We start from the raw sequence: 72,089 nt of genomic DNA, 5'->3' as shown, positions 1-72,089 counted from the left end.
ACAGACACACAGCACTGGACAGGCATCAGAGGGACAGACACACAGCGCTGGACAGGCATCAGAGGGACAGACACACAGCGCTGGACAGGCATCAGAGGGACAGACACACAGCACTGGACAGGCATCAGAGGGACAGACACACAGCACTGGACAGGCATCAGAGGGACAGACACACAGCGCTGGACAGGCATCAGAGGGACAGACACACAGCGCTGGACAGGCATCAGAGGGACAGACACACAGCACTGGACAGGCATCAGAGGAACAGGCATCAGAGGGACAGACACACAGCGCTGGACAGGCATCAGAGGAACAGGCATCAGAGGGACAGACACACAGCACTGGACAGGCATCAGAGGAACAGGCATCAGAGGGACAGACACACAGCGCTGGACAGGCATCAGAGGAACAGGCATCAGAGGGACAGACACACAGCGCTGGACAGGCATCAGAGGGACAGGCATCAGAGGGACAGACACACAGCACTGGACAGGCATCAGAGGGACAGGCATCAGAGGGACAGACACACAGCGCTGGACAGGCATCAGAGGGACAGGCATCAGAGGGACAGACACACAGCACTGGACAGGCATCAGAGGGACAGACACACAGCACTGGACAGGCATCAGAGGGACAGACACACAGCACTGGACAGGCATCAGAGGGACAGACACACAGCACTGGACAGGCATCAGAGGGACAGACACACAGCGCTGGACAGGCATCAGAGGGACAGACACACAGCGCTGGACAGGCATCAGAGGAACAGGCATCAGAAAGACAGACACACAGCACTGGACAGGCATCAGAGGGACAGACACACAGCGCTGGACAGGCATCAGAGGGACAGACACACAGCGCTGGACAGGCATCAGAAAGACAGACACACAGCGCTGGACAGGCATCAGAGGGACAGACACACAGCGCTGGACAGGCATCAGAGGGACAGACACACAGCGCTGGACAGGCATCAGAGGAACAGGCATCAGAAAGACAGACACACAGCACTGGACAGGCATCAGAGGAACAGGCATCAGAGGGACAGACACACAGCACTGGACAGGCATCAGAGGAACAGGCATCAGAAAGACAGACACACAGCACTGGACAGGCATGCCGGGACATTCAGGGAACCCGGGAAGCCCAGTGGGATCAGTCCTCCAAGCAGGGTAAAAACGCCCAGTGGGCAGTGCACAGGCCTCCTGGAGGCTGCAGTAAGTGGGCTGAGGAAGGCTGTACTTGCAATGTTGTGGGTTTAAGTAGAGGGGGCAGGCTTTCTGATGCCAATCCGGAAGTACCAAAACCTGCAGTTCCTCGAATGGCCACTTGAGGCTGGCTACAAGCGAATCAGTCCCCATTCACCCCATGTTAAAATGTCCGAGTTTACATCATGAATAAATGTGTTTACATGCCTGGTGGGAGAAGATGGCGGCGGCCAAAATGCCAAAACACCAAACTAATTTAGAGGCTTCAAAATGGGAGTGTCCACATACCAATGGGTGGATGCACTCCATCCATTTCTTTTGACAGTCTATGGTTTGAATCCCACACTTGAACTTTGGTGACATCACCCCTTTTGCCCCCCCTTCCATCTTTCCTGTCATTATGCAACACATAATAATGACATTTCCCCCCCATTTTCTCCCCAATTGTACTTGGCCAATTTCCCCCTGCTGCCTCGGTCGCTGCTCCACCCTCTGCCGATCTGAGGAGAGCTGTAGACTAGCGCCATGCTTCCTCCAACACATGTCCAGTTGCCAGACGCTTCTTTTCACCTGACAGCAGGGAGCTTCACCGGCAGGACGTAGCATGTGGGCGGGATCATGCTATTCCCACCAGTTCCCTTCCGCCCGAACAGGCGCCCCGGCCGACAAGAGGAGGTGCTAGTGCAGCGACCAGGATACATACCCTCAATCCAGCTTCCCACCTGCAGACACAGCCAATCGTGCCTGTATGGACACCCGACCAAGCCGGAGGTAACACGGGGGCACGAACTTGCAACCCTCGTGTTGGTAGGTAGGCAGGGAATCTCCCGCTACACTACCCGGACGCCCCCCTGGCCCTGGGCCCCCCTCGCCACCGCGCTAAAATGACCTTGGTATTTATAAAACCCTGCGCATGGCCCTTATAGTGGTCCATAATTAGAGATCCATATTGTGGTGGGCCTTAAAGTGAACCAAGACATATATTGTCCGCAGGTTGACAGTCTTTCTACTGATCTAGAAATACTTACTTCATGTTCCCTGGTGAATTATTACTACCAACTGCAACAGCATGTGGCTTCTTATTGTGCGTGCGTGCGTGCGTGTGTGTGTGTGTGTGTGTGTGTGTGTGTGCATGTCATCAAGGCAAAATGTGGTCCTGCCCTGGAGACACCTATAATGCAGTGGGAACTACCACAGAAGCAGTTTTGAGTACTTCCGGTGTTTATATACTGTCTGTCTGTCTGTCTGTCTGTCTGTGGACAGATTCTGCGACCGCGACAGCATCAAAACCATGCAAGATGCAGTCATGACACTTTATTGATGTGTAGTTGACATCAAAATGAAGTTTGAAAATGGGTGTGATCCAAGCAAGGGCACCGTGCCCACGCCCCTCCACACACTTTACTCCCCTGGTCCATCGTCGTTTTAAGTCGTGGCTGGTGTGATCCCCTGGCAAGATGATCTATAGTTATTTTCCTGATCTTCTTAAGAAGCTCAAAGCATGTAGACCCTTTGGTGTTTTGGAAGACTTGCTCAGATGTCGATTTTATAATATCTCCATTCATCAGCCGTGACAATGGATCATATTCAACAGCGCTTTTCATCTCCATAACATTTGTGTTTTGCCAAAATGAGTGTTATCAATGAGTCTTAGTCTTTAGACAAAACAACATGTGGTACAGAATTCCTTAGATGCCTCAAACCCTGCGTGTGTGTGGGGTGTGTGTGTGTGTGTGTCTGTGTGTGTATGTGTGTGTGTGTGTATGTGTGGTGTGTGTGTGTGTGTGTGTGTGTGTGTGTGTGTGTGTGTGTGTGTGTGTGTGTGTGTGTGTGTGTGTTCATGTCCTTCACTGTGCTGGGTGGTTACGCTGACCTTGTGTGGACTAAGTGTGGACCAAGGATTTCAGCTCTGTTGTTTGACAGGAAACGTGTGAAATACACTGGAAAGCAAAGCACAAATCAGCGGGGATGATGTGGTGGAAGAGTCCAAAGCAGGGATGATGTGGTGGAAGAGTCCAAAGCAGGGATGATGTGGTGGAAGAGTCCAAAGCAGGGATGATGTGGTGGAAGAGTCCAAAGCAGAACTTCAAAGTTGTTAGAAAATACAATTGTATTTATACCATTATGCCACAAGCATTGTCTGGCTGTGTGTGTGTGTGTGTGTGTGTGTGTGTGTGTGTGTGTGTGTGTGTGTGTGTGTGTGTGTGTGTGTGTGTGTGCGTGCGCGTGCGTGCGTGCGTGCGTGCGTGCGTGCGTGTGTGTGTGTGTGTGTGTGTGTGCGTGTGCGTGTGTTAATAATAATGATATTACGCACAGAATTTGCTTCCAGTCTAGGTGAGAGGTTCTAAAAAAACACACACAAACAAACGCATTCATGAGCGTCCAATTTGCGAATATAGCCGAGGGAAAAATGAAACAACACGAGATCGATGACATCATTATATTCCTATTCATACACACAGCCCAGTGTCCTTTCCTCAGATGTTATGTAAAAGCTTCAATAAATGTAGTAAAAGGCGGTGGTGAAACTTTCCACTAATGAGAGGAAAACCTGCCAGTCCTGGCTTTTAAAATCTCTCGCCATCATATGTGAAAATGTGTTTGTGTGTGTGTGTGTGTGTGTGTGTGTGTGTGTGTGTGTGTGTGTGTGTGTGTGTGTGTGTGTGTGTGTGTGTCTCTCTCTCCACGCAGGTGTTTGTGAGTGCAATCATTCTCCTATTCCCTGTTCAATTCACAACACTGCAGACATAACAGCCTTGTCACCCATTTCCCCTGAAAACAGCGTGGGGTGCCGATTATGCATTCGGCTCAGCTACACTGCATTTCAGATCATCTTTGAACTGAAAGATCTGTAGCCATGACTGCCTTCGCTAAGTTCAGACATTTCTGGCTCGGAGCACATGGTTTCTAGGCCCAAGGATCTGTATTTGATGTCGAGCTGGCACTCGAGGAAACCACCGCTTATTCATCAAACATCAGCTTTAAGGTGATGACTGATGGCAAAATAGAGTCCAGCGCATTTAGTGGCAAGTAGCTCTATAGTGAAGCTATCAACCTTATTCCCATGACAGCCATTTTGAACTTGCGCCAAACTCACGGGTGGGAAACTCTACCTGGATGAGCAAGTACTGTTCCAAAGGTTCCATGCCAGGTGCCTTATGACGGGATGGGCCGGCAAGGGGCCCAATCCGGCCTGCCGGGGTCCCCTGGCGGTACTCCGATGCCGAATGACATCACCGGCATGATGACCTCATCGGTGATCTCACAACTCCTCCCTTACAAATACAGTCCAACTATGTTCTGCTGTTGTGAACCAAGATGCAGGAATTGGACAAACATAGGCTATATCATTTCACAAATTCCCCAGTGAAAAATGGGATATAGCTTCACATTGATATTATTTGGCCCACAATAGCTACCAGAATCCAGGTAGCTAGCTAGCTAACTAGCTCGTAAGCTAGCTAACTTCCCTGTTCATTTCAAACAGCCTTGGTTGTTGTTGTTGTTCCAGAGAGTTTGCTAGCTAATTTAGAGCTCAACAATGACCACCCACTTTTTCGTGGCTCCGGTTCCGGAAGAGAGGGGGGCGGGCTTAGGCTATGTAAAAAAAGGTTTTAAGCCTGGAACCAAGCCAACCAGCTAGATGAATCATGAGTGACCATAAAACATTTGATTAAGAGCAAAAGTGAAAACAAAAACAATGGGGGGGGGGGGGGGGGGGGGGGGCAAAATGGCTGCCGTGGGAATGAGGGCAAGCCTAATTGTAACTTTTTTGTCAGAATTGATGATGGAAACTGATATAGGGAGTCTAGGCTGAAAAGGGCCAGAGTTTAAGGTTTGTGTGGTGCGCTCCCAAATTAGCCACAAAACCCCCTCGGAGGATGGCAGTGCTCCAGCTTCCTGGTTGTGTCTTGCTTGCTGCTGTTGACACAACTTCACTGACCTTGGCCCAGTGTGACTCACTGCCATGCCAGCAGGCGTTATCGCCGCTGGACCGACCTCGCCATCAGGAAATAAAAAAATAAACACTGTGTCAAACCAATGAGTGATTATGGTGTAAAATGGATTATGCGTGGGCGGGGTCCATGTGACTTAATCAGATCTTTGAGTGTCTGTGTGTGTCGAGGTCAACCACCACAAAATACAACACAGTTTCTACACAGACAGAACAACACATGACTCATTACAGCCTATATGGTGATTGTATCCTGTATGCATTTCATATAGCAGTGAGCTGTTGCACAATGACGCCTTTGAGCAACTCTTCCAGTCTCATAGATGTAACGCAACTCTCCCAGTCTCATGTAGATGTAACGCCTGCGGGAGCCTTTATTGCACCCCGGCCCCCCGGAGAGAAAAACAAAATAAGGATCAGTGAGGGAACATTTTGTCTTGAAGCTAGCTGGCTGTCTTCAAGACAAAATGGAACGGTCTTGAATGCTATCTTTATAGCCATCTTCATACGAGCATGCCATTAATTAACCTCGGGGCTCAAAACAAAGATGATTAATCGATAGAGGCCAAAAGGAACATTGCATGCGCTCCACATGTTTGTAATAAGAACTTTTGCCCTAGGCTATGCAGAGAGAAAAAGACTGTGTTGAGGTGTTGAAGAGAGACAAGGAGAGACAGATTAAATTATGAATGGGAGACATCCTCCTTGTAGGAATCACAAACTGACTAAATGTTGTCCAGTGAGAGACAGCGTTCATTGCTAATGTTGTCCAGTGAGAGACAGCATGTATTCCTAATGTTGTCCAGTGAGAGACAGCGTGCATTGCTAATGTTGTCCAGTGAGAGACAGCGTTTATTCCTAATGTTGTCCAGTGAGAGACAGCGTTCATTCCTAATGTTGTCCAGTGAGAGACAGCGTTCATTGCTAATGTTGTCCAGTAAGAGACAGCGTTCATTCCTAATGTTGTCCAGTGAGAGACAGCATTCATTGCTAATGTTGTCCAGTGAGAGACAGCATTCATTGCTAATGTTGTCCAGTGAGAGACAGCGTTCATTCCTGGCTTTAATTTGTGAGCAGCAGTACGAGGCAAACGGGAAACACCGTTGTGTTAAGTGCAGCTCTATCCGCACCGTTCAGTCGCCCACCGCTCGACTCACGATGTCTGCACAGTTTGGCTGCCTTTGGAAAATTGAATCATCAATCAACTCTTTGGCACACACACATGGCACACACACACTCACGTGCACACACACAGGCTGTAAAGAGTGTCCTTGGGTTTTTAACCTGCATATTCAAACTCGCAGCTCAGAGGAAATCAGGATCAATCAAAGAGTATAAGAATAAATCTGATGATCCACAGCGCTCAAAGCAGAATTTGATGATACTAGTGGAATACCCGTCCCTGTGTGACTGGCCAGTTAGTAGTCAGGCCTCGCTCACAGAGTTGGCATGCAGCCTCTCCTCTCTCTCCCCAGAGGGTTTTCATAGTCCACTTGATTGTAACTCCGCTCAGCTGTGTGGTGCTCAAGAGTTCACTGGCTGATTACAACTCCGCTCACCTGTGTGCTGCTCCACTCTGGAGCACCCATGGGCTCCTCCAGTCTGGAGCTCTCCATGATCCATCCACCATAATATTGGTATAGACCCCCATAGGGAAAGCCCTGCAGGTGGTAGGGGTTTGCTCATGGACACTGGCTTGTCAACCCAGGGGCTTAATCTCCGGTTGAAGGCCGGTGTCCCTCCAGACCCACTGACTCCATGCTGCTGCATATTGCTAATTAATACAACCCAAATAAGGACATAGCATGGCTAAGCTTGTTATTAACGAGGGCCATGGTATGTAATTAAAAACCCATCTCTCCAGGGACCTTCGGCATAATTAACGCTCCTGATCAACATTCTTTCATCAGGCGACTCGGACATACTCGGGGAGCCACTCTCATCACAGGTTTCACTCACTCAATAGTGTTTCTCTTTTAAATTTGAATGAACTGGCAAACACTAAAAAGATTCCATCATTGGTTATTGGTTGCATTGATAGCAGAACTATGTTTAATGTGTAATAGAGCCTTTACATCTTTAGTGTCAATAGATATCAATGAGGGCCAGTGGGCCACAATGACAAACAAGTGTTGAGTCAAGGACCAAACATGAGCTCATATGATCCTGCAAACAAACATCTTTGAACACCTTTTCAAATAGACTGCTTAGCATCGGTGTGTTTGCCTGATCAGATTGGCCTGTGTCCTGTCGAGGCACATTGACTTGGTTTTCAAGAGTCACCTCTGGTTTAATCACACAACCTTTGAGTCCTTTCTGTCCATCCAAAGAAGCATGTGCCTCAGTGTGTCCAGACAGATATTAAAAGCAGAAGTTAGAATTTCACTTCACTATTTGATCAGGATAGTGATTTTATGTTTTTTGCAAGGACGTGTTCAGACATGGCTTTTGAGCTGCTTTCACATTCACTAGCATTGGTAACATGACAAAAAAAACTAATATCTCACCAATGCAACAATCCCAAAATAGAAGATTATATTTTTTAAAGGGACTGAAGATCTTCAAATTAATTAAAAATATGATTGTCTCCTGAAACCCAAAATACAAGCAAGGAATTAGGGTTGAGCCAAATATTCAGATGAAACAATTATCCTACAGATAATGTACTTTTTACGAGTACGAGTATCATCCGAGTTCAATGTGTCAATATCCGATAATCTGTACTCGTGATTATGGCTGGGTATTATTTAAAAAATGACAATACCAGTACCAATATCAGTACCCTTGAAGTGATAGCGATACAAATAGCGTACTTCATTTTTTAGCCATACTTTGAACGTTTTGGTGGCATTTCTGCACGCTGAACTGCCAACATCATCAAACGTAAGCCACACCCACTTTCTGTCCAAAACCCACCCACTTTTGATTTAAGCCACACCTCCTCTGAGTACAGATACGGAGACAGATCATTTTGTTGTTATCGTGCATTCCTTTATAACTGGGAACTGGTAATCTTACGACTTCAAAGGTCATGAGCTGGGACGGTGACATCACCAGAGCTGGTATTTCCCATTCCAAACTCGTAGGAGCCTCAGCATCCCCGACCTCAGAAATCCAAGATGGCTGCGCCACGCAACAGTAGTTATAATCGTAATAATGTTGTTTAGCACTTCTGTTTTGTTTATGTCTCATTAAATCAGCTGTACACACAGCACCGCCTAACTTCTATCTGTGTGGACATGTTGCTGCAGTATTTGTATGCGCAAAATGCCGCGAAATGCAATGTTATCAACTGTTATTGCTAACAATGGCTAGCCTGGCTAGCGACTGGATCTGACCAATGAACAGTGAACTTCCCAGCTCAAGTTTTCTGCAAATGGAACGCTAACAAAACGGATGTGACGTCATTTAGCCTCCACATCCCAGTTATTTTGCGATAAAGGAACGCACGATTAAAACAGATACTAGGCCCTACTTGCTCATCCCTACAAGGAACCGCCATATTTGCTACTATCAAAGGGAGTTGAGCTGCATCGGGGTCAACCCTAACAATGAATTTGCTCGATGCCATTTTATAAAAGAGAAACCAAAACTGTGTGGGGTTCCTGCAGCAGCAATGACAACGCGGTCTTCGTTGAGAAGGTTGAGGAGATGCAGAGTGGGCCAGATCTGTGGCTGCGGTGAGGGAGGAAACGTCTTGTCTGCAGCGTAGCACCCACATCCCCCTACCCAGCCTACCTCACCCAGCCCCCTCACCCGCTGGAAATGTCAAGGCTGTTACTCTGTATAAAGCCCTCCGGAGGGCAGTCACTCTTATGTTTACACCTCACGGATGTTCAAGGTGACTCATGCACATGCATCCGCAGGGGAGCCCGTGCGAGCGCAGACACCTCACACACACACACACACACACACACACACACACACACACACACACACACACACACACACACACACACACACACAGCTCTGGGCAAACGTGTGACTCACTCTTTTGTCTGCGCTCTCAGTCGACACCTCAGAGTCGATCTTTTCTGCCTGCGCGAACGAAGGCAGTCACAATGAGTCAGTCTGCCACCGTGTGCTATACGCTTAGCTTCACTCTCCGTGCAGCGCCATTGATTCTGTCCGCCGCTGTGGCTAATGCATCACAGGCGATGGGGAGCGGTCAACACCATTTAGACACCATTGATCGGGGGCCCCACCTGGGGCCGGCCTAATAGAGCACGTCTGGGATCATCAACCCGACTTATAGACAGACAGCTCAGTCTGCTGCAGATGGAAAGCCTCTCTGTAGGCTTACTGCAGCACCACGCCCATTCTCTATCTGCAAAAATCCTTAAAAACCTGCCTGCCTATGTGCCTTTTACTTCAATTTGATGGAGTAATTAGTGGTTTGTAGAGCTGTTAAATGGACTTTCAATTTTACCAATCCACAGGAGCTGATGTAAATTAGCGTTAGGCAATATGGTGTGAGAACCGATGCGATGCGAAGCCAGCAGTGCGTGTCTGACCTTGACCACAGCTAATTGTTTGCTTGTGTTTGTTTTGTTCCCTTTGTTTCACAGCATTTTGTGTCTGCGTTCAGCTATAAAAAGTTAGTTCCTGCTCCTCTGCCCTCAACACTTAGGCTATCTATCTAGCACACTGTGCAAAAAGGACATGACTGGTCGAAAGAGAGGCCCTAGAGGCCTGCTGCATAAAAAAAAGTGTTCTTTTAGCATGCGAGTCAATCCAGGAAGAAGATAAGCCTAGACAGACAAGACAGAACCTCTCAAAAAGGAAACAAACCAAATAACACCTCATACCATTCCTCAGCTTAGCGAAGGATTTCAGACAGGTTTGGTTTAATCTGTACGACAATGTGGGAGTCCGAGTCTCTGAACACTTTGATAGGGATACAGTTACACTGAAGTCACATCCTCCACGCTCAATGCAAACATGGCCCTGGACCCTTGTGACAGAGCTCATACCTCACATGCTTTGTCATTGAAGAGCTTTCTTGCCATGTGTCGGTGAGAAAACACCAGTGGCGAGCTGTGGCACAGCCTTGTATCCAATGACACAAGTGGGAACAAATGCTGCATAGATGCACGTTGGGCATTCAGGCAAGGTGCAGCTAACTTGCTATAGCATGGCTTCTACCACTCTCTCTTCATGCCTTTTAGCATTGTAAAGCCATTCCTGCTTACTTTGATAACAGATACAGCCAGCAGCCAACATGGAGACCATCTAAAAACACATGTGGTTGGAGAGGAATTGAAGGTTGCGTGATAACAGCATCACCCACAAACATGTTTTTCCTGCTTGGCCCCGCCTCTGTGTTTGTATCCACATCCCGCTTCATTACCGACACCAAATGTAACTCCTGGGTGGGTGGTTGCCATGGAAATGCCAGCTCCGATGGTGCCCCGTCTATGTGCCGATAGCCCACAAGCAGAACCAGCTGAGCGAGGCGGCGTGCAGTGTGTCGGTGGACCGGCTGGAGCTAACCTCTCCCACCCCGACGCCTAAACCTAACCTCCCCCGGACCCCAACCCTAACCTTAACCTCTCCCACCCCCCACGCCTAAACCTAACCTCTCACGCCAAACCTAACCTCTCACGCCTAAACCTAACCGCCCCCAGACCCTAACCCCAACCCTAACCTCTCCCACCCCCCAAGGCTAAACCTAACATCGGCATTGCGGGCTGTCGGCACTGCGGGTGGTCGGCATAGCGGGTGGACCCCGCTCGGACCGACAGTTTTTCTCCGCCGGTGATCGCGATAGAAGATAATTGACTCCGGCACCAACTGGACATTCAGGTAATATATAACAATGGAAAACATGAGAGAAAACGTGTGTGAATGAGCCTTTTTGTGTGTGCTTCCAAAGTACCAGCAGTGCCAGTGATGGCAACAGTATTGAAAAAGGCCTGAAAGTGTTTGTGGCTGGCACTAACCGCCACAGGCAGCCCCGCCCCCATCCATCAGTTAGCTAGTGCCAAGTGCAGGGACATTAGAGCGCTGAGCCAAAGTGGTGCTGGTGCAACAGCCTGTGAAAAACCAACGGGGTTACCACATCAACCATTCATCAATCAATCGCTCACTTAATCAGGCCAGTTGTTGACCATGCAAGATTAGTACACGCCTATGGCGGAGAGCGTGGTCTGCGGGGCAGATCGCACAAGAGAAACAGGCAGTACACCAGAATGTGCTGGCTTCACATTAAGCTCTGCCGTGTTCAACACATGCCTATTATACCCGCTAACAACAAAGGATTGTCTATGCAGCAGAGCGCATGCCAGGGAGAAACATTCGGTGTCAGTGCCCGGGAGGATAATAAGCGTCAGACGAGCCAACCAGGAAGTGACTCAGCAGCAGCCGTTGCCATGGGTTACTGAGCAGGTCACCCATAGTGCCCCCCACCAAGTGCGGTGACACATCTGAGCTCGCCCCCTCCCTTCCCTGCTGACAGCACCCCTGCCACTCTCCACCCGGCCTAAACCCCTCAGCCACTTTCTCGCCACAGCATGGCGAGTTAAGAAACACCACTGGGCGAGCGAGGTAGAGAGAGGAGAGAGAGAGAGATGGGAGGTGTTAATCCCATCGGAGCAAGGAGGACACGGTGGCATGAGGGACTGCGGCCTAGCTTGGTCCACATCGTCCACATCCAGCATACTAGCCCACTGACCCTCCACATTTGCCCCTCCTCCTCAGCACAGATTAATGCCTTATTAAGAGCAACTGACTTAACAACAACAATCCACTTACACACTAACGTGTACGATTAGGCGACTATTACGTGGCCCGAGATCAATCGGAAAAAATCCTGTGTAACTTCGGTGATGTCTTCTCTAGGCAACACAGGCTCCATGACAACTGTTTACATAGGGATCCAAAGTGTGATGTGTTAATTTCCCCATACACACACCCCCTCACCAAGCCTTGTTTTTACATTGAGCCTGTCAAAATGGACGCCCGCCGCACCAACCAGCTACATTTAACTTGAAGAAAAGGTCTCCTACAGAATGATGCCCGCCACTACGCAGGCCAGACATTCCATTCACAATGAAATATCAGCGTCATGCTGATGCCATTGAGGCTTTGCAGGTGAGGGCTAATTTAAGGATGAAGGCGTTTGGGGGGAGTAAATCTCCCAGAGAGACTACTACACCCTGTACTCAAGTAAATCTCCCAGAGAGACTACTACACCCTGTACTCAAGTAAATCTCCCAGAGAGACTACACCCTGTACTCAAGTAAATCTCCCAGAGAGACTACACCCTGTACTCAAGTAAATCTCTCAGAGAGACTACTACACCCTGTACTCAAGTAAATCTCTCAGAGAGACTACACCCTGTACTCGAGTAAATCTCCAAGAGAGACTACACCCTGTACTCAAGTAAATCTCTCAGAGAGACTACACCCTGTACTCAAGTAAATCTCCCAGAGACTACAAACTGTACTCGAGTAAATCTCCCAGAGAGACTACACCCTGTACTCGAGTAAATCTCCCAGAGACTACAAACTGTACTCGAGTAAATCTCCCAGAGAGACTACACCCTGTACTCGAGTAAATCTCCCAGAGAGACTACACCCTGTACTCGAGTAAATCTCCCAGAGAGACTACACCCTGTACTCAAGTAAATCTCTTAGAGAGACTACTACACCCTGTACTCAAGTAAATCTCCCAGAGAGACTACACCCTGTACTCAATTAAATCTCTCAGAGAGACTACTACACCCTGTACTCAAGTAAATCTCCCAGAGAGACTACACCCTGTACTCAATTAAATCTCTCAGAGACTACTACACCCTGTACTCAAGTAAATCTCCCAGAGAGACTACACCCTGTACTCAAGTAAATCTCTCAGAGAGACTACTACACCCTGTACTCGAGTAAATCTCCCAGAGAGACTACTACACCCTGTACTCAAGTAAATCTCTCAGAGACTACACCCTGTACTCGAGTAAATCTCCCAGAGAGACTACACCCTGTACTCAAGTAAATCTCCCAGAGAGACTACAAACTGTACTCGAGTAAATCTCCCAGAGAGACTACACCCTGTACTCAAGTAAATCTCTTAGAGAGACTACTACACCCTGTACTCAAGTAAATCTCCCAGAGAGACTACACCCTGTACTCGAGTAAATCTCCCAGAGAGACTACACCCTGTACTCGAGTAAATCTCCCAGAGAGACTACTACACCCTGTACTCAAGTAAATCTCCCAGAGAGACTACTACACCCTGTACTCAAGTAAATCTCCCAGAGAGACTACTACACCCTGTACTCAAGTAAATCTCCCAGAGAGACTACACCCTGTAGCCTACTCTAGGTCAGGGCGCACTGCACCGTTAGCCCCTGCTCACTCACATACGCTATCAGATGTGATAATCGCCTAGCTAGCTTTGAACCTTTTGCTAAAAGTTTGATAAAGAAATAAAGGGATTGATATGGACTTGGACATTTGACCTTCAGACTAATGTTTAAATTCAATCAATGAACTGCTTACTACCATTGTTACGCAAGCTAGCATGATAATGCTTGATGAGCAAATTTCCTCGCTAGCTTACTTTTGCCCATTGGTTCCCACGGCTTGAGTCTGTCTGAGATAATCACTGGCTTTAAGGCGAGCTTTGCGCTGACAGTGGTGTTCACAACTTATTCAAGAAAATACCTGACAGGTAAACACACGCGCACTCACTCACACACACACACACACACACACACACACACACACACACACACACACACACACACACACACACACACACACACACACACACACACACACACACACACACACACACAGATACAAGTTTCTGTGCTAATCCCTGCATGGTAGTCAGAAAGACATTTAAGCCTTTTAATTGTGCAACAGCCTCATCCCTTAAGTATCGTTGGACTGTTTGGCAACTGTAGTGTAATAAAGTAGTGTGAATAGTGGGTTAGAGGTGGATGTGCAGTCAATCATTAACAGGAAAATGAAACTGTGACAGTATTGGTCAAGCAGTCGTCAATCAAAACTAGGCTGGGTGGACAAATGTGCTGTAATGAGTGGTTTTTGAGTTAGGCTTGAGGATTTGTGTTAGAATGCCAGGTGAAGCACATCGCAATACACTTCTTAGTAACAAATTATTTTTTATTACAACATTTCACGGTGTTCCATTACTGGTAATGGTTTGTGGCAGAGTAACATTGCTGGGACTTTACAAAAACTCCAAAGAATTTTGATCTACGGTTGAAAGCAGACACATGGAATCAATTTCCAGTATTTGTTTTTTCCTCATTTGAGACATAATTCAGAGACAGGGTGCAACACAAAAGCTATCCCGAATCACACTAATAAAAAGGGTCGATGTACAATACAATTACAAAAATATCAACGTAAATAAAGTCCATTTGAGCATCTCCCAGATCTAGGTGGATTCCGTTATTCTTTTACATCCATGTGTACATAGAAAAAAATACTGTGACAGACAACGGTAGGCTATCTTATCTATTTGGGGCTATTATAGTTTTCACCAGCATAAAAACAAAAAAAGTTGTGCATTTTTTCCCGAAATTTAGAAGAAAAAAAAGCTTAACGCCTTGGCTTTGGCGCGACAGCAGCCACATGGGAAGTTGGGCAGCGGTAAGACGATGACGAAGCTTCCTGGGACCAGGGTTTCCATTAACCGGTAATTGCCGGTCTTTTACCAGTAAAAACCAGTCAAAGTCCGACACATTTAAACCTCTCCGGTCACAACGTCCGGTGATTTCCACGTGTCCTTTTATCAGCGTCATTGCGGTAGCGTGGGCACATTGTTGACATGCGTTGTAGCTGTCAATCACACAGCCTAGCAAAGTAGTAGCGCTATAGGAAGCTAGCCAATGGTAATAGACAACGCTAACGCCTGCTAGCTTCCTATTAGCACTGCTGTGACCTGGACTGTCACTAAGTTAGATGGCAAGTTGACAGCTGCAGCGCTGTGACCACTGTGACCGTGATGACGCTGATCAAATACTAGCTATTGTTTTTAAGCTCAATAAAGACAGATCATATTTTACCAGAATTACTCCCATTTGTCCGGCACATTGAAATCTTCCAGGACATGGTGACCGGTATACATTTTTTCAAACGGTAATGCTGGGCGGCGGTGAGACGATGACGAAGCTTCCTGGGATGCAGGCCACGGCCCGTTCCTTCAGGCCTCTCTGCTGCACATCGGCAATGGTGGGTGAGTGGGGGGAGACATGCACCCTCATGACCCGTCTTCTGCACATTCCCCTTGGACGCAGCCTCCTCATCTCCACAACAGAAGGACGGGAGCGTCACTTTAAGGTAGTGATGGTAAAATGGCGGTGGTGGTCGTTGAGGGGACAGGGCCAAGCGCCCCCGGATGTGGACGACGCCCATCTGCAGACTGTGCAGCTTGGTTGTTGTAGTTTCATAATTTCGGTTACAAAGTTATACAGCTAAAAGAAGTGACTGAAAAGAAGGCAATGCAGGAAGGGGTGGGGGGGTGTACAGTGCATGACGGCAGAGAAGGCTTCACGACGCCTGCTTCTCCTGTTCGATGGCTGTGGAGGGGAACAGACAAAGGGGATATGAGATTCTGAGATTCAACCGAACGCTGTCAGTTTTATATTAACCAACTCCACACCTGATAATAACCATGCGCCATTTTCAAAAAAGAAAAATGTATCTATTAACAGCACAGACATGGTTGGGGGGGTTCGCGTGTAAATGTGAGCCTTACTTTCTTTTGTTGGCAAGGGGTTCTTCTCCTCAGTCTCTGTCTTCTTCAGCTTGGTCTTGTCGAAGCTGGTCACCTCAGCCAAGTTTGGTTTGTCGCCCATTGTTGCAGAGTCTGTATGGCGAGAGGGAAACATCCAGTTACAGCACAGTTCCCAATACCTGATCAACTCCCACAGCAGCCGCATAGGCCCAACAGTTATTTAAGTATTAATGCACAAATCACTACCGTTATGTGTCACCTAGCACCCGCCATGTTTAGCTAAGTGATGCATTCTTAAAATATATATATATATAGGCTATGTGTAGCCTCCACCGTTTTATAAAACCAAAAACCACATGAGGCCATGGTTTACATGATTTTACAGTAGAATAGATAACAGCAGAGGCGTTGCCTCCAAGCTAAAAAAAAAAAAAAAATCAGTGCGCAGCTAAAATCACTTTAGTGCCTAATTTAACTACATGCGCAACCGCAAAGTATTTCCCCTCTAATGTACAAGCCTACGTCCGCATTCTTTTGTTCCCCTGCGGCTCTGCCCAGTATATGATTTGACTCATCCATCCCGTTATCCAACAGAGCGCCGGGATGTTGCACAGTCACACAGAAGAGCCGCAACAAACAATGAATAGGCTACCATCCAAGGCTTCAGACAGTTCAAACCCTCACATTTACATAACAATATGAGTTCCCATGCTGGGAAAACCGAGAAAAGGGCGAAAAAAGAAAACTCTGCTTGCTATATGTAGCCTATCTTTTAAATTAACCTAGAAATAGGGTAATACAAAAATAAAAATCGAATTCTAGACGTTAAATGGTGAATGTATGGGTCCAGGCAGGGGCTTTCCACGTGTAGGCTGTCTACCATCGGCAAATTCACTTGTCACGTATTCTCCCTTGGGGAGCGTGATCAATGTGAAGGAACCACCGCCCAGATTGGCATTATGTTCATCCTGTTACATCCAAGTTCAACTCCTTCAATTCATCGCCCGTCCAAATGGTTCAAATAGGCTACCCACAAATAACCACATCAAGTCAAGCTGCAAATGTGTTCAAGCAATGGCATCATTGTAACGGAACACAAGCAAATGCAGCTCAAGCTCAGCCACAAAAGGCAACAAAGGAAACGGCTTGATATGATGTCTGTACTTAAGACACATACAGACCAGATATAGCCTACGCAGGTGTCATATTTTACCCAAAGCTATTGAAATCCAACACAAGCTGCATCCACTGAAACATCGTATTATATCATCTTTTGTCCTTGGTAATCTATTCGACAGAACAGCCCATCCAAATATACGGTATGCGCTGATCAGGTTTCTGACATTAATTGCACCGTTTCAGTCCCTTCGAGTGGTGCAAAGAATAACGATTTGAAATAACTGATGAAATAGTGCTTACCAAAGTTTGGACTGGTGGGTGGTAGGTCTCTGGTCTATGCGTTGCAGCAGTAGTGGCGCGTCTTTGCGCAAGCATTAGATATAGTCAGAAATATGCTAATGACATCTGACATCACCAGTTCCCATCCTCGGTATCCCCCTACTGGAAAGACACAAACCCTACATCCTCATGCCCACACCAAAGGTTCAAAATCGCTCAAAAATATGCGTCTTATATATTTTTGTGAATATTTCTATAGCGACCCACTGTCTCTATAGGAGTTTATATTAATAGCACTAGTAGTATATAGTCCTATATGTTGTCACTGCAATATTCCCATCCTTCCTGTAGTTCTCCTGTAATGTCTGTATAGTGTCCAATACCTTTGCTATACTTCTTTTACGTGTTGTATCACAGTAGTGTAACTGCATTCGGTGTGAGAATGGGTTACTTGTGACTTCAATGCATCGACATAAATATGGCACAAAATTTCTCCTATCACTTTTGAGTCTGTGGCAGTCGCTTTAGTGTAGACTAGGCGCCACCTGGTGGAGACTCGGCAGCCTGCATTTCAGCTCTCAGTATAGGTACAGTATGAATTAACAAGATTATAAAGTGATGCTTTTGTCAAAATTAATTTAAACATCGGCTATGTATGGCAGCAACTAAAGATTATTTAAATTATAGATTAATCTTTTTGTTGTTGCAATTAATCATTTAGTTCTTTAGTGTACAAAAGTGGAAAAAGGAGCTTACTGGTAACTTTTTAGGGAGAAATTTAATCCATAAGTGTTGGTACACAGGTAACCTCAGGTTTACATACAATGTACAACTTCATACACAATAAGAGACACGGGCAGGAAAACACAACGCGTTTCAACCTCACTGGATCTTCGTCAGGCTGTGGCCTCTCTGCTCCTGCGTTCTTTAGTGTATAAATGTCAAAAATGACAAATGCTCACGTTACCAGAAGCCAAAGTGATTCTTAAACTTGCTGATGAGTACCAAATAAAACCCCCCAAAAATATAAATAAATTTGATATCAGATAAAACTGAGAAAAGCAGCAAACCTTCACATTTGTGAAGCTGTAACCAGCTTTTTTTTTTTACTTTATAGGACAAAAGCAAATATCAACATAATAAATTAATTTGTTCTCAATCAACCAATTGTTCAACCAGAAGTCTGTGTTCTGTTGTAAGCATGCGGCCTGCTTAAATGACCCTGGGCAATACAATGAATCCCTACCAGTTCCGAGTCTGGACAATTTCTCCAGTGATGAACATAGCTACATTACATTAGTATTGGGCTGACTAAGTATGGTATGTAAACAATTTATCAAGCAGTTCACTAATGATAGTTCATATCAATATCTCAGATTCACTCATTAACTTCCTTATTAACTACTGGTATGTACAAATGGGGGACAAAATTATGCTGAGGAAGAAACTAAAGGAGACAGCACAGTGCATTGGTAAACAATTGTCAAAGCTTTATTGTCAAAGAAACTGGAAGTGGTAACAGAAAAATCACCCACCTAGTAGTGAAACCTAGGATGAACACCATGATAATTAGACAAAATTTTTATTTATTTTTACAGTATTGATTTTATTTAATCTCAAATCGTAATTGAAATATAACAAATGGCGTTCATGACCTTTTGGAACATGGGCTGTTCACCCATTAAACCTCCTATTAGATTCTTTCTTAAACAAAAGACCTGATCAAGATGTGAAGGTTGTCCTTGCATTTGAGTAGCAACTGACTATATATATATTTTTGGATCAATTATGAGTTTTAGAAGGAAAAGGTTATTGTAATACAAACTGCAGCTGATTCAGGGTGTTGGAAGGGTTGTAGGGGAGGGGGGGGGGCTTGGTGTTCAATGACATTGCAGATGTTAAAACTGCAGAGGTAAGACGCATCAGCACATTCAGAAAAGCTCACTACAATTCTCAGAAAATTTTAATTTTAATATACAACACATTGAAATTGAGCGAAACTGTTGAAAAGTGAAAGCCTGAACACCCTGAGGCAGCGTGTTGAGTCTTGTATTCCCACTCAGCCTCCTGGATCTGTCTGTGATCAAAACTACATGGGGCTCACTGAGGGCTGTTAAACTAACCATGGTTCAAATGTTCCTACATTGCCAATTTTAACACAGCCATATCTAAACTACCAAAAGCAGTACAAAATAAACTTGAGAAGTGTATTTCTTATCAGCAATATGGAACACTATTGCAACTGAATAAAGTATGAGCTAGCTGTATTAAGCCTAATTAGTTTTAATACTTTTTGCAGCCATTAAGTCAACACTTGGGGGTTGAAAAGGCACACATTTGTACACCATTTTTCATCCTTTGTGAAGCAGAATGGGCCAACACATTACTAAGCACATCACAACATGGAATGCTTCATTTATAGCAAATTCAAAATGAGGTAAATAATACATGTTACTTAATGGACCCTTTGGTTAGTGTGACGGCCAGGACCTTGGGTTCAAGGTTCAAAAGAAAGAAAGAAAACTGATACAAAGGGTAAACCACGACCACACTGATCCATCAGAAAATGAACAGAATTACTAACCAATAGATTTGTCCGTTCGGCTGGAACATAAACGCTACACACACACAAAATGAAGAAAAAAAGGTTTGCGGTGACAAATGTGTCAGTCCAGAAACCCCCAGACTGTGACCCCAACAAACTTCTGCAGTGGCCCTTTGACAAGAACCAAGACGACAAGTTGCGGGCCAGAAAAAAGTTCAACCGGGTTGAACATAAGATCTATGAGCACTGAAGCCTGGGGAAACGTAGAGGTGCAATATAGTAAATGGCAGCTTCCTGTCAGTGACTGCAGATCTCAGGCTATCAGCCTCCTAGCTTCTCTTTCAGACTCCAGAAGCGTGAGCACATCTCCATCTCTGACTGGGCCCTAATGTTCCTGATGATGGAGCGGTTGCTGTCATCCATGAACTCAACACAGACCTGTGTACATTGCCCATGGAAACCAGTTCCTCTGAGCACTGAGTAGAGATGCAGATTCTGATGATGAAAACGTGGGCAGGAGAAGTAACATTAGATTGCAAGAGATAATTCACATGAGAAGAGGAACATTACATTTGTGACTTCAAAAGTAGAAAACAAAACAAAAGAAAGAACTGCCGCCATTTATAGGAAGGAGTCACACCATTCTCAAAGACAGCCGTAGCAGTCACCTTGCTGCTTCACATTTGCCCTTGCACGTGTCCTTCAGCCAGTCACGGCTTGAGGACCAGGCACTGCCCAAGGACGACAACAGACCCTGTCAGAAGCCTTTTTCCTCCAGTCTTTTGCCAAGAACCCTCTCCAATGCCTATGAGAACAATCAGTCTTCTCCCCCATGGGCTCTGCCACAAACTCTGTTTCTGGGATGTCGACGACATGGCTGCTGTGTAGGCGGTCGATCACCAGCTACTGCGGAGCTTTTTAATGGTCCCGACTAACGTTAGATATTTGCGAGAGAGCGTTTCAGTTTGAACTCCCCAACAAGGCAAGGACCAGCGACCACCTCCAACTCTGATTTTTTAATATTCACGACGATGATGCTGTTCTGCCAGAAACTCAGGCCTCCATGCTCTGAGTAATGACGCTAACAGACAGCTCCATCACGACGAGTGATCGTCTTGAGCAGACTATCTGAGCATACCATACATAGTGCTCTTCATCCACCAATGCCTCAGATGGACAGCAGTGAAGAGGATGACCTGAGCATTTGTGACTCTTACACAGTGGGGACCTAAAAATGACTAGTGATTCTGACTGCTCCATCTCAAGCTCAGAGACCAAGTGAAACAAGAAGAGATGAACGCATCAGGCAACTAGAAAGCTCTGTACGGATGCATGACAGAACAAAAACATCAAAAACACCGACGCCAAAAGGACAAATGAAACCACCAGTTCTTCTGAGCACCCTTGATCGGCTGCACACGGTTGGCGTCCATGTTGTCAGGTTAGACATGAAAGCCTGTTTTGCCTCAATCGCCATATGAGGCTGTTGTCCCTGAGACTCAGGCCTCCAGCTCTGACTACTAACTGACCTACTGTTCCATCACGACTGGACAGCAAGACTCGGGTTACAAAGACAAAAAGCCACAAAGGTAGCAGGAGGCTAGTTCTCTGAATCGAGTGAAAAGGGCAGCGGTAGTCTTGAGCAGACTATCTGAGCAGCTCCATTCTATTCGTCCACCAATGCCTCAGCTGGACAACAGTGAAGAAGAGGACCTGGACATTTGTGACTCTTACACAGTGGGAACCTGAAGATCACTAGTGATTCTCATTGCTCGATCTCAAGCTCAGAGACCAAGGAACAGCAACGGGTGGTGCCCTGAATGTGACTGGATATTGAGAAATCTCTTCAGTCATACAGGATCACCGTTTTTTTTTAATTAATTTAAATTAAATTAATTGTACTTACAAATCCACGCATCAAATCTTTTTAGGACTTTTTCCTTTACCATTTACAACAGCGAAGAATGAGAGACAAGCTAAACGTCATGCCTTTTCCAGCGGGACACTCATCGTTTGGTTGCTCTTCGCCATTCTCAACCTCTCCTCGTCTCTCTTTCCAGACCATGGCTGCCCCAGAGTTGTGGATGGGGGTCAGTTCTGGCTCAGGGTTCTTGGGGAAGAGAAGAGGCTGCTGGCAGCGCCTCAATGGGGCCGAGGGTTCCCCGCACAGGGTCCTTGTGGGTGCTCCGGCTTGGCTGGGTGGATTGTTCCTCCGATGAGCGTGGGGGTCGACCAGATTGGCGAAGATGATGGAAGCCATTTTGTTCTTGCGCCGAGGTGGTGTCGTCGTCGTCATCTGTGCCCAAGGAGATGTTGGAGGCCCCGCCTGGCGGCCGCAGTACCCTTCTACTGCTTTTAGCACCGGGGTCCATTCCTTGAAAGTTAGTTGTCGTCATCTTTATGGTGTATTTCGATGCCTTTGCAATAATAATAGTCAGTAAAAAACGATACAAAAAATCGTCAGTCCTTTCCGCAGAGATGCGAGGGGATGTAGACTCCACCTGACCTGGAATCATACAAGATCACTCCTAAGGGCGGCAATACATTTCTTGTTTTGAGCAAAAACCCTGAGGACTATGGGATGGATCAGACGGATGACGAGTCTGCACCAAGGAAACCAATTACCATCATGGGCACAAGGTCCAAATCTGCAGCAGCTCATGGTGAAACAGTACTATAACCCTCCTGATCTCTCTGCAGCAGCTCATGGTGAAACAGTACTATAACCCTCCTGATCTCGCCTTGTTCTTCGGAGCGATTGAACAACCAAAGCTGGAGGACATCTTTAATAAGAGCAAACCTCGCTATTTCAAAACGCGCTAGCTCTGCAGTTTGGCACTCGCCAGCTCGAGGAAGAAACCAGTTTTAAACACTGGGAATGAGGTCAGGGTTTTCTTCATTTTATTCTCTAAACTGTCTGTATAGTCTTCAATAAAGTAGTGTTCCTTGGGATGCGATATTTGAGTGGGGGTGTTATCTTTCCCCCCACTGTTCACCGTTTCTTGTTTATTTTAACATTTTGTAAAAACTCCTATAGTTTTTAATTGTTCTTAGAAGTGATTGAACCTCCAAAGCTGGAGAACATCTTTTATGAGAGCAAACCTTGCTATTTCAAACGCACCAGCTCTGCAGTTTGGCACTTGCCACCTCAAGTTGGAAACCACTGAGAATGGGGTCAGGGTTTTCTTCCTCTTTTATTTGTTTGTGTAAGGTGTGAAGTGTACGGTTTTCTCTTTTTCCCCATTCAAAAAAAAGAAGAAGCTCAGAGACCAAGTCAAACAAGAAGAGAAGAAAAAGAGAAGGAAAAGTAGAAAGCTCAGCACGGATGATGCAACAAAAACTTCAAAACAAGCAAATGCAACTATAGAAGTGAACATGGTGGGGCTGGAGCTTCCTAAAGAATGCATGGAACCAGGAGCCAGTTCTATTGGTGTCCTGTGCACTGGGGCTTCTAGGTGCTGTTCTACCATTCGTCAGTCCTCTCTCAAAGTATTCAGGCATGATAAATGCAGCTGTGGCAGATACGCAACTACCCAGTTCCTGTGCGTGATGATGGAAACATGCCTGATGTACCCGCCCATCCCACTGAAGCAAACGGACTGAACCTGACATGGCTTAAAAAGCGGTAACTTTCACATTCTCTAAATGCCCGTGCTGTACCTCTGTTCCTGTTAGTCTGCATAGCTGCTCCACTTGTCAACGGCCCATAATAAAGATTCTTTATTTCTCACACACAGGAAACCTTCTACACACACACAAATCCCAAACACACACACACACAAATCCCAACACTAGTGAAGACTGGGATCAAGAAGCCGATGTGTCTGCCCCAGGAAAAAGTTCAACTGGCTCAAACTTTTTCGTCAAGCTTGCGCAACCACGCCAATGAGAAGCTGGTGCACTTCATCGTCAAGCAGCGCATGATGGAGACAGTCAAGATGGCTACACTCCTTCCTGAGCGCCAAACAGGCGGGTGGTGAACAATACACCTGGAAGATGATGAGCAGTTGGACCAAGTCTTTCAGTACCTGAACGAACTCTATGAAACTCAGGCTCAGACTTGTCACAGCGTTGAATATTCAGATGCGGGCCTGGGATGCGTAGCAATGGCGGTTCCAGATCTCCTCCACCTTCATTTGGACCCATGGCCCTCACCTCTGGGAGCTTGCACTGGTCAAATCCCAAAACGCTTTCCAAAGCTCAGGAGCCTTAAACTTTGGCATGAGGATGTAAAAATGACGGGTACAGGTAGCGAGCATCAAATGGATATGAAGATGATTCAAGGGCAGAGAGAGAGATTTTCCTTGATTAATTTGGTAACCCTATGCTCAGAGCTTCAGAAAGCCTCATTTCTCCCACCACTACACAAGGATGCCTCACACAAGACGGTACTCATCCTCGGACAGAGACAGTCCATGAACAACCAATGAATGGTCGGCCAAGGCGGATCGTTCAGCTGAGTCAATCTTTGGACCAACTGGCCTCTTTGTCCCCCCCAGGAAGAAGAGGAGGATGAGGAGCTACCCAGCTTCTTGATGCAGGTCGCCAAAAAGCCCCCGCCCATTACAGGGGGAGTATTTGTGTGGTGCAAATTTAGGAATTGTCCATTCTGGCTGCACTGGTAAAAAAGTGTGAACCGGAAGCAGAAGAAAGACAGTATTGTGTTCATTGACGAACCACTCATTGACTACATGAGGGAAGAGCTCACTCTGGCTCTGAAAACCTTGAAGTATTTTGACTGCAAAGAGACTAGTCAGTTGGTGTGTAAAGCAAAGGAAATGAATGTTGCTGCCATCAAATGGTCTCTGGAGCTGAGGACAGACTATAGAATGTGGATTGCATGCAGCTCATTTACTGGCTCCTTCATTGAGTATTTTGCACACAATATGAGCTATCCAGTGAGGAGGAAATGGCCTCAGGCAGTCTCAGAGAGACCAACATCACCAGCGAGATGGCCATGGAGGTGCAGTTTAACGACTGCAATGAGGAGAGCTTCACTGAGGTGCAGGACAGGTGGTCAGGAGTTACATGAGGCTGCTGCCTCACCGGACCCATGCCGCCTACAACCGCGCCAATGAGAAGGTGGTGCACTTCATCGTCAAGCCGCGCATAGTGGAGACACACACACTGGCCGTGATCGGTGGGCAACAGCAGTCAAGATCGCAAGATGGCATTTTCATGATTATTAAATTAGGTCACTTAACTGCTGAGGAAACGGGTAGTGTAACATTTTGGCTTGCTAATAATAAAATGTAAATGCTTCTCTTCTGTGTGGACTACCATGTGTTTGTTCAGGTACTGACAGGAACCTGCCATTTATAAAGCCCATCTGTCTCCCCAGTCTTCAGTGTTGTCACACACAAAAAAGGACAATTCTTCTTCTTGCACTTTATCAGATAGTAAGGGAAGCGGCAGGCCCGGATCTGCTGGGACACTGCAGAAGCCTGCTGGATTTGGTGGGACACTGCAGAAGTTTGTTGGGGTCACAGTCCAGATGTTTCTGGACAGACAGATTCCACACCGCAAATCTGAGGTGTGTGTGTGTGTGTGTGTGTGTGTGTGTGTGTGTATGTATATATATATATATATACACACACACACACACACATTATATATATATATATATATATATATATATATATATATATATATATATATATATATATATATATATATATATATATATATATATATATAGTATTGACATTCCAAAACAACCCAACGGACAGAAATCTACCGGTTAGTAATCTTAATTTTTAATGGTCTCCTCCAGTGTAGAGGGTTGTATCCTCGTTGCAGCAGCAGTCTTGCAAGGACTGCTACTGGATCCAAACAAACTGATGAATTCCAAAACTGGTGAGCTGTGTTTGCTCACCGCTTGATGATGTCTGCTGCACCGTGGCCTCTGGATTTTCCTGGGTTGAACTTTCTGTCTGGCAAAACAAAGTGAAATCTGACAGACGGATGCGGTGATCAGCACTGCCCGGACAATGGACAGCTCTCATTGAAAATTAATTTAAATGAACGGAGACGGACAGACACAAGGGATCAGTGTGGCCACAGCCTGATACTCATAAATACAACCTTGTTGGTGTTAAAAAAAAAAAGTGATGTTTTGCTCTGTCCCAGGTGGAAATGTCAAGGGAATGTGTGGGCGTGACCTTTAAAATGTCATACGATTGGCCAAAACCGTCAGGCCTTTTCAAGACTTCCTGGAGGATGTGGCCAAAGGTGCAAGCCGAGTGGGCCGGCAGGAGAGGGGAAGGGGGCGTCCCCTCTCCTTTTGTTCTCTACAAGGGTACGTGGCTGAAGAGGTAGGACACGGACTCGCCGTTGTGGGTCCTCCTGATGGCCTCCGCCAGGATCATAGCTATGTCGATGACCTGCAGGAAACAAAACATCTGTCAACTTACTCCAGTTATGCTTCAGCTCGAACATACACTAGTTCCAATGCAAATTCTCATCAAGTTCGAGTATACTCATTATGAACATTTTAATGGTTGCACCAACTGAAATAGTTCCAAAGTAAGTTAGTAACTTACTCCTACCCTCGACTGTAAGGTCAGGGCTCGACATTAACGGCTGCCCGTTTGCCCCGGGCAACCCAAAAAAAATAGGGCAACTATTTCCTGGCCTTTGGTTGCCCCAGGGGCAACCACGTTTTAACATGCAAAAAAATATGTACAGCAGCAAACAGCAAAATATACACCAAATAAATATGTTTTAATACTTGTTGTGAGTGACATATATGTGACATTTTATTGATGTTACTAATTACCAGTCGGAACCATGCTGCACGTGCGGTGTGTTTAACGAGTACTGACTCGGACAGGTGGCTGCTCGCACACAATCACAGCGGCTGCAAGACGCACCGTGAAGATATCAAAAGCAGATGAAGTCTGGCTGCATGGGTCCAAGCCCCGACTAATAACGCTGTCGCTAACCTTGCGTCAGCATCCACATCACAAATCGAGCTGCATGTAGCCTACAACAAGCCTACAACATACACCTCGACCAGGACATCCTTCAAAAACGTTTTACCACCACGTATATGTGCTGAGGAATGCTTTGCATCCCTGCCTCGTCTGCCTGTTACATACGGGGTGAGAGGGAGTGCAGGGCCGCTTCTGGGCCTTTTGGGGCCCTATGCAACATCTTATGGCCCATTTCCACCACTGGTATCAATGCGGCCCCGCCCAGCTCGTCTCGCTTTTTTGTCTCATTCCACCGATCAAAAACGTGGACAGCCCGGGTTGAGTCGTGCTGCTTTTGGTCCCTGCTCTGTTGAGGTTCTAGCGCTGTGAACCCGGGTTCATACAGTGACGTGAAAACATTGTAGACGACTGATTGGTCAGGCAGAATCGTGTTTACTCCATCTTAAGGGGGAATTATGCTCACCCTGCCGTGAAGGGCGCATGGGTGGAGCGAGGGGCGGGCGCGTCAAATGACGTAAATTTGTTGGGCGTGGTTATTCGCTAGCTCCGTCGGGCACTCGCGCGGTGCGACATTTTTTTCCTCACAGCGCGAGCAGCGCACGGCTTCTCTCCAAACAACTGTGTTTTCGCCAAATTTCTTGACCCATGTGGTAGGCTATAAACTTAGATTTGCAACTGTTCGTTTTTAGTCATTTCACCAAGTAAATGTGTTGTGTTGAGAGCATTATTGAGAGAGATTAAAAGCAGCACAGAGTAGTAGGCTATCAGGGCTGAGAAGTAAAAACGGCTTTCAGTAAAAACAAGTTTGGTGAGTCCTTCATGTGCTGATGTGCGGTCGTTTGAGAGTGAAAGCGCACTCAGTACTGCACAGTTTCATTGCGACTTTTCACGGGCTGTTCTCACCATTGTACAATACATGCTGATCACTTTCTGAGTATAATGGCATCAGCCCCAGCGCGAGGTCTACACGGTGACTCACGGAGACTCGCGGGGCCCCACCCCCACGGAGCTTTGCTCGAGTATAAGAGCACCTTAATGACTGTCAATGCAATGTCGCATACCAGAGTTTAGTGGGGCTTACCTTCTCTTCTGTTATGTTATTTCCATCAGTCTTTTGTGTTGCTGCCTTCGCCTCTGGTGAAATAAAATCGATCTCCTTACTCAGCTTTAACATGGCGGTGGGTTTCAATTGTTTTGAGAGAGGAAAAGTCCGCTGCTCAGGAAGCCCTTGTAGTTGAGTGCAACGTCAGCTCCGCTAGGCCGCAGGCGGGGCTTTGGTGAAGCCGCGGTCTTGCCTGGTGAGAGGCCGCCGGGGTAGAGGCTTCACTCTGTAGCGCAACCCCCGTCCCTCGCGCAGCGCATGCATGTGAGTTTGACTAACAACAGAGGGATATCCATTCTCCTGGACGATTGTCACATTTGCCCATGTACACTGTAGGTCATTTAGAGGCACCAGTATTTCATAAACAGTTTAAAAGTTCTGTGTATGGATTTAATTTTAACGTTATGTTATAGCCTACTTCGGCTATAGGCGGAGGACAGATATGCGGTCGCTATGATGACCAGTTGTGGGCGGGGGTGGGCGGGGGCAGATCAGCAGCGGTGGAAACAAAACATCCATCGGGTCGAAACAAATAGAGCCGAGTGGTGACGAGCTGTGTAGGGCTGTAAAATGTGGTGGAAATGAGCCATTAGAGTGGGGGCCCCAAACCACTGTCATAGTATCCCTGAATGAACATGAGCGTTATCAATAACGCTTTTAATTAATAAATTAAGCACAATATGAACAATAACTGTTAAAAATCTATGAAAATGAAAGTTCACAAATATTAGTTAAACAAATCCTTTCAGTGCAAATGCATTATAAAAACAAAAAATAAGATTTGTTTAGAAAACGAAATTACACACATTTATTATTATTATTATTATCATTATTACTACTACACCACCCGGTGCGCACACTGAATAGGCCTATTATACTATAGACTATTATACTTACTTCTCTGTCATCATTATTAAGCCGGCTTATGATTGCATAGTATCTTAATTACTCAAAATATAAGGCGACTAAAATTGGGCAACCATATTTTTATTCGGGCAACCAAAAGCTCTTGCCAGGTTGCCCCTCCGGCAACCACTTTTAAAAGTTAACGTCGAGCACTGAAGGTTCACCATACAAACAACTTCTGGCATGGTGCATCAATTCAATAGCTGGGAAAACTTGCTGGAATACTCCAACAAATACAGCATTTTACTTCTGCAACATGATTATTAAATTAGGTCACTGAACTTCTGAGGAACCAAGTAGTATAACATTTTGGCTTCCTAATAATGACAAAGCGAAAAATGAGCTGCTTAGAGTTTAAAGGTAAATAAATTTAATAAGAAGTAATTTGTACCTGCGTACTTCACAGTTAACAAACAGTGTACATCTTCATATAGGTGATACGGGCAAGACGTATCTTGCGTCTTGCCCGTATCACCTATATGAAGATGTACACTGTTTGTTAACTGTGAAGTACGCAGGTACAAATTACTTCTTATTAAATTTATTTACCTTTAAACTCTAAGCAGCTCATTTTTCGCTTTGTCATTATAGTTGCCTGCTGAGTTGCTTTGGTCCACACCTTTTTGTGGCTTCCTAATAATAAAATGTAAGTTTTCCCCCCACCCTATTAGAGATAGGCTGGATTTCATTAGGCCTGACTGCATGGGTTTTACTATACTGAAATTTAATTAATTAATTCAAATTTAAATTTACAACACTTGATGTCACTACTAGTTCTAGGTTAGTTAGATGCATACATAGATAGGTTGTAGTGGGTATGGCAGACAAACTCCAAAATAACCTCGTATTTTGCTAGACCAGGAGCACTCGATTAAAATTCAAAGAGGTCCAGTTCAAGAAAATGTCCTTAAGCAAAGGTCCGGAACATTGTAACGTAGCTTGCGTTATGATTCAGTGCCATTGAACTCAATGACTGAAGTAGCCTAATGGTATCCATCTATCCATCTGTCCGTCTGTGTCTGTCTGTCTGTTGAGTGTTCCCAATGCAAACTTCTCATGCCGTTGGGCAAGTGAATGTGTGAGTGTGCGCTTATGTGTGTGTGTATACGTGTTTGCTCATGTGTGGCGCTTCCATAGACAGGTCAGGATCGCATCGCACTTCAACCGAGACATACTGGTTTTGAACTGCCCGTAAGAACAATGAATGGACATGTAAGAGTCGTTTCTTTTGACCATGCCATGTGAAATTACTTCTATGTCTCGCATCCCCTCCGTCCATGTGTCACTCTCACAGCAGCACTAGGAAACGACAGGGAGAAACGATTCGCTTATTTGATTGGCCGAGTAGCATCACGTGCGATGATTTACAGCGCATTCATTGGTCTGTGAGCTTTCTGGCAGATAAACCAGTATTACCGTAAAGACTAGAAAAGCATGTGCCGGTTGAAATAGAAACGCTCCGTGAAAATGACAATTATCAATAATTTGTAGGTTATAGGGCTCGGTCCGGACAGGACGGCGTCTCGGTCCGGTTTGAGAATCGCCGTGCTAGACCAATACACATGTAGAGGTATGTTGACATTTGGTCATGATTAGTTAGATATAATTTATTTTAAATCATTTTTAGTGACAGAAAAAGTGGGTCTAAAAGGCAGTTGAAAAGCCCATGAAATAAAAAATCAACCAAAATACTATATATACATATAACCAAAGTACTGTTGGTACACATAACATTTATAAAGTGTGGATTTTTTTTTCAAGATTTTTTTTGGGGCATTTTTGCCTTTTTTGATAGGACAGTAGGCAGACAGCAAAGGTGGGTAGAAAGAGAGCCTAGAGAGGATGACATGCGGTAAAGGACCATGGGTTGGACTCGGAACACAGGTCGGCCGCGCAAAGGACCAAGCCTGTGTGGCACGCACTCCACCAGGTGAGCCACTGGGACGCCCCGTGTGGCACATTTTCAAAGAATCTCAGAAGCTGAGGGCAGAAAAGATGCGTTTCCAATCTACAGTATATTAACCTTCTTCAGGCTGTACCAATACATCCATAAAGGTCCTAGTGTAGATTAGACAGTTTCATTTTCAGTAATGCTCATTTGACAATGCTCCGAAATGTTCTGCATTGAACCAGGAAATGAGTAGACATGAAGTTCTGTGTGCGTGTGTGATCTGCACCTGTATTTTCGGGCACGACTTCATCTTCTCCTCCTGTGGGATGGTGTTGGTTACCACCACAGCCTCGAACGGGGCATTGTTAATGCGAGAGATGGCCGGACCAGAGAAGATGCCGTGTGTGAGGATGGCATAGACCTTTATTGCTCCAGCATCAATCAGTCTGGAGGAGAAGAAAAAAGGTCAAGCTAGACAGTGTGCGTTTGTGTGAGGAAAGAGACTTCAACAGAAACATCAGAACCTTTCTGTGTAAAGTCTTTCGCAAAGAGGTAAAACTGATAGTCACAGTCCTCAGTTCTGATTGGCTGAATCATGTTTACACACAAAAAAGAACAAAAATGTTACTGACTTGTCTGCGGCGTGGCAGATGGTGCCGCAGGTGTCGGCCATGTCGTCCACCAGGATCGCCACGCGGTCCTTAACGTCTCCCACCAGCACCATGCGGTCCACCTCGTTGGCCTTCTTCCTCTCCTTGTGGATGAGGGCAAACTCCACATTCAGTCGGTCCGCAATGGACGTCACACTGGACAGAGGAAAGGAAGAGGAGATGAACAGAGTGAGAGATGATCACTGCTCTGTTAGAACCTGCTAGACTTCAACGACAGTCTTGAAGAGAATCAGTGAACTTGAACTAAGAACTTGAAACCAGGATCAGAACCAGATTTAATGACCAAGTATGTACACATACAAGGAATATGACTTGTATATGACTTGGGGGTGGGGGGGGACGTAGAGAGGTATGCAAAAGTTAAAACAGGGAAGGCAAAAGGATACATTTAGACGTTAGCAAAAATGTACAGTAGCTACGATATACAATAAGTGTGGTGTAAAGTGTCAATTTTAAATAAGTATATATGAAAGACTGTACATGTACAGTAAATGTATAAGCCACACATGATTGTAAACAAAGGCTTACACAGATATGGCTTAAATACAGATTTGTTTCAGATATTGCACAGTTATACGCCATTCAATGTGAACGAGGCTTTTAGTCGGGTATTGCAGTTATTTCCCAGAAAATGTGCATCAAATCATGAGTGTGCGCACAGTTATTCCACAGTATGTGTAAGCTAAGTGTTCGAGTGTTAATCAGAGTGATGGCCTGTGGGTAGAAGCAGGCCATCGCATCTAACATCTTCCTAAATCATTTTGTCACATAATTACAAACATCAGACATCTTTTATCGAACTTGTGGGATCTGTCAATACCTATGAAACTGGTATTATCCAGTCGACTGCAAGTTACCATCTTCACAGTATCATCATTTCCACACCTCCAGAAATATACTGCGGCTTTTTCAAATTACAACATGTAGCGGCCGTCCATCCATGACCTCTCCAATACCTGTGATTAGAGCCCGACCGATATATCGGTCCACCGATATTATCGGCCGATATTGGCCAATAACCGATATATCGGTATCGGCCGACATGTTGGCCGATATTTCTTTATTTTGTATTTTTTAAGTTATAGACAGCATGTTGTGTATATTTGATAATTTTTCTTAATTCAAGTTATATTTAATATTTGTTCTATTTGTGTTTTTGTATTTCTAGTTATTTATAATTATTAAATCCCCAGTTCAGTTTACTGTTTCATTGCATTGATGTCATTTTGGACAATAAAGTTGATTGATGAGCTCTAAAATATCCTGCCTACATTACATATCTCTAGTCATGTCAAGTCATATCTTTGTCAAGTGTTTGATATTTGAGGGATCATTGCAAAAACATTGTGTAATATAATGTGTATATTTAATATAAGAATATCGGCCGATATATCGATATCGGATTTTTTTTACTCCCCAATATCGGCATCGGCCTCCAAAATCCAGTATCGGTCGCGCTCTACCTGTGATCCTGTCACCCGTTTCCTCAGAGCTATGAGTTCCTATGTGTGCACTGTATTTACCGTTTCCTCAGAGCTAAGAGTTCCTATGTGTGCACTGTATTTACCGTTTCCTCAGAGCTATGAGTTCCTATGTGTGCACTGTATTTACTGTTTCCTCAGAGCTATGAGTTCCTATGTGTGCACTGTATTTACCGTTTCCTCAGAGCTAGGAGTTCCTATGTGTGCACTGTATTTACCGTTTCCTCAGAGCTAGGAGTTCCTATGTGTGCACTGTATTTACTGTTTCCTCAGAGCTAGGAGTTCCTATGTGTGCACTGTATTTACTGTTTCCTCAGAGCTAGGAGTTCCTATGTGTGCACTGTATTTACTGTTTCCTCAGAGCTAGGAGTTCCTGTGTGCACTGTATTTACTGTTTCCTCAGAGCTAGGAGTTCCTATGTGTGCACTGTATTTACTGTTTCCTCAGAGCTAGGAGTTCCTATGTGTGCACTGTATTTACTGTTTCCTCAGAGCTATGAGTTCCTATGTGTGCACTGTATTTACTGTTTCCTCAGAGCTAAGAGTTCCTATGTGTGCACTGTATTTACCGTTTCCTCAGAGCTATGAGTTCCTATGTGTGCACTGTATTTACTGTTTCCTCAGAGCTATGAGTTCCTATGTGTGCACTGTATTTACCGTTTCCTCAGAGCTAGGAGTTCCTATGTGTGCACTGTATTTACTGTTTCCTCAGAGCTAGGAGTTCCTATGTGTGCACTGTATTTACTGTTTCCTCAGAGCTAGGAGTTCCTGTGTGCACTGTATTTACCGTTTCGTCAGAGCTATGAGTTCCTATGTGTGCACTGTATTTACTGTTTCCTCAGAGCTAGGAGTTCCTATGTGTGCACTGTATTTACCGTTTCCTCAGAGCTAAGAGTTCCTATGTGTGCACTGTATTTACCGTTTCCTCAGAGCTAAGAGTTCCTATGTGTGCACTGTATTTACCGTTTCCTCAGAGGTAGGAGTTCCTATGTGTGCACTGTATTTACCGTTTCGCTCCGCCTGCATCTGGAGACACGATGCAGCTGTTTTTCCACTCCGGAATGTTTTCTCGGATCCACTGGAGAACTGCAGGTTCTGCGTATAAGTTGTCTACAGCGATGTCAAAAAAGCCCTTCAAATAGACACAACAGAGCAAAGTTCCTTAAGAAAACGGGGTTCAGTTAATGGGCCCAATTTTAGGCTTTGGCAAAAGCCCACTATGACTCCAATATTGGCGAGATACATTGCAAAAATGTAGTTTCCTTTGTTCGGATGCAGTCTTAAAATTTTATTTGAGCTAGATGAAAAAATATATGTTCTTTGGGTATGACAACTTCAACCATATGGATGCAACTGAAGATGTTTAACACCAGTGACATTATCTTGAAATGAGGCAGATCATGTTTTATATTTTATTTATTTGCACATATTTAAAAATGGAAATAGACAAAAGGAAAACAAAAGAATCTCCCTAACCCTTAATTCCAAATTCTTATAACATCTTAATTTGGAAATTGTGAATCCCTGCCCCCCCCGGGAAGATTAAGAAGAAGAAAAAAAGAAAAAAAAGAAGAAAAGAATACAAGATAACCAATTAAAAATCAGTTTGCAAGGTAGATTTAGCTTTTAACTACAAATTGGCCACGTCAAGAATCAGTTTCAATTAAGAAATCAGAAGTAGTTCTCTGTTAAGCTGCCTTCACATAATAAGCGGTCTTCACTCATAATAAGCGGGCTTCTCTCACCACGAGGTACCAGAGCAGCAGTAGCTGTTGCTAGGTGAGACTGGTTGTGCTCATGTAAGGTCAGCAGTAACTAGGTCAAAGTTAAAATCTTTGAACTTTGACCTCAGCGCATGGTGGCAAATTTGAATGGTGCACGACCCCAAGGGTAGCGCTGCCACATAGTTGGGCGGCACCACTCTTGGCACAGCGAGCGCAGAGCTGTTTTACCGCGGTTCATGTGTAGGGGGCTTTACATAACCTAGAAGCTAAGAAAGAACCATTTAATATCTTCCCTTCTGTCTCACCACTATGTGATAGTTGTCGGGTGTCAGAGGGCACGCTGTCCCATGCTTTTTGGTTTTGCCGTTCACCATTTGGATTCTGGGCCAAAATATTTGATTGGTACTCTAAGGCCTACAAAATAAGCCTGCAGCCTGGGTGACTCGCCCGGCTGATTTCTCATGGACCCGTTGCATGGGATCCCATGCACAGCATACAGTATATTACAACCACATAAGCACCTCATGTGGCTGGTAGCACCACGTTGTGTGTGTGTGTGTGTGTGTGTTAGAGCTGTCGAAAATAATCGATTCAGAGATGCATCGCGATGCTTAATAGGACGATTCTGAATCGATTAACAAATATCAAAAATCGATTATTTAAAAAAAAAAAAAAAAAAAAAAAAAAAAAAAAATTAATAATCAAATAAAATAGAATGTAAGTACATGCAGTTGTTTATTTTAATTATGGATCATAATACAATGCAATTCCAAATGCACTTTTATTTTAAAAGTAGCCACACAGTGAGAAAAAAGAAAGTGAGAAAAAATAAATCATGTATTGCGGAAAAAGTGATGCCTCGATTTAAGATGCATCGTATAATCGAATCGAATCGAATCGTTGACTTGTATAATCGAATCGTATCGAATCGTGAGATCAGTGAAGATGCACAGCTCTAGTGTGTGTGTGTATATATATGCATTATTTGTATTTTCCTGTCTGAGTTTGTTAAATTTTGTTCTTTGTGCTCTAAAAGAAACTGAAAAATAAAATATTCAAAAAAGAAAGAACCATTTAATGAATACACTTTTATGGTTTTCTTTGCATATTTATCATAACATTACTATAACAATGCCTATAAAATGACAGTAAGAGTACTTGAACTTATTTCCTTTAAAGACCTGTGTACTAACCTGGATCTGCGAGGCGTGGAGGTCCATGGTGATAATGTGGTCGGCGCCCGCCACAGACAACATGTTTGCCACCAGCTTGGCTGATATGGGAGCACGACTCTGGGACAAACAGCAAGATAGAGTCATTTGAGGACAAGTTCTTATAAGAAACAGACCTCCAATTCAAACATTGAGTTCATGTTGGAAACCTATTGTCACAGAGAATCAAAAATAGTTTTGCATGAATTATTTTAGCGCATTTCAAGATTGAGTTTAGTCCGGAATCATTTCAGCTCTTGGCCACTTTTTTCAGGTCTCGTTTTTAGTGAAAAGTAAAATAACCTGATAAGTCTCTTGATGAATTATGTATTTATTTTTTATTTGAAGGAATCTGAAGCAACTAGTGCAGCGTGACTAAAAACACCCCAACCAAAACATATGGAGTGGGAAGCAGTACCAAGTGTCATTTCTACATCAAATCATTTTGTTCTTATGGGCACAGGATGACAGTTGAGAAAAAAGGAAGGGACTAACGGCATTCTATTTGCCTTTTAGACATTTGATCCTGATATGAAGCAACTTAAGGAGGAGTTCAGGTAGGTAGATGTTGGGCATCTTGCTGAAGGACATTTGAACAGGACTGGACCTGACCTTTCCATTAATGGACCATCAGTCTAGAAACTAAGCCACTCTGCCGCCCCAGGCTCGTTCTCCAAGTTGTTTTCTTCACTCAAGAAGAGAAGAGGAAAATATTTTGTAGACTAGACACACATGACAAGCGCTAGGCTTTGGGACTTGTTGACAAAATAATGGGCTACCTGCGGATGACTGCTGAGCTGGTTTTCTGTGCGGGGAGGTGGGGCAAATGAAACGTCAATCTGTATTGATTCTGAAGTGTCAGACTGATAAGAGATTAGGCATTAGGATTAGTACACAACATCCATATGCAGTGCACTGTGCAGCTCACTAAAACAAGTAGGCTAAACAAAACCACATCTGAGGAAGGTACACCTTAAATAGCTTTAGTCAATTCAAACAGACTCAAGTCCGCTGTCGCTAAAGTTCCATACCCGTTTTCAGACCTTGGCTTTCTTGACTGACTTTGAAGAAAATGCTAATTTTGTTAATAGTGTGGCTGGACATCATTGTGAACTGGGCCATTTGACTATAGCTCAAGATTATTTTTCACAACGTCAAATCACATGTGACATTGTGTTGGATCCATGACTAAAATGTTTAGTAGTATATATTATTCCACAAATTTCCAGACCTTATGCCCGATTCTTAAACTGTAAATAGCTAAGTTTATCCCCCTGCAGGGATCCTGCAAGTAGCACATTTTACAGAGTCAAATGTTTGTGCACAAACTGCACAGTAAGTTAACCCCGCACAGCTTTTTGACCCAAGCATGTTGCACCTCCATGCGAGTTAAGGAGATAATATTGCCTTCTTGGGCCTCGTCTTATTGAACAGCTGCAGCCTGCAACAACGGAGGAGTGCAAATCATTGCAAAACAATGTTACCATGATGTGCTAACTGGTCTAGAAAGGCAGGTTTCTTCTTGCTTCATGTGGACTTGGTATGCTGTAGTGATTACACCAGCACCTGAGGCAGCATGAGATAGGCCTAATGATTTATACGATAAGCAGGCTGTGTGGACCCATTTTCTCTGCCTGTCGGAAAGTCAGATAAATATCAGGCTTTCCAACATTACAGCAAGGCAAGCTTTTTTTTCACCCTGGCGTGTTGCTCCGCAGCTATTAGTATGTTTTCTCATACATCACAGCTAAATTAGCTGAGACGTTAACCTGTAATTGTAGGAGGGGGAGACAACTGTCAGGCATTAGAAACAGTGAGACCCAGTGAAAAGTTTCATCTAATTTAGTAGCTGCTGGAAAGTTGCCCATCACAGTGTTTCCCATACATAAAGGAATTTGTGGCGGACCGCCACAAAAGGATTTGGACCGCCACAAAAAGATGTTGACCAAAAAAACAATTTTTTTTTTTTTTACAGTGCACCTGAACGCAACATGCAAGATATCCGCTGAATAAGTGTCCAATAAATGTTCATGTCATTCTGGCCAATACTTCTGTTATAGCATTTCAGTCTGGAATATGGAATATCTTTCAATAATCTATGATTTAGCTGCTAAATTGTCAAATACCGCCATCTGCTCGCTACCCAGGCACTTATGTATGTACTTAACCTAACTAACTTAACCTAACTAACTATCCGGTGTGCACAACACTGTCAGCCTAAACTCCGGCTGACACCCCAAAAACCTACAATCCGCTACAGAAAAATGTATATTGTTTGTTTATTAACTGGCCCCTCGCCTTCTATCATTTCACGAAAGTGGCAAAGCAAGTTGAGTATCCCTGACCTATAGGGAGAAATTTAGTTTGTCATTGTAAACCCACAGCACAGTAATGATGACATGTTCTTCATAGATCTAGCCCAGCGATCCTCAAAGTCCGGACTCCGGTCCGCATCCGGACCCAGACGCCGTCCTATCCGGACCGAGCCCTATAACCTACAAATCACTGAATAGTTACATTTTCACGGAGCATTTCTATTTTAACCGGCACATGCTTTTCTAGCCTTTACGGTACTGGTTTATCTGTCAGGAAGCTCACAGACCAATGCATGCGCTGTAAATCATCACACGTGATGCTACTCAGCCAATCAACAAGCGAATCGATTCTGCCTGCTGCTGCTGCGGGAGAGTTGACACACGGACGGAGGAGAGGCGAGACTCGGAGAAATGCGAGAGAAGTATTTCACATCGCGTGCTCAAAAGAAACGAGTAGACCGCGAAAACAAAGCTTTAGTTTTAATCCAGAGCACGCAGACTCATGTTCATTCATTGGTCTCACGAGCAGTTCAAAACCAGTCTGTCTCGTGAAGTGTGATGCGATCCTGACCAGCTGTCTATGGAAGCGCCACACATGAGCAAACACTAGGGGTGTCACAATATATCGTCCCACGAAATTTCGCGATAGTAAAACGTCACGATATGTATCGTTGAGATGAAATCTCATATCGTGAATTTTTTTTTTTTTTTTTTTTTCCAAAAGTAGACAAAGAAACGTCTTTGTTTGTTGAAGTTCAATGTGTGGAAAGTAGTTCAGTTGAACAAGTCTCTGAAGAGACACATGAGAAGTTATACAGGAGAGAAACCATTCAATTGAGTTTCTGGCAAAACTGTTTACTTGACAGGAAAAACTGAAGATGCATAAAAAATAGACTAAGAAAAGTCTTGTTGTTTGAGTTTGAAGAAGAACTGAAGATGCATAATGAGAATTTATACTGCTGAGAAACCTTTTAGTTCAAAGTAAATCTAAGTGACGTGTAACTCATTCTATTTCAAGATAAGCCTTATCTCCAATCTCATGTTTTTTCTAGTTGTTATTGTAATAACAATTTCCCACAACAGCATGTTTTGTATTTGTGCATTTCAAATAAAATACTACTTTTCCAGTCATATATTGTCATTATTCAAGTTTAAAAAAATATTGTTAAAATCGTATCGTATCGTTATCGTGAACCCAGTATCGTGATACGTATCGTATCGTGAACTGAGTGTATCGTGACACCCCTAGCAAACACACACACTCAAATCCAGGGCGCGCACACATTCACTGCCCAACGCAAAGTTTGCATTGCGAGCGACCGATAGATAGAAAGACAGACAGGCAGGCAGGCACAGACAAACAGAGTGCTCACTTCTATCAAGAGAAAAGGAGGTTTGTTGGCTGAGAGCCTGACTGATAAAATGTGAAATAGAGTTAAGAAAAGGAAGAAAAGGGGGAACTTATTTTTCTAAAATTAAAGCACTTTATTTTAAGATGCAAATTTTTCCAAAGCACTCTGTTGTGTTATTTCTAAATGCAGCCATTATTTTACTTGAAATGAGAAAAGAACATGTATTTATTATTAGTGTAGGCTAGTTATTTATAATTAATCCAGTTAAATATGAAAACTTTAAATAAACATTATTGGTGTTTATTTTGATTTAACAGTCAGTCATTGACTACATACAGACGTTGTACCATTAGGCTACTGCAATCATTGAAGTAGCCTAAGTTCAATGGCACTGAATCATAACGCAAGCTCAATGTTCCGGACCTTCGCTTGAGGACATTTTCTCTATCTGGACCTCTTAGAATTTTAATTGAGTGCCCCTGATCTAGCCTTTTAATTTTGCTCTTAAGCTTTCTCAAAGTACACCAAATTCATGCATTTTACTTTAAAATGTTTAAAAAAATCTTGCGGGGGGGCATGCCCCCGCACCCCCCTAGGGGCTCTGCGGTCCCCCACCACAAATACTCAAAATCCTGTGGGAAACACTGCATCAGAAGAAGCCAGAAGAGGAACCAACAAAAAAAAATTCAATACACGGTAGCTCCGAGGCTGAAGGCTGTAGCTCACAGTGCCTAATATTTCTGTTACTATTTGACAATACTAGGGATGTCAACGGTTGACCGTTAACCGCCGAGAACATCTGACCGGATAAGCATGTCGGTTAAACGGTTAATTTGCATACGTGTTGCCAATCTGGGAAAATAATCCTCCTTCGTGGGAAGCAATGTTAATGTAAGTACGGTATATTAAAACATGGCACAAGGGTTAAACTAGCATTATATAGGAATTAAAAGCTCCTACCACTACGAACATTCATTTAGAGAAAGGCTGAAACTGCCTCGTCAAGCGTTTGAGAGCAGTGCTGCATGGAATCCTGTCTCTCTATAGCCCTTTTCACACATGCCTGGAATTCAGCAGCTATCTAGAGGGCATCCGGATGGCCTTGTATGTGTGAACAAATCTTCTTGGCTCATGCGCGATCCCGCGAGCCTCCTCCTAGCCGGAGGGAAGTCTTGGGCTCAGGGTACACCCAGGGGCGGATTGCCCCCCCTCCAGAGCTCCGTGAAGTAGCCAGGTCAGTGAGGACAGAAAGCCAGTGTGACAGATTATTATTATATAAATAGTCGATGTGAATGAGAGAGCAAAAAAAACATCATGCCGTTTCAGTGTTTCCAAATGAAGCTTAAACCTGCTCCGTGTGCGACAGCCAATTGCTGGATTGAAAGGCTCATGGCTCTGATCTGATTTCATGTCTGCTTCGCACAGCACACACATTTAATAAGCATTTTTGGACGCGAGGGTCGTCCCGCTTCCCAGTATTGGACATCGCTAGGTAGCGTATCTGGATCTGGTTGCGTTCATGCCTTTGATTTAACGTTTACACAGCGTTTGTGAAGATTCAATGGCAGAACCGCAAATTCCAAGTAGCGTCAAGTCAGGCAGTATAAAACGAAAACTTCCGGGTATAACCTTCGCAATAATGGCAATTAAATAAAGTAAATGCACGTGTAATGTTTTTTTGTGTGTGTTTCGAAAGATACAGAACGGAGATAAACTGGAAGAATATCCCTTCGAAAAGTCAATTTTAACCCGTAGTGAGTCGACATTCTGATTTTTTGTTACCAAGTAATACAACATTTATTTTGAAGGTAAAAACGTCTAGCTTCCTGTATTCTGTATAATTCTAGTAGGTTTGATGCATTTCAGGACTGAACATAGCAAAGACCTGTTTTGTTTGTAGTGCTTGCGACTCGAGGAAATCGATGCATCTGGGCGTGAGTTGTAGGGTTGTTTAATTAATTACTAACGTTATGCGCAAACGATGATATGCCGTGAACGTTAGGCAGTTATCGCCCATTATGTATTTTTAGTTTTCACAACTCCCCATTGTGTGGTCATGCTCAAATTCCCCCTTCCCCGCCCCCTCTCTACTTTACAAACTCTGCGGAGGTGCTACTCATGTGAGAATGCAACATGCCTCATGTGTGAAAGGGTACACTTCACGTATCATCCGGGGCAGGCTCATTGGTGAGCAACCCTCACCTGATCCGGAGTTCATGTGTGAAAATAGCTTATCTCTCACTATCCGCCCCACCCCCCTGCTCTGAATTTCTGACGACAGCTCACATGTGCTCTGACCATTTCAGAATGAATTTATGAACACACCCATAGCGAAACAATCAGCTCATTAACCTGTGTTCTATAATTTTTGTTAACGTTATATTTCACGTCTTAAAAAAAACTTTACTAACCGGTTAAGGGTGTCGGTTAATCGAAAGTAAAATTTCCCGAAAACTTGACATCCCCAGGCCTAGACAATACATTTACTGACAAAACCACAAGGGTTATCTGTAAATCTGAGTAACTTGTTTGATGTGCTTGGGATGATATAAAACATGGGCAATGAAAACAGAAGGCACAAATGACAGTGAGCCCACTGTGTAAAAGAACATGGAGGAGATGGTTCTAGACCGGTTTAATACTGTCAATGTTGCTGCGGACCGGCGGCGGCGGGGGGTCGTGATATTAGACACACTTTTTCCTTGCATGAACATATAGCCTACTTTTCAGCCCACCTTCATTTGCAAGCGTATACGCCAGGTTGAAAGCGTTCCTTTTTCTTTCTTTATCTCTCACTTTTCAAGCTCGCTGCATCCCGCCCACATGTATCAGCGGGCCATCAGCATTAATTAATTACCTCCCGTGCCACCTGCACTGCAATGCTGCTCTGCAGTCCACACAAATAGTCTCTCCCTCTCTCCGAACACCTCGGCCCGAGCGCGGAGTGCGCTCCCGGTTTGCGGAGCTCTGCCTCGCGCTGCCTTCCTGAAGTATGTCCTGTGCACTTTTCTCAACGGGAGGTAGAACATGCAGAGCGCAAATCTGCAGTACAAGAGGCGAGCAGCAACAGCGCGGGCACCGGCTATCTTCTTTTCTTCCTCTGATTAGTTGTTGCTGACATTTAAATGTCAGCAACAAGCACATACAGAGACATACAAGTCCAATACCATTACCACACACACAGGGTATACCTATATAATATTATACCCTATGTTTATAAAAATAATAATACAAAATATATATATATATTTTTTTTTTGGACCGGGCTCGCGGCCCGGTGATTGGGGACCACTGTTCTAGACTGATAAATGTGAAAGGAATCAATATACTGCAAGGATATCAGGATGGGGTTTTAGGGGTGATGGTGCTCTGTGTGTGTCTCTACCTTATCCTTCAGGATGGGGTTTTAGGGGTGATGGTGCTCTGTGTGGATATCAGGATGGGGTTTTAGGGGTGATGGTGCTCTGTGTGTGTCTCTACCTTATCCTTCTTGTCCTGCCGGGCGTAGGGGAAGCAGGGTATCACAGCGGTGACGCGTGAGGAGGAGGCGATCTTGCAGGCGTTGATCATGATGAGCAGCTCCATGAGATTGTCGTTAATTTCACCACAACCACTCTGCACGATGTACACGTCCTCGCCACGCACGCTTTCCCCAATCTCCACACTGATCGACAACAATGAGAGGAAAAAAATATATTACTATAACATAATATATATATAATAATAATATAATAATATATAATATAACAAACTCAAGTGCAAAAATTTCAGTCTGACCTGAACCTGGAAAATTCCCATCCAAATGAAAATGAGCCCAGAAGGGTAAAACGGCCTAACTAAAACCTTAAATTGCTAAAGGCGACAATTTGTGATCAATTTCAATAATTTTTAAATTTAAGTAACTGCATTAGAAATTTGTCCTGACCTTTGACCCTCACTAGACAACAGCACTGACCATTAATCAATATGGATTAAAGCCATTTTAAAATAACCTTTGCAGATAATATCATACTACATGTTACTAAGATTGCACGATATACCCATATTCAAGCAGAAATAACAGCCATGCAAACTTGAAACAGGTTAGATATCTCAGCCAACATTTGGATGAAGCTACACAGGCACTTGCCCACTGGCATGAATGTTCAGAAACATGTCTGGGCCAAGTCCCTCCACACAAATTTAAATCTCAATTACAATTTCGGCTTCCCACAAATATGAAAACAAGATAATCGAGATAAAAAACATTTTTATATATACATTTATTTTAGTTCGCGTATTTATTTATCTATTTTTTTTACTTTTATTTTATTCTTTTTTCAGTTCAACTATAATGTAAAGTTAACACATTCACTGCCAGCCATTTTTTTTTTTTTACTGTAGGTAGCTTCTGCCAAGCCGTTTTTTGAGGATTCTGGCTCATTTTACAAGAGCCGAGGATAATTTTCTGCTTGGACTTTGTGAACACGAAGTTCACAAAAGTACTAATAGAATGTGTGCTTTCTCTGTCTAAAAGAGTTAGTTTGTAGAGTTAGTAGTTATGTAGATATTAGCCGTTGAGTACAGCATGGTTTCAGTGTCTGAGACAGGAAGCTGAGATAATCGCAGTTTTGTGAAATTCAATCAAACAGGCAGAACAGTCACTTTAACCATTTATTTTTGGCATCAGTGAGAGATCAGACATCTGAACAATATAGTTCTGAACACCCTCTCCCTTAAACTCCTCCCTCCGTGGGCGTGTCTGGTGGTGTTTGTCACAAGCCAGTTTCTCCTGCCTGTCTGAGCAGTGAGCAGCCTCCCTCTCTGGCGGCCCCTCGTCGGCGAGTGTGGCGAGTGTGGACTGTGGATAGGACTCAATCGTTTCTTGGATTTTCGGTTGAGAGCTTTGATGAAGCTTTGTGCGATTCTAGGCTTTATGCTGCCCACCCAGTCTATTTTTGGAACCCACCCGCCCGTGTGCAGCAGCGTGAAAGCGTTTTCGCCTACAGTATGAGAATGAGGCTCGTTCGTTTCTGGGTTTTCGGAATGCGTGCGATTCTGGCCTTTCTGCGGGTGTTTCAAAGTGTGTTTCACCCATAATCTATTATGCAAATTTGCAATCCCCCACGCCAGCACCGCTCTCCGCTCTCGGTGTGCTGCTCTGCTGGCGCGGCCGCTCTCGGGCGAGTCTGGTGACTGATGACTGTAAAATCGCCAAGCCATTTCCTTGAGAATGGCTTTCTCCCGCGGCTGTTTTTGGTTGCCTTTCTCTCTGTCGGGAGAGCACTGTCGCCACTTAGTTGGTCGGTAAAATAGATTATACTAATTCAATACTTACAATATTTTTTATAGGAGACGTGGGGGGCATTGATCCACGTAGCACCGTCAAAAAAAAAAAAAAAAAAAATTTGACGAGTCAACTCGTCATTGGCAGTGAACGGTTGGATTGTGTTTGACGAGTCAACTCGTCATTGGCAGTGAACGTGTTAAAAGAAATCCACTATAAAAAAAAAAAAAAAATCAAGTTCAATAAATGAATGCATGATGTTGCCAAAGTCTATAGCCGCTTTCACACCGGCCTTGAAAGCCGTAAAATGTACGGAAAATGAGATCCGCGCCTCCGATGTTAAAGTTGTGAAAGCGGGTTAGTGGGTAATTGCTGTACGCCTTTCGTTCTGCCAGTGGACCTAGTCACAGCGCCGGGTTACCCTGCAACCCGCCTCCACCTGAAAGCGTAGGAGCGGCAAGCCGGAATGGTGCGAATGGTCAGCTCAGTCATAAGAAAAAATACAGGGGACTCATGCAGCAAGAAAGGCATAAGTGAAAGTAAAAAAAAAGGCGGCCAGGAGGAATGCTCCGTGCCTAGTAAGTAGGTTAGGCTTATGCTCAAACGATGTTGACATTAGTAGGTAAAATTAACGGATATAATAAGTTCAGAGCACTATGGCTGTCTGTGGCGAGTTGGTCTGAGGATATTCCCTTAGGAAACCAGCTCCAGAACTGCAATCTGTCTAGCTCGCCAGTTGTGCATTCCCTTACAAAAACTACTAACGTTATAGTAGTCATGTGCATTTATAGCCTATACTATTCCCCCGACGAACGTTATGCAGACTGCAGCCGTTTGATATGCGGGCGTCGTCTTTCAGAACGGACGCTAATTAGGCTACTTCATGGGAATAATTTGCTTTACAAAAAACTGGAAGCAAAAGATAAGAATTAGCCTTGTACCTAATAGGCTACATGATAGTGCATCTGTGATCCATAAAGTTGATCAGATGAATATTGAAAGCCTTGTTACCATGCTGCATGTAGGGGTGTCGCGGTACATGACATACATCACGGTACGTCGTTTCACGGTACGTGAAACGACACGACGAATACGTCAAATCCAGAAGTGCCTAAACGCTGTTTGAACGCCATTGAATTTAATTGAATGAAAGGCCAGAAGAAGCGGCTAAACGTTACATAACACTGACAAAGCTGTTAACTTGTAAACAAGCAACTTACATCGCGTGGGATGACAAGCAAGATGCGGTGAGGAAGAGGGGATGACTCCTTGTCATGTTCCAATAATCCATTAGATGACCGAACGTAATCATCATGGTAAACAAAACTCGCATCCGCACGTTAACAAGCTAACAGGCTAGTAACAGGCTTGAATTGTTCTTCTGCTGTTTTATTCTTCTTCTACTGAACATGTAGGTATTTTGACGTTGACTAAAGAAATACTGCCGCCTAGTGGCCGCTTTTAGATAGGATTCCAAATTAGTGCTTAAATCAAACACATCAATAGCAAATGCTACATAAAACAAATACAACAGGGGGAGAGGTTGGTGGGAGTATTAGGCTATTCCACACATGCGCTCTATTTACAAACTTGTGTACAATAAAGATTTAAAGTGGGGGGAAATGCCTTTGCCCTGTCAAACAGCTGGAATACAGACATCTGAGAGGGAGGCGCACCCCACACTTTGGAAATCACTGCTCTAGAATAAAACATTTATTAATTCCCACTTATTAGACAATAGACACTATTTCTGATGGTAAAATTAGCGTAAAAAGCAGAATTCAGACAAATTCAAAGGGAAAAAAACTGAATTTGGGATTTGTTGCTTTTTCCCCCCGTTTTCGTACCGAACCGTGACCCCAAAACCGAGGTACGTACCGTACCGTGACTTTTGTGTACCGTGACACCCCTAGCTGCATGTGGACAACACTGTTTTATCAGTTTGATCCTTAATGACCGCAGCTGCACGTCGTTGGCTGGCGTACATCGGCGATGTTTGGTTGTTGAATGAATTCGTTCATCATACAGTAGCCTAGGCTACACTAACCTATGAAAATATTAATTTGGGCTAGGAGGAGCTGGGTGGAAATGCCTCCGCTCGCCTTTCAATCCAGGAGCGGTGGCTGTCACCTGAAAGCACACCCCAAGATGGGAATGTGGCGGTGCTGCTTGGCTGTGTGTGAAAGCAATTTCTGTGGCGAGGCTGCCGGCTTTGCGGGCCTTCTGAACTGCAATTTTGCGGGATCTGTGTGTGAAAGCGGCTAATGAGTAATCATGTTAAATAATCGCGATCTCAATATCAGTCAAATCAGGATTATGATTTTTGCCATAATAGCGCAGCCCTAGTGTGTGGGCTTGTAGGAGGTGGAGTCGGTATTGCCAGTCACACTGGTTGTGTGTCTCTCTAAAGCAGTGATCCTCACTACTTTCTCCATGAGAGCCACACTAGCCGGTCAAAGTCAAGAGGAGAGCCACTTTTACCGCAAAACCACACAGTAAGCATTTGATTTAGTTTTTAGTTTATTAAATGATCAAACCAATGATAAAAAAATTAGAACCAATGATAAAAATGTTAGAAACAATTATAAAAATCATAAAAACATTTAGACCGAATTTATATATACCGTATATATATATATAAACGATATAAAAAATGATAAAAGTGATGAAAACATTCACACCGACTTGATTAAAATATATATAATGAAAACATTCTGATGTTCAGTCTGTCTCTCTCTGGGATGCAGCTCCAAACCTCCAGACAGCTGCTTTGCTTATCGTTAAAACTCCAACGCTGGGACACTGGTGACTTGATTGTTGCAGCTTGCGCATTTCTCGTTAACGACGAGGAAATGCCAGCTGCAACATTACGCCCTGTCACACCTGAAGCGCTCTGTTTCTGCGTCCCTGCCACTGACCCAATCCCTCCACGAGGCATTGGCTTGTTTGCAGTGTTGCCAGATACCGGTATATGGTGAGTTTCAACCCCCATTTGGTGCTGCAAAGGGCCAAAAAACCTGGCAACCACGCAGTTTGTTTGACACCGCAGTGAGGGAATGGTTTTGACATGATTGTATTATTTCTATCAGCTGCGAGCCGTAAGCCGCCAATGAAAGTCTAGAGCCGCCATCGTCTCGCAAGCCGCGCAAAGAGGATCTAGGCTCTAAAGGTTCAGCAGTTTCCCCTAGAAAATGTTTCAGGCGTGGAGGGATTTCGAAACGTACCCCGACCGCAACAGTGGGGGCCCTTTAGAGGCGACGCTAAACTTTTAGCTAACCTGTTCGCATCTATGTTAGCAATGGTATCCCAAGTATCATCATACTATTATGGGACACACGTTGACACGTTTTGGGACAGCGCTGCACTCTGGCACGATACTCCTAAAAGCAAAATGCTTATTGTTTTGAATGATTTGGCATCTTCTATTACTATCAACACTAGTATTGTTGTATTGTAATAATATGCCATAAAGGTTTATTGAAATTTTGGGGAGAACAGGAAAAAAATATTTATTTGCTTCTTTCTTTTCTGGCCTGGCGGGCCTGCCAGGTCTGTAGAATGGTAGGGGATAGGGCTGCACGATATTGGAAAAAACTGACATTGCGATATTCCCCGCCCATGCGATATATATTGCGATATGAAAAAATACAGATTTTCACCAGATTAGCTCTATTTGAAAGAAAATAATATTTCTAGAATGATTGGGATGATTTTGTAGAGGAGTCCATCTGATTTTGGAGGGGAAATTAGGTATTTTAATGTTTCTCAACCACTGGGCTGTGACCTACTGGTAGGCCTCAGAGCGTCATCTATCAGGGTGCATACACATTTTGACCAATGGATTTCCATGACTTACATACATGAAAAAGTGAGTTATGACATTCTACTTTAAAATGTCACTAGCCTATACTTCACTTAGTGTAATGCAGCCTTTAAAACCAGGGAAAGACAACATGTATGCTGTATCACCATATTACCATCCAACATCTAAGACCATATAGTCTCAAATCACAATACAATATGGATATAAATTTGATATATTGCCCACCCCTAATATTGAGTGCCAGAATCTACCTCCCAATGATGCTATTTGCAGAAAAACATTAGATTTAATTGATTATAATCACTGCTTTCAACTTCTTTCGTTCTTCTAACGTTTCAATAAATCAACAATGAAACACCGCTGCCACTTCACACATGGTTACTTCACACACTTGGTCTGACCCCCCTCCAGAAACTACCAAGTGGTACGCTCCGCATTTGGGGAGTTCCGGTTTTTGAGCACACGCAGGGCAGTACAGAGACGAGGATTCACATGCAGCCGACCGGTGACAAACAATTCATTCGTGAAAAGTAATAAATATATATTTAATTGCCCAGCTATGTCTATTGTCTTTTAATTTTCACCGACATGTTTTGTGTAAATGAGTCGCTATGTATGATTACCTCTACCGTAACGTTACTGCTATCATCTGATGCATCATCAGACTGAGGGGGAGAGAGAGCTGCGGTGATACACGGACAACTTCTCAGTAATCACTTTAGCCTTCGTGTCATAAGTTGCGGTCTTGCTTTTTGGTGTTTCAAGAGTAAATATCTCCACTCCACGGACATGTTGAGTTACAGCAGCCAGCCTGCTGTATACTAGTGCGCTGCAAGCTGTGGACAAGTCCGCCTCGCAATCACATCGTTTACAGACAGGCTACTGTCAGCAACGCAACATAAGCAAAAACATTTCAATTTTGCTCTCTGTGCATGTTTGTTGTGTTGAAGCTAAGCATTAAATGAGTGAGTACAGTAGCGGGGCGTCTCTCTCCTTTGAGAGAGCCTGCATTTCACTCAGTAGGCTACCCCTAAAGTGAGAGTTTATCAAGCAACATGACGAGTTAATTTGCTTTTGACATCGCACGTCCTGCGATGTGACTATCGCGCATGCGCACATCGCAATGTCGATGTGTAAACGATATATCGTGCAGCCCTAGTAGGGGAAACACTGGTTCAGACATGAAAGCCACAGCAGGCAGGCAACACGTGTGTGAAACATTCCTCTGGCAAACACGACTCTCAGTCATGTGCTCACCTGACACACAGGGTGGTTATGAGTTGGGGTCCGGCCTGCACCAACCATCACCAACACACACCTCTGAGATTTCTTAGAAAAGCCAACACTTGTCAACTTAAAATTGTCCCCCCCCCCCCCCATGACAAAATCAGATTTTTAAAGATGGAATGGCTACACATTTTGCGGGAAAACAACTTAGAAATCACCAGCGACTATATCAGCCTCCCCAAGCAACCGCAAATTATTTATTTTATGCCAGTGCAAACAAATATATTTGCACTTTCCTCCCTGCATGCTAGTTTATCTCATTAACCTACAAGTAAGTAAGCTGGTAATGAAGTTAATGAGTTTATCCTCCTACACATACCAAACATCAATATAGCAAACCAACATTATGCGTGTTGTTTATTCTGACATCGGGGTTCTTGCACCATTTCCCAAGTCAAATTTTATGCTTTTTAAGACCTCAACAAACATAATTTAAGACATAAAAAACAATTTATTTGATAGAAAATAGGGCTAGGGCTAGGCTATGGGGGAAAAAAATCATATCTGGGACTGGGTATTTAAGGCTATCATTATTATTAAAATTAGGGCTGCAACTAGGGCTGTTCGATTTTGCCTAAAAATAAAATGTACGATTTTTTTCTCTCAAAACTCGATTTTTTTTTTTTTTTTATACTATTATACTTCTCTAAACATTTGTTGCCCTGCAAAGCTCTTTTTTTGCGTGACATAATTACCGTAAAACTTCCAATAAACGCCCAGGCGTTTATTATGCTAAATAATTAGCGGTTATTGGAGACTCGGCGGCAATTGGAGTCAGGAGTTTATTTCTTTAGTGCACAAAATTGCTTATTTAAACCAGTGAGATAGTACTTAGTACACACAAGAGGGTAGGTACAGGCAGTTTAAACCAGTGAGATAGTACTTAATACACACAAGAGGGTAGGTACAGGCAGTTTAAACCAGTGAGATAGTACTTAGTACACACAAGTGGGTAGGTACAGGCAGTTTAAACCAGTGAGATAGTACTTAGTACACACAAGAGGGTAGGTACAGGCAGTTTAAACCAGTGAGATAGTACTTAGTACACACAAGAGGGTAGGTACAGGCAGTTTTGAACATGCCGTATTGTACAAGGGACTGAAATGAATAAAAACAACTGATAGCCTTCATCATCATTATCATCTAACTACATTACGGTATCAGTTCATTGCTCTTCTCTTCTCCCAAACAGCCATACCATATTTTAAACAAGTAACATTAGACTACCATTCAGTTGTTTGTGTTTCAATGGAAAGAAGTCATAGCAACGTTAGTCTCGCTTGCCACTCCCCCAGCAAAGCAACGTTATTGTAGAAGGCACGCTAACGTAGCTACCAAGCTAACTTCAACCAAAGAGCACTGCAGCACTAGACAAAACAAGCAGACTTACCAAATAGGTAGACGCCAAGTTTCAAATACATGTCCAGTATAATGGGTATAATCCATACTGCATTTATGATCGCTGTTCCGCTGAGAGAAATGCACTTTTACAAGGCACAACTGTACCATTACGTTAGCGTAAGTTGCCCACCGCTCCCGGTTAGACAGCGTCTCCAGCACGTTGCCTACACGAATCTGTAGCATTAAACTATGCGGTATCCATACTTGAAACATGTCGGTTACGGCATGTATAAATAAAACATAAAACTGTCTGACAGGGGGAGAGACTTCCGCCTGACTTCCTCCAAAACAACGTCATTACCGTAAGTGACTGAATTCAGTCAACACAAAAACATACCGTAATGGGAAAAAAACATTTATTCTAATAAACACCCCAAGGGTTAACGGAGACCGGCGCTTATTATGCTAAATTGACTTGGACCCCCTGCGGTGCGGTTATTGGAGACTCGGCGGCAATTGGGGACTCTGCTCTTATTGAAAGTTCTACAGCAGTGATACTCAACTGGCGGCCCGCGGGCCACATGCGGCCCGCGGGCGCCCCCTGTGTGGCCCGCGATGGAATTGCACACAATTTTTTTTTTTTTTACAGTGCACCTGAACGCAACATGCAAGATACCCGCTGAATAAGTGTCCAAATGTTCATGTCATTCTGGCCAATACGCACACTTCTGTTATAGCATTTCAGTCTGGAATATGGAATATCTTTCAATAATCTATGATTTAGCTGCTAAATTGTCAAATACCGCCGTCTGCTCGCTACCCAGGCACTTATGTATGTACTTAACCTAAGTAACTATCCGGTGTGCACAACATTGTCAGACTAAACTCCGTCTGACACCTACAATCCGCTACAGAAAAATGTATATTGATTGTTTATTAACTGGCCCCTGGCCTTCTATCATTTCACGAAAGTGGCCCCCGGGCAAAGCAAGTTGAGTATCCCTGTTCTACAGTATATCAGCAGTGTCTAGAGCTGAACGACCACCCGCGCTCTGAGTTATATCTGTACTAGAACAACACAAAGTCACAACAGGTATGCAATTCCCCGAAATTCAGACAGGGTGAGTGAGGCTGGTAACATAACATTACACTACAGCCATGAAGCAGAAGCAGAAGCTACTCGGTGGCCTCACGTGTTGTTTTGTTGTTTTCACCGTCTGGTGAGAACGTCTGTGTTCGTGTGCGTGTGTTGTGGGTGGCAATCATTATCTTGTACAGCTTGCAGTGCAACACGCTGCTCGCACTGCTTTTTGGAGGTGTTGAAATAAGTTAATTGCGCTGCTGTCTTTAGTAGCCAGTAGTCACAGCCTCCAGAGAGACTTTACAGCGGGGAGCAGGGACGAGCACCTTAAACAGCACTCGTACATGAGAGCCGCCCCGCCGTAACGTAATTACCCTAGTTAAAGTGTAAATCGATTTGACGTTTTTCATTTTTTTAACATCGACATCGTCCTAGCTAATTAATTCGATTACGATTCAAAATTGGTTTACCGAGCAGCCCTACTTTCTGGGACAGTCATTCTTTGCCACATAGCCTATCAGGGGTTCCCAAACTTTTCCGTCCAAATACCACTACGTACCAAACAATTTCCCAGTGACCACTTCCACCCCCCCCCCCCTAAAATAAAATGTGCTGATTTAACCATGCAATAGCAGCAGAAAGGCTAAATGACAATATAAGGCTACTAGCCGTTTCAAAACTGACACACACACACCTGCCAAGTGCCAACATTAGGCTGTGAAAGAGGACCCCTTTAAAAATGTTTTTTTTCCCCTCACCAAAATGTTGCCTAAATTTGGAGTGTTATTTAGCTACCTTCCTGACAAACTAGAATGACATGGTTGGTACAAATCGATTCCTTAGGACTTCTAGTTTCATATGATATCAGAAACTTCACTCTGGCTTTAAAACTGAGCCGGCTGCAGCCTCTGAAATTAAATTTGAAAAAGGTTTATATTTCCCAAATATCACATTTCAATAAAATCAGCCCAATCCGACTACTCAGGGTTAATGTGTATATGTAAAAATAAAATCGAATTTATTTATTTATTTTGCAATTCTCTGGTGGACCACCGGTGGTCCGCGGACCACAGTTTGGGAGAGTAAATATAACTCATTATATTGCCAGGTATAACGTAGGGCTACCGGACATTTATAACTACGTACCTTGTGAATACATACATACACATCTCAGGAGCTGAAGGCTTTCAAATCCCTTGAGTCCCATTATAACTATTTCATCTGTGGCAATTGGTCTGACATTTTTACTTTTGTGCCACCAATGCGACATCATCATCATACATTGTCGTGACAGCAAAGGTAAGGCCTAAAGTTTGGTTCCGGTTTCCAACCGACCCTGTCAATTTACGTGCGACCCAAATTGATTTTATGAGCTTGTTGATTTGACGGTGGCGCTAAGGGGCGGGGTTTGCCACTGCGCAAAGGTGCTTTTTGCTACGGATACTTTAAAACGAAAATGGCAGGGAGCATGACGGACATGTGCTTTGTGTCGCTTCTCTGCCCATGCAGCACTAGCGTAGCCTGGGTAAACCCAGCCACCACGCACTACAGGATATTATTAAGATTATCGGGAGGATAATCACTTTGACGACCGGCCATACTCTGAACCTGTTTCGATTTTGGAGCGTCTCGCATATGCTCCCCAAACAAATGAATCTCAGGGCAGTTTAACAAGCGTGTAAACAACGCCACTCTCTAGCAAGATTGTCTGGACAAGTGAGGACACAAACACATCGGCTACCAAAATATATTTCCCTGCTGCATGTCATGATGAGATCGGCAAAAGTTTTGATAAACTGGATTGCTTCATAGCAGCAATGCCTTTTCCCCCCACACTGCCTGATAGACAGGTAGGAGATTAACAGCCTGACTGGCAGGGGCTTTGAAAAACAACTAACAATAAAAAACAACTTTTTATTCATTGGTCATTCATGGTGATATAACAGGGCTCGACGTTAACTTTTAAAAGTGGTTGCCGGAGGGGCAACCTGGCAAGAGCTTTTGGTTGCCCGAATAAAAATATGGTTGCCCAATTTTAGCTGCCTTATATTTTGAGTAATTAAGATACTATGCAGTCATAAGCCGGCTTAATAATGACGATGTGACAGAAAAGTAAGTATAATAGTCTATAGTATAGTATAATAGGCCTATTCAGTGTGCGCACCGGGTGTAGTAGTAGTAATAATGATAATAATAATAATAATAAATTTGTGTAATTTCGTTTTCTAAACAAATCTTATTTTTTGTTTTTATAATGCATTTGCACTGAAAGGATTTGTTTAACTAATATTTGTGAACTTTAATTTTCATATATTTTTTTTAACAGTTATTGTTCATATTGTGCTTAATTTATTAATTAAAAGCGTTATTGATAATGAAGTAGCTGGAATCAGTATCTGCCGATCACCGATATAACCGATCACCGCGTCGATTGAAGCCTTCTTTTTATAATGTTGCATTATTATTATTATTATTATTTATTACACTCTCTCTTAAAGACCATTTCAATATTAATCTGAAATGAAGGAGCAACCATTCAGACAGAGGACACAACCTATGTAGGGATGCTTTTAGGACCCTGGGGAGTCGTAGAAGCCGGACAGCCTCTCCAGCTGTGTTGACTACTGTGTTGACTAGTAATAATTTCTCTCTCTCTCTCTCTCTCTCTCTCTCTCTCTCTCTCTCTCTCTCTCTCTCTCTCTCTCTCTCTCTCTCTCTCTCTCTCTCTCTCTCTCTCTCTCTCTCTCTCTCTCTCTCTCTCTCTCTCTCTCTCTGTTAACTTTTAAAAGTGGTTGCCGGAGGGGCAACCTGGCAAGAGCTTTTGGTTGCCCAATTTTAGTCGCTTTATATTTTGAGTAATTAAGATACTATGCAGTCATAAGCCGGCTTAATAATGACGATGTGACAGAAAAGTAAGTATAATAATCTATAGTATAGTATAATAGGCCTATTCAGTGTGCGCACCGGGTGTAGTAGTAGTAATAATGATAATAATAATAATAATACATTTTTTGTTTTTATAATGCATTTGCACTGAAAGGATTTAACTAATATTTGTGAACTTTCATTTTCATATATTTTTCAACAGTTATTGTTCATATTGTGCTTAATTTATTAATTAAAAGCGTTATTGATAATTAAGTAGCCTACCCTCCTCCAGGCCCGGCTCCAGACCCAAGTTACAGAGGGGGCCTGCCCCTAGCTTGGGGGGGCCAAGCTACCCAAGGGGGGTCCGGGGGGATTCTCCCCCGGAAGAAGATTTTGTACATTTTAAAGTAAAATTCGTCAACCTGGTGCATTTGAGAGCAAAATGAAGAGGCTAAATCTGTGAAGAACTACACACATCTCTAATGTGTTGTGACTTTACAAATAATTAGGCCTAAACAATTAATATTAAGTGTATTTACACATTGTGCACAAATTGCATTCATTGTGACAAATTTACAATAGTTAATATCCAGCCAGAATCATTGCAAATGGATGTTCAAAGTAACAGTTAGCAATAGCATTGAGTTAATCAATGCCTAATGACAGCCAGATTCCATGTTAAACTTTAAAACAGAAAAACAATTTTAGCAAAAAAAAAAAAAAAAAAAAAAAAAACTTGAATGGGGGGGCCAGTTTGTTAAATGGGGGGGCCCGGCCCGGTCAGGCCCTGCCCGGTCAGGCCCGGCCAGGCCCGGCCTGGTCAGGCCCGCCCCTAACGCCGGGCCTGCCCTCCTCATGTTCATTCAGGGATACTTTGATGACAGTGGTTTGGGGCCCCCACTCTGATGTTGCATAGGGCCCCAAAAGGCCCAGAAGCGGCCCTGCAATCCCTCTCTCTCTCACCCCGTATGAGAGGCTGACAGGCCAGGGATGCAAATCATTTCTCAGCACATATACGCGGTGGTAAAACGTTTTTGAAGGATGTCCTGGTCGAGGTGTATGTTGTAGGCTTGTTGTAGGCTACATGCTTTGCAGTATAGCGTTATGCTGGAATTATGCTTGAAGTTTGGGCTGTCGCACGGAAATGAGAGACACTGAATCTTGACGAGGAAACGTGTGGAGCGTTTATACACTGTGTGTGGGTTTCTGCTCGCGGAAGTGAGCTGGAGTCTTGAAAACTCCACTTTGTCCGCCCAGCCGCGTCCACGTAGTTACACAATTCGGGGTGTGCACAGCCAGGCGAAAACCGTCTGCACAGCAGCCTTGTGGAGGGGCGCGTCTGCTGATTTAACTAACTTTTCCGTGTGGACACTCGCCGATGCGGGAAGCATATGAGACCTAAGCGCTTGTTGTAGGCTACATGCTTTGCAGTATAGCATTCGTTTTCCGTCCCGTTCAAAGACGCACGGGTATTTCACCTCAATGACAATTTCCTCGTCCTTTGTTTCTGTGCGGGGCTGCGGGCGGACGAGGTTCTTCTTGCGTCTTGCAGCCGCTGTGATTGTGTGCGAGCAGCCCCACCTGTCCCAGTCAGTACTCGTTAAACATACCGCACGTGCAGCATGCATCACGTAGGTTCCGACTGGTAATTAGTAACATCGTTTCGATTGTAACAGCAATAAAATGTCACATATATGTCACTCACAACAAGTATTAAAACATTTATTTGGTGTATATTTTGCTGTTTGCTGCTGTACATATTTTGTTGCATGTTAAATCGTGGTTGCCCCTGGGGCAACCAAAGACCGAGAAATGGTTGCCCCATGTTTTTTTTGGTTGCCCGGGGCAACCGGGCAGCCGTCTCTCTCTCTCTCTCTCTCTCTCTCTCTCTCTCTCTCTCTCTCTCTCTCTCTCTCTCTCTCTCTCTCTCTCTCTCTCTCTCTCTCTCTCTCTCTCTCTCTCTCTCTCTCTCTCTCTCTCTCTCTCTCTCTCTCTCTCTCTCTCTCTCTCTCTCTCTCTCTCTCTCTCTCTCTCAGCTGCCTGCTGCACAGTCCGTGGAGTTTACAACTCGGACTCTTCTTGGACACAGTTCTTATTTCTTATTTCGGGAATTTCAGAATGAGCTGGGCCTCAGCCCTCATGCACACTGCAACTTCAAGATCCATGGCACAACGAGAGAGGGAGAGAGACTGAGCAGGTGTGTGTGTCGGGAGCCGGGAGGGAGGGAGAAAGAGTGAAGTCTGTGAAAGCGGCTACGTAGTCTTCTGTCTCTCCCTCCCTCTCCCTCCCTCCTTCACTCTGTCTCTCCCTCCCTCCCGGCTCCCTCATACACACACCTGCTTCGTTCAAAGTGAAGTCTGTCTCTCCAGAGACAGAGAGGAGTTTAGTCATTTTAGGTGCGCACAGTTAATTGTCTGGAATGTATAGTTAATTGTCTGGAATGCATCTGATCGGCCTGCTTTGATCGGCTATTTTGAGAACGTGATCAAAGCCGATAGAGGCCAAATCGATTGCGGAGCATCTCTAAATAAAATGTCACATGTCACTCACAACAAGTATTAAAACGTATTTATTTGGTGTATATTTTGCTGTTTGCTGCTGTACATACTTTTTTGCATGTTAAATCGTGGTTGCCCCTGGGGCAACCAAAGGCCAAGAAATGGTTGCCCTATTTTTTTTTTGGTTGCCCGGGGCAACCGGGCAGCCGTTAATGTCGAGCCCTGTATAAATGAGTGACATTTTCCCCAAAATACTCATGGTTCTGTGCTGTTGGTATTTGGTAGCCTATCTGATGCCTGCAGTGCGGCGCCGCGTCAATTAACGATAATGACGGGAGGCTTGCGCAGCAGCAGGATGATGTATTCGTGCAGATTTTCAGTCCTAAATATCAAACATGTTTGATATGAAAGCATTCATATAAAAATGTGTGTAGAGCACAGTGGTAGAGTACATGTAGGCTATGTTATGAAAAAAGTATCCATCGCTGCTGTAATTTTAAGGAAAAAAAAAATATATATTTCCTATCTATTCCTTGCTGCCACTGGAAAAAAAAAAAAAAAAATCCCTACCGACCCATCACCTCAACTGACAACCAACAGGAACCAAACTTTATTTTTTTTTAGGCCTAAATAACCTTAACGTTAAATGTTTGTTTGATATGATCTGAGGCTTGCTTGCATGAGCCCAATGTTTGCTACTAACGTTTTGTTAGTCGTTAGTTTGTTACTAACGTCTAGTCTCTTTCCCTTCATGTTTGTGGACAGTAGCTAACACCCGGGCCATTTCTCAATACCAAGAATGCATTCTTGTTCTTGTGTTCTTGGGGACAACGTTCTTGCTAGTCATTCTTGGAAGAATGAACTTGCTAGGTCACAAGCACAAATGATGCTGTTGGCAGTTTGAGATGATGCGTTCTTGAGGGTATTGTGCAATACCAGCGCAGAGGCCGCCTGCAGTACTACACAAATAAAAAGCTCAGCTGATGTAGATGCAGCCAATTGTGCTCTGGAGCTTTTTTGCCATTTTTCGCCATAAATGTTTGTAAAGTGGCACTTATTGAAACCTCCTACCCTGCTTGTAGGCATCAAAAGTCATCAGAAATTAATTTAGTGATGAAATAAAACTTTAAATTGTAAAAGACTTCCCGGAACTTATGGCGTCTTCTCTGCTGCGTTCTGCCTCCGCTTATGCCGAAATGAATTCTGGGATATCTGCCTTGCCAAGTTGACACAAGTCACCAACCAGAGCATCCTCGGTAAAGTGGGCATGTCGACAACACATCCGGGAATTTTAAGCGTTCTTGGCGAAATGTGAAATTTGTATTGGAACAGTACTTGGGACTGCGACTGATGATGTTTCACAGGGACACAAGAACGCAAGAACACACAAGAACACTTATTGAGAAACGGCCCCGGGCTTTTATTGCTGCTATTACTACAGCCCTGTATTATTACACAGCACACTATCGCTGTTGTGAAATAGCTCCTGACGCAGTAAAAACGGCATTAAATAGGCTAGTAAGTAACGTTGGCTAGCGTCCTAAACTATGTCCTAAACAGCGCGCTGCGGAATGTCAACAATATGGCAGCGGTGGGCGTGCCCATATGCGAGTTACGTCAGTCGAATAAGGTCTATACTATTTTTATGCTCGGATTGCAGCTTTAGCTATATTTCCATGACTTTTCCGAAACTTTCCAAAAAATAATTTTTTCCCCTAATTTTTCCAGGGCATGGAAATTGTATTTTAAATGTCCATGACTTTTCCAGGTTTTCCATGACCGTACGAACCCTGAAAACCATCAGGTTGGGAAACACTGTCCTGCAATACAGCAATTATCCTGCAACAATAAACAAGACCATGTCAACTGTCAATATGAAATAATGTGGACATTTCTCACTGTGCAAACAGGTTATTCCCACTTTTTCATTCCCAGGAACAAGTAATCTACTCGCGTTCCCTAGTCCTTAACACGTTCACTGCCGTTGACGAGATATCTCGTCTTAAAAAAAAAAAACGGTTGACTGCCGTTGACGAGATATCTCGTCTTAACACGTTCACTGCCAATGACGAGTTGAGTCGTCAAAAAAAAAAAAAAAAAAAAAATTTGACGGTGGGACGTGGATCAACGCCCCCCACGTCTCCTATAAAAATATTGGAGCCACCGAACGTGTACAACCCATTCCACCGACCCACTAAGTGGCGACAGTGCTCTCCAGACTAGAAAAAGCAGAGCCAAAACTGCAGGGGAACACGCGAGGAAACCATTCTCTCATACTGTAAAATGGATTGGCGAAAACGCTTTCGCGCATTATCGCGCTGGGAGCTGGCGGTGGGGGATTGCAAATTTGCATAATAGATTATGGGTGAAACACACTTTGAAACACCAGCAGAAAGCGCAGAATCGCACACAGCTTCATTCCAGCTGAGCTCAACCGAAAACCCAGAAACGAACGAGCCTCATTCTCATACTGTAGGCGAAAACGCTTTCACGCTGGTGCACACGGGCGCACAACGGTGGGGGGTTCCAAAAATAGACTGGGTGGAAAACACACTTTGAAACACGCAGCATAAAGCCTAGAATCGCACAAAGCTTCATCAAAGCTCTCAAACCCAAGAAACGAGTGAGCCCCATCCACACTCGCCGACGAGGGGGCCGCCAGGGAGGGAGGCTGCTCACTGCTCAGACAGGCAGTAGAAACTCGCTTGTGACAAACGCTGCTGAAAGCCACCAGACACGCCCACGGAGGGAGGAGTTTGAAGGAGAGGGCGTTCAGAACTATATTGTTTAGATGTCTGATCTCTCACTGATGCCAAAAATAAATGGTTAAAGTGACTGTTCTGCCTGTTTGATTGAATTTCACAAAACTGCGATTATCTCAGCTTTCAGTCTCAGACGCTGAAACCATGCTGTACTCAATGGCTAATATCTACATAACTACTAACTCTACAAACTAACTCTTTTAGACAGAGAAAGCACACATTCTATTAGTACTTTTGTGAACTTTGTGTTCACAAAGTCCAAGCAGAAAATAATCCTCGGCTCTTGTAAAATGAGCCAGAATCCTCAAAAAAAACCTCTGGCAGAAGCTACCTACAGTAAAAAAAAAAACGGCTGGCAGTGAATGTGTTAAAAAAAAAAAAAAAAATTGACGGTGGGACGTCGATCAACCCCTTTTACATCTCATATTAAAATATGGGAGGTATTGAATGTGTATAATCTATTTTACCGACCCACTAAGTGGCGACAGTGCTCTCCAGACGAGAGAAAGCCAAGCAAAAACAGCCGCATGAGGAAGCCATTCTCATGAAAATGGATTGGCGAAAACGCTTTCGCGCAGGGAGCTGGCGGTGGGGGATTGCAAATTTGCATAATAGATTACGGGTGGAACACACTTTGAAACACGCAGCATAAATAAGACCAGAATCGCAAAAGCTTCATCAAAGCTCTCAACCGAAACCCCAAGAAACGAGCGAGCCCATCCAGACTCGCCCAAAGAGCGGCCGCCAGCAGACAGGCACAGCAGCAGCAGCAACTCGCTTGTGACACGCCCGCTGCAGAGCCAGGGAGGCAGGAGCAGAACACACACGGAGGGAGGAGTTTGAAGGAGAGGGGGGTTTCCTGCTGTTATGGAGGAAATTACTGTTCAAAACTATTGTTTAGATGTCTGACGTCTTACTGATGCCAAAAATGAATGGTTAAAGTGACTGTTCTATCGAATTTCACAAAAAGGCATTTTTCTCAGCTTAAATTTTCAGACGCTGAAACCATGCTGTATTCAAGTGCTAATGCCTACATAACTACTAACTCTACAAACTAACTCTTTTAGACAGAGAAAGCACACATTCTATTAGTTCTTTTGAGATATTTTGTGTTCACAAAATCTTAGCAGAAAATAATCCTCGGCTGTTGAAAGATGAGCCAGAATCCTCAAAAAAACCCGTTGGCAGAAGCTACCTACAGTAAAAAAAAAATGGCTGGCAGTGAATGTGTTAACCTCTGCAAGTCAACTGGGCAAAAATCTGTGTCAGAGTTGTGATTAGCATACTGTGCTCACCTCCCTTTCAGTCTGCAAGGTTAAGAAAATAATCCTGTATCTTTGTACTTTTGTGTTGCCCAAACAGCTGTGTTCCCCAGAGAGATCTCAGCATGGCTAACCAGACTTTTCCTTGGACTTTAGGGCGTTTTGGGTGGCAACAATGCCAGCAGAGAGGGTATTGCTCAGGAGCAAGAGGATTCAAGATTCAAGAATTCAAGGAGAACATACTTGTGCTAAATCAAAGCAGCCTTGGTAAATATTGAACAAGGGGAATATATTCTCAACTCTCCCAATAAAAGTAAACTGCAGGGTTTGGAAGTTGGAACGCATTCATCCAACTAAAATAAGATAATACACTAATGAGCGTTGGGTAATAATTCAATATTTGTGTTTGTCTTTGAGTATGATAGACAAATCGTGATGTGGTGATTATTAGGGGTGTCACCGTGTACACATGTAACTGGATAGTAAATCATATCAGTTTAGAAAAATCAATAACCGAACCGACTACATGTCTTTTTGTCCTTTTAAATAAAGTTTTGACAATGATTTGACTGTGTTTTGGACTCGCAATCATTCATTTCTCATCAAAATCAAACTGTTGGTGATAATGCTGCCTGTAAGCTACAAATGATAACTTTAACGTTACACTAAAGTGTTCGCATAAGTGCAGTAACGGTCGACATAATGGACACATGTGACCACGGCGGTCACAATGTAACGTTAATAAAGCATGCGAGACCTTGCAGGGAAAACAACGAGGGACAATTTTGTGACTCGAAAACTCGACAACATCGTTCCACAACACACAGAACATTGATGCTGTCTATGGGTTTGGGAGGTATATAATTGGTGACAGTGCCCTCTAGCAATTATATAGTGCAAATAAGGTTAAAAAAACAGCAAAAACCCAACCGGTTAACCCAGTGATACTCAACTTGCGGCCCCCCGTGTGGGCCGCGATGGAATTGCGGAAAAAAAGAAAAAATACCCGTGAATAAGTGTCCAAATGTTCATGTCATTCTCGCCAATACTCTACTTCTGTTATAGCATCTCAGTCTGGAATATGGAATATCTTTCAATAATCTATAATTTAGCTGCTAAATTGTCAAATACCGCCGTCTAAACTCCGACTGACACCCCAAAAACCTACAATCCACTACAGAAAAATGTATATTGTTTGTTTATTAACTGGGCCCTGGCCTTCTATCATTTCACAAAAGTGGCCTTGGGGAAAGCAAGTTGACTATCCCTGGGTTAACCGGTTACACGCTGCCAAAAGGTCCCATGTACACATTTAGACATTTTTGTAACTGTTGACACCCATAGTGATATTTAATTTTGACCATAAAATGTTTTGTCACATTGCACAGTCTCCTTTCCAGAATCATAAAAACAATAAGAAAAAAAGAAGGGATAGATGGGATGTCAAAAGTGAAATGAGCAGGGAACTGTCCTCAACCTCAAATAAAAGTAGCGCACGCACATCCACTCTTCAGTAAGCAGGACAAACAAATCAGCAACAGGGAAAAAAGTAGAGTCCGCACACTGCATAGACTTGCTCCCAGTAACCATGACCCAAATGTAACACATACAATACATCTACTGGGAGCAAGTCCTCACCTCTCCAAACGCTCTACCATTCAAACCTCTGCTGAACCCAACGCACTGCTGTGTTTTGGTGGATTCAGGTCATCACCCTCACAGCCACAGGCCGAGGTCAGTGTGTAACAGGTACAAGGGCTACAGATATATGACCTTAGGCAATCCTGCTCAAGGCAACAGAGGCAGTAAAAGACTCCTTTTTACATTGCAAATTTTAAGCTAGCTGGTAACGTGCAGCCACTGATCCAACTAATGATCAACTTGCCTCCTTTAGGAATGAACACAAATGGAATGCATGTGATTTATATCAGTGGAGACGTGACTAACTTGCATTGACTGAGCACTTTATTAGGATCATCTGAACACCTGCTTATTCATGCGATTATCCTATCAGCCAATCGTGGCAGCAGCGCAATGCATACGATACAGGTCAACAGCTTCAGTTCATGTTCACATCAAACATCACATTTGATCTCAGACTGTGGCATGGTTGTTGGTGCCAGACGGGCTCATTTTGAGTATTTCTGAAACTGCTGATCTCCTGGGATTTTCATGCACAACAGTTTACACAGGAAGGTGCTGGGGAAAACATCCAGTTCTGCTGACAGAAAGCCTTGTTGATGACAGGTCAGAGGAGAATGGCCAGACTGGTTGGGCTGACAGAAAGGCTACTCAGATAACCTATTTACAACTGTGGTGAGCAGCCTCTCAGAATACAACACACCTACCCAGTATTAGTTTGTGCATGTCTGAACTTTTAAAAGCTACGTTTGTGTGACTGCTGTAGCACGTTAGCTACATTTTCTTTCGCCGTCCAAACATTACATAATCCTGCTGCCAGCCACGGTATCATCGTTGCTAGCTACGTCAGTTACCGGGCTGCCTGCCAGTGCTAGCTGACACAGACACATTATCGGACAAGTCCCCGCCAGTCGTGTTCTTTCCCGCAAAAAATTGCAACGACAGTCACTCTGGTTTAGTCTAGGCTAGGTATATCAATCAATGCACCGACTTTTTTTGTAGCGACACACACATTAATTGAAATGTCCACCTGGGTGAGAAATGTGTGGCTGTGGTTAACGTTAGCGTTTAACCTTAGCCCCTGCGTTTCCCTGTCAGTAGGCAGAGTTGTCAGCCAGGTTAGCCCAATTCCCGATTTTGCCAACAGATGGCTGTGGAAAAAAAGGCAATGTTAACGCTAAGGCCAAAACAATCAATGCTATCGTTTAAGCTTTGCCAGGTTTGTCCGACCTCGGCTCAATTCGGTTTCCACCGTCGCACGAAAGGTAACGTAGTTTTGTCCAGACGTTAGTCTCAAAACTTTACTTTGGTACAGAAAGTCGACGCAAGACGTGAGCTAGCAAAACTGCGTCCGATAATAAGACACCCCACGTTAGCTTGCTAGCCCGGTGTGTTTACATGTGGCTAGTTAGTCACGTGTAGCACAGCGCTGCCCGCTAAATAGTAAACTATTGTTAGCTTGGAGCTAACTTACGCACATGTGATGCACTGAAGCAACACGGGCAGCTAAAAGCAAAAAAACAAACATGCTTCTTAAACTACGTCGAAATCCTAAAGCACAAGCAAAATGACTATTTAAACATACTCACCATGTCTCTTGATTGCTGAATTTTTTCGTAATCACTTTCCCCAGTTCTAGTCCGAGTCGATCTGCCACTTTTTGGGACAGGTCGTGGTGAGAGCTCCCGCTGAAAAGCACGATGTTAGGCATGTCCGAAAAATGGTGCAAAATGTTTTAAGATGGGGAAAAAGAAGAGACAAAAAGATGGTCAATGTCCCCAGTTAAGGGTTATTAAAGGGGGAAATTTAGCGTGCTAATGCTGGAGCTTTTGCATTGCAGTTGTGCACCGGAGGAGACCGAGGACAGAAAGGAAATCAGATTTGTGTTTTCATGGTAAAGCGGAAGTGCCGTCACCTCATTGGACAGTGCAGCAGTCCATCACGCTCATTTGCCACAGCTTGTTTTTCTATACAAATTGTTCTAAATGGTCAACAGTAAGTGGAATGTATAGTATATATTTTTATTATTTATTACTAGGGTACTTATATTAATTTCAGCTTTACCGTTGCACTCTTCACACATGTGATACAATCTTGCAGGAGCCTGCTGGTTAATGTAGTTTGTGTTGTCTAGTTATTTCCTTTAGTTAATAGATTATTGTTTTAACTTTATGACTCCTCCCACAATGTCACAATAAACAATATAGGCAGACAATGCTCAAGCCAGACTGTCTCATCTACATTCTGCATCATATACAATCTGTACTGCACACCCACAGAGCCTGGTCAAAGAGCCTGGCCTCGCCCTGGCTGCTCCTTGATGGCATACTTCAGGGATGCTGGATCACCTGTCCTGGAGCTGGCAACATATAGCTGTCCATGGCTAAAGACGGGGGTCTGAAGCAAGACTCTCACTTCTTTCTGTGCTGGCCCCTGGGACTTGACTTTGCTCTTATGATCACTGATGACATCATCAGTGGGACTCTTATGACATCACTAATGATGTCACAACTGCTTTTATGACATCACTGATGATGTCACAATTGATGACATCATCACTGGGACTTGTGTGTGTGTGTGTGTGTGTGTGTGTGTGTGTGTGTGTGTGTGTGTGTGTGCAGGGCCATAGCCAGGGATTTCGGGCTCCATGAAAGGATACCACATCGGGCCCACGGATGCCGCCGTCCAAAGGGCGGCGGCGAAAGATTTTGGCCATTTGAAGCCAGTCAGATTGAAAAAGTAGGTGGATCATGTTCGCGGCATTTGTTCCAGTGGTCCTTTTCCCAATTAATAAACAAACCTTAAGAAGAGGTTACCAGCCAATTAGAATTTCCACTAGCCAAAATGTTTTTCTTGAAATAAACCAGAATATGAGTGGGTTAATTTAAGCATAAGTATCAGTAAGTGGCCCGGGATTCTCAAAGCCTGTGTTGAGGATCACACGAACAAAAATGCACTCTTGAAGCGAAATAAATCCAAAACCAACAAGTTAATTATTTAAATGTTTTACTTCAATGTAGAACAGTCATTTCTTACACATGAGATTACTTTTAGCCTTTTAGTCATAAAGATTATTGAAAGATATTTCATATTCCAGACTGAAATGTTATAACAGAAGTAGAGTATTGGCCAGAATGACATGAACATTTGGACACTTATTCAGCGGGTATCTTGTATGTTGCGTTCAGGTGCACTGTAAAAAAAAATAATAATTTGGGCCCCTGTCAGTCAAGGGCCCTTGGAATCGTCCACACTTTCCTCCGTGAAGCTACGGCCCTGACTACAACACTAATAACCTAGCCTCTCCCCACACTCAAATATTACGTTGAATCGCTGCACTCCGCACACTAGATAATGAGTCTTTGCCACTTCACAGCCATCGCTGCTGTTTTGAGGTCGGGAACAATTGAATGACTGACAGGCTGTAGCACCAATGAGAGAGTGGTTCATTTTCAAAAGTCAACAACAGAGTCAGGTTGGGTGGGCTCGCCTGATCGCTAAAGTTGTTACTGATTGGTGGGTTCAGGGTTCCGGTGCAACCAATCACTGGCCAGGATTCCAAAACCCGTTTGGAGCGAGCAGTGTCCCAGACCCAGAGAGAGATTAGTGTGCAGTAACCTAGTGTATCAGTGTAAGAAGGGTCTGGCGTTGAGACTACTAATAACCTATAGTGAGTTCATAGTCCCCTCTTCACAGCAACCATTTTGAGGTGGTAAAGCAGAAGTAAAGCAGGTGTAACCAATAACATTACTGAGGGCCCTGGTTCCTGGAACACCTAAATGGAATGGAACCATCATTAATGGTATAGGTTACACCTGCTTTCGTCCTGCTTTACCACCTCAGAACGGTTGCTGTGAAAAAGGTCTATAGACCATTGTTGCCGACATCTCCTGCACCTGAGGTGATGACCTTGTAAGCCCCCCCTTTTTTGGGGGGAGGGGGGGGGGGGGGGGTGTTGGTGAATTGAATATGTCTGATCATCTGTCAGTATGTCTTTGATGTACAGTTTTGCTATTCTTCGTCCTTGAATTGTTAAAAAAAAAAAACTCAGCATCTGCCATGTTAAGGAGACAGACAACATGGGGGTCCTGTTGCCCCAGCCCTGAAGCATATGTGTTTGTTTCTGGTTCATTTTGTCTCCTGTGCTATTCTTCTCTTGCTCTTAAAACAGGTGTAACCAATAACATTAATGATGGTTCCATTCCATTCAGGTGTTCCAGTGCCAGGGACCTCATTAATGTTATTCGTTACACCTGTGTTTACCCTGCTTTGCCACACAAAATGGCTGCTGTGAAAAGGGTATATTGCTGCCTAAAGGGTCTGCTGAGGATGGGCCAAGAGTCTGGACAGAGGTAGTCTCAATGCCAGACCCATGAGAGTTCTAGCCCGGATACACTACACTACTGCATGCTGCAGATAGTATGCGGAGCGCAGCGATTCAACATAATATTTGAGTCTGGGGAGAGACTAGGCCAGAGGCAGTGGAGCCAGGGGGTGAATTATGTTGTAAAGTTGTTTGTTTGTTACAGGCTTCCCGGTAGGATCCTGTTTTTATTGAGGGGGTGTGACAACCCTCATGCACTCTCCTTCTGTGACTGCAGGAGCCTGGAGTGTGGGGTCGTCGTTAAAGCTGATTGCGTGCACCTGGGCCTGGCTGGTGTACTCCTTGGCTGTAAATATCTTCAGACCATTCAGTTTGTTTTGTCGAGTTATTTTCCTTTAGTTTGAGTTAATTTAATTTATTTAAGTTATTGTTTTAACTTTAGCTTTGGCGTATGACTCCCTTCTTTTGTTACTTTCTTGAGCCGGATTGTAACAACTTTAACAAGAAAATTGACTGTTGTCAGCAAGAAGTGGTCAATGCACATTCTCTCTAGTTCTATATATATGTAATTGTATAATGGTATATTTAACAGTACATCTATAGGCTGAGCCTTCACCCAAGTGATGTCCACATAATTTAAAAACTCATGATTGCGTGTTTTCAACACAGATGCAAGAATATTAATCTAAACCACACCACACAATCAAAATGATCATTTCTCAGCTTGTTCCTCTGCTCGCCTGCCAAAGAGACCGTATCTGCGTGGACCATAGACAGTAGCCTATAACTCTGGACTAAACGCTTGTGATGTTGGGTCTGCTAATTAGATTTCAGTCAGCTGAGCTTCATGCCTCTGATGTCCCTCAAAGCCAGACTCTCACTCTGCTGATGCACTGTTTGACATCGCTGCTGTCATGTGCCGGCCAGATCATCTGCTTGAAATTAATTCTTCCCGTGCTCTTCTTCAGATCCAGCACCGGTCAGGAGTCTGAGTTTACTCTTCAAATGAATGTTTAAACATCATCATCATAAAACAGTGAATTTGATTTACCAGATGTTAAAAAAAGAAAGGGAAACCAGGTTTGAAAGGTGAGGAGAGAAAAGGCCACACATTTGACAACACTGTGAAAGTATGGGATATACTGTATTATACAACAGTTAGTTCCGGCCGAGCAATTTGATTGGACAAGAGGGATCCTACCAGTGCTGATATTTCACAATAATGCACTAGTGCTTCACTGTGTGTATATCACTCCGCTTCACAGCTGCTCTAATCAACAAAACGCTTCACAGCTGCTCTAATCAACAAAACGCTTCAAGTAATATCACACGAGAGGGAGTGCTGTTGTCTAAAATGTTTCACAGCTGCTCTAATCAACAAAACAAACACCAGCCACGTTACATTGAACGTGATTCACAAAGCGTAACACAGCTACCGACAGCGCAAAGATGGATTTATTTCCTAACATAACTAAGTAACATGCCATCACCAGACTCTTATTTCACTGGCTGTACAATAAATGGAAACGTGCAAATCAATGTGTATGATAAAAAGTAGGCAGCCTGCAGTTAATTAGGCTACATTTTCGGCAACTGGTAGCGGAAAGCTGAGGGGACTATTTTTGTTGGCGGAGGAATACATAGAGAAATCATATTATATTCTCAGCTTTTTGTAATTTTTTTAATCAGCTTTGTTTAATAGAACTGTTGTATAAAAGCAATATCACACTCTTCGGCACTCGGCCTGCGGCCTCGTGCCTACGACCGTATCACAGCCGTGACGATATTAGCCAACAACAGCACTCCCTCTCGTGTGATATTGCTTAATTAGGATACTAGGCATCTCGCGCACTCAATTCCTACGGGCTCAACCGCCCTGCAGCTCGCATACGCTACGCGCGCACGATTCCTAGGCTCGCCCGCCCTGCAGCTCGACCGCTGTGCAGGCTCACAGGCTCTTATGACGTCACTGATGATGTCACAACTTCGCTTCACTGATAACATCACAATTGCTCTTATGACATCACTGATGATGTCACAATGCCTATGACATCATCAGTGATGTCACAATGCTCAAGTGACATCACTATTACATCACTTCCGGGACTTTATGACATCACTGTTGACATCATCAGTGATGTCACAATGCCGGGACTTGATGACATCACTGATGACATCATCACTGCGACAAACATTGAAACAGAGAGAACAGAGAAACATTGCCCACATGTTCCTGTCATCAGTGGGACAAAAATTGAAACAGAGAACAGAGAAACATTGCCCACATGCTCCTTTTTATAATAAGGATAAATACTGCAGGAGGAAATAAAACAAATTTGTATTAGAGAACACCGTAAGTTATTACTACAGTAATAAGAACGGAACAAGCTGAAATAAATAAGTAAATATATAAATAAAATGTCCCCTTGTTAAATACAATAAAATAAAGATTGAAATGATGTTTAACATGGGGGGCAGCTGTCTTGCTTAACAAATTTCAGAAATTCCAAAACAACCAGTAGTATTGATTATCATGATGACTGGCTTGTGTTGTGTTGTGTTTGTGTTGGACTTTGAATAATCACTGAGCTGAAATGATTAAGTTCCACCAGTTGCCACCTACAGTATATGGGTCGCAGGTCATTCAGGTCACACTGGTTTCCTGTGAAAAACTGGAGCTAGAGGCTGCATTCAGACAGGATCCAGCCCTACGAAGTGGCCACTGCATGTAGTGCGGCTGTAGGAAAGGATAATTATCAATTAGAATAAAATGAAGTTATCCTGGTCAAACCTGGCACCATCTTTGCCATGGCGGACGTGAAGTCTCCGTTGCAGATGGAGTTGATGACGTCAAGCATTAGTTTCTGCAAGGAGATGATGTGGGGATAGCATGGCGCAGTGCACACAGAGCAGCCTCTGGACAACAAAGATTGCAGTCAGAAAACTTCATTTTCTATCTGTAGTACTCATGAGTGTCATTTTTTGTCAGCATCTGTTGGAGAATCTCTTTTTCTGGATTTTTCTCCCATTGAAGTGAACGTCACTTCCTGCCTTTCTCTGGGCACCAGCGTCTGAAGGAATAGAATGGTGGTGTATGGATGTATAGGCGTATATTTCAGGGTTTTCTGAGTAGCACAGGCGTCAAGACTTCCGCTTCCGTCATCTATAACATTTTGTCGGGGAGTGTCAATCATATTTTTCCAATCACTTGTGGAGGTTCAAGGAAAAATATATTTCAGTCAGAGAAGCGTCACAGCTTTTTAATTCAGAGCGCCCCAAATCCCTCCGGTGACCCCCCCCCCCTTCTAAATAACAAACAGTCCCTAAATAATTTAGGGTCTTATGTGAGTATTCTGTAGCTTTCATTTAGTTTCTAATTTTTGTTTTGTTTCATTTGTTTGATATCTAAGAGTCACCAATGCGGCTGGGGCTGCCAGAGAGGAACCCTGCATGTTTGGGTCTGATAAATGCATGCATCGCCGGAGGTCAGTGCTCGTTTCCACAGAATTGCCACAGTTATCCAAGCTAGGGAAAAGGGGTCGTAGGGATAGGCAGGTCGTAGAGAGTCTGATAAGTGCTGTGGGCTTCAACGTATTTGCTCTTGTTAGATTTTTGCACCTGTACGTTGGACTTTTAAAATATCAACAATTAACAATACTTCTACTTGAGTAGGATATTTTAGTACTTTTCCCACCTCTGGTTATAGTCAGATGTGGAAAATGCCTGAAGCAGTGCCAAAAAGTTTCCCAGTCCCAAACTTGTTAAAACCCTGGACAAGTTTTTAAGTATAATAGCATTCATCACAACAACGAACAATGCAAATGATGCAACCAAAGATGCTTGTATTTTTCTGAAATATATTTTATAGATGATGTCAGAGATGAAATGTCCAAAGCGTAGGTCCCAACAAAAGATAACAATTTTCATCAATAGAGAGACAAACAACAAACAAAAAATAACTTTTTTTCCCATTTACATGTAAACCAAGAATTGCTCTTGAGCCACAGTGGTTATATATAGAACTGGCCGAGGTGGGTATGACAATCAAATGAAGATGCCCTTTTCCAAACCGGTTTTCAATCAATATCCATCAATTATCTACCGTTACAGTGCCCATTTAAAATTCTTTGAAAGAAGAACATTCTTTGGGAGAGTGGAGTCTTTTAAGGTGTGAATATACCAGAGGTTTGGCAGAGCATGTTTCTCTTAAATACAGTCTCACGTCCGTACATCTTGTAAGTGCTGAATCATGTTAAAATCACTTATTGGAAATTATATTTAATAAGAACAATATCAAATATTTCTCAGTGGAGTCATTTGGACAAAGTCTTTTGAATTGTTTGCACAGCAGAAATGGGGAGTCGATCCCGCCTGATATTCTGAGCCATGGGAGGTCTTTAGTCCTCCAGTGTTCTTCTTCTATTGTGCAAATACATTTTGTTACATAGACAAGCAGGCATGCTGACTCACAAACCATGCAAAGAGTTAAAGTTGGCGCGAGCAGACAGCAAAAGAAACATCTGAATAGTATTAAAGTTTATA

The 72,089-nt window shown here is 43.8% G+C and overlaps 3 protein-coding genes across 3 annotated transcripts in view; all 3 read right to left on the bottom strand.

Annotated features, from left to right (window-relative positions):
* Nucleotides 1-14,264: 14,264 nt before the first annotated feature.
* On the bottom strand, nt 14,265-17,408 carry LOC310773891 (thymosin beta-11). The gene is made up of 3 exons (XM_083633887.1): nt 17,284-17,408; nt 15,886-15,996; nt 14,265-15,706 (listed from the first exon to the last, which is right to left on the bottom strand). Exons 2-3 carry the CDS (start codon nt 15,983-15,985, stop codon nt 15,678-15,680), a joined length of 129 nt encoding a protein of 42 aa, XP_083490013.1. The 5' UTR covers nt 15,986-15,996; nt 17,284-17,408; the 3' UTR covers nt 14,265-15,677.
* Nucleotides 17,409-25,571: 8,163 nt separating this feature from the next.
* Nucleotides 25,572-64,983, bottom strand: LOC310773582 (ribose-phosphate pyrophosphokinase 2). The gene is made up of 7 exons (XM_083633490.1): nt 64,813-64,983; nt 42,875-43,058; nt 35,710-35,808; nt 33,800-33,924; nt 31,274-31,447; nt 30,928-31,087; nt 25,572-26,190 (listed from the first exon to the last, which is right to left on the bottom strand). The coding sequence occupies exons 1-7, from the start codon at nt 64,932-64,934 to the stop codon at nt 26,098-26,100; spliced, it is 957 nt and encodes a 318-aa protein (XP_083489616.1). The 5' UTR covers nt 64,935-64,983; the 3' UTR covers nt 25,572-26,097.
* A 6,422-nt stretch (nt 64,984-71,405) lies between these two features.
* The window catches only part of LOC310773584 (histone deacetylase 4-like), a gene marked incomplete at its 5' end in the record, with an annotated part of 93,123 nt that continues 92,439 nt past the window's right edge, over nt 71,406-72,089 (bottom strand). Inside the window, one exon of the mRNA XM_083633492.1 lies at nt 71,406-72,089. This exon is cut by the window's right edge and continues 2,762 nt beyond it.

This window comes from Poromitra crassiceps (assembly GCF_964638095.1).
Source record: "Poromitra crassiceps genome assembly, chromosome: 3".
NCBI lineage: Eukaryota > Metazoa > Chordata > Actinopteri > Beryciformes > Melamphaidae > Poromitra > Poromitra crassiceps.
This window is presented reverse-complemented; position numbering and strand designations above follow the sequence as displayed.

Excerpts from the sequence above, each read along its gene's own strand:
- LOC310773891 (XM_083633887.1), bottom strand. The coding sequence starts at position 15,985 with ATGGGCGACAAACCAAACTTGGCTGAGGTGACCAGCTTCGACAAGACC. Across the intron at positions 15,707-15,885 it reads CCCCTTGCCAACAAAAGAAA|CCATCGAACAGGAGAAGCAG; the intron begins GTAAGGCTCACA and ends TCCCCTCCACAG.
- LOC310773582 (XM_083633490.1), bottom strand. The coding sequence starts at position 64,934 with ATGCCTAACATCGTGCTTTTCAGCGGGAGCTCTCACCACGACCTGTCC. Across the intron at positions 43,059-64,812 it reads TTCAGCAATCAAGAGACATG|TGTGGAGATTGGGGAAAGCG; the intron begins GTGAGTATGTTT and ends GTTGTCGATCAG. Across the intron at positions 35,809-42,874 it reads GGCAGGACAAGAAGGATAAG|AGTCGTGCTCCCATATCAGC; the intron begins GTAGAGACACAC and ends TGTTTGTCCCAG.